This window comes from Anolis carolinensis, chromosome 5 (assembly GCF_035594765.1).
Source record: "Anolis carolinensis isolate JA03-04 chromosome 5, rAnoCar3.1.pri, whole genome shotgun sequence".
Taxonomy (NCBI): Eukaryota; Metazoa; Chordata; class Lepidosauria; order Squamata; family Dactyloidae; genus Anolis; species Anolis carolinensis.
In genome coordinates this window covers 119,688,434-119,760,522 of record NC_085845.1, presented here as the reverse complement: position 1 = coordinate 119,760,522, position 72,089 = coordinate 119,688,434, and positions in this window count along the sequence as shown.

Sequence of the window (72,089 nt, the reverse complement as noted above, 5' to 3'; positions counted from 1 at the left end):
ATAAATAGCAAGTGACAATTTGGATCACTGCTGTTTTGGATGTTATAAACCATAACGTTCCTGTGCAAACAGTTCATGAATATAAAGAAGAAAGGGTTTTAATGAAATGAATCAGTAGCTGAAGAAAATAAGAAAATAAGATGAATAGGCAGCTTCATTTGTAGTGGATTGGGAAATAGAAGAGACAAGTTTCATATCAAGAGCAAAACCAGCCTACTATTAGTAACTTACATCCACTCTATCTTTTTCTTTAAATGATTGTTGAAGAGAGGGGAATGAGGGGATGAAGCCTTCCTGGACCAGATGACCAAACCTGCAGAAAGAAGAGATATAGAAGTAATGGGGAGTGGGGGTTCAAATACTCTGATATTTGCTGGAAAACAAACTTCTCCAAGCGTACAAATCTAACAAATTCCTCACTTGCCTTGCAGACAATTTTATTGCCCAGAAGGTAGAAGAAGCAGTAAGGGGATCGGCAATTCTGGAACTGTTCCTAACCAACAGTGAGGATCTGGTAAATGGAGTGGAAGTGGTGGGATCCTTAGGTGGAGGTGACCATGTGCTCCTGAAGTTTGGGATACAAAGGAAGGGTGAAGCTAAGAGAAGTCAAACATGCATTCTAGATTTTAGGAAAGCTGACTTCAAGAAATGTAAGGAAATACTGGATGTGATTCCATGGGTAGGAATACTAAAAGAAAAGAGAGTTGAAGGTGGATGGGAATTTCTTAAAAGTGAGATACTGAAAGCACAATTCCAAACAGTAACAGTAAGGAGAGAAAAAAAGAGAAGTGTGAAGAAACCAGAATGGATGTCCAAGGAACTTTCTGCTGAGCTAAGATTTAAAAGAGACAAGCACAAGAAATGGAAAAGAGGGGAAATCACCGAAGAGGAATTCAAACAAATAACCAACATATGTAGGAAAAATGTTTGTATGGCTAAAGTGCAAAATGAACTCAGGCTTGCAAGAAAGGTTAAAAACAATATAAAGGGATTCTTTGGTTATGTGAGTAGAAAAAGGAAAAACAAGGAAACTGTAAGATCTCTGCGTGGAGTAGATGGAGGGATGCTGACAGGGGTTAGAGTAAAAGACAGAACTACTCAACACCTTCTTTGTCTCAGCCTTCTCACAAAAAGAAATCAATTCTCTACCTGAGCAATATGGAGTGGACAAAGTAATAGGGGAAATGCCACCGAAAAATAGGTAAAGAAGCAGTCTAGGAATGCCTGGCACTCTAAACAAATACAAGTCTCCAGGGCCAAATGAACTACATCCAATGTGCTGAAGGAACCAGCAGAAGTGATTTCAGAACCACTGGCAATCATCTTTGAGAATTCTTGGAGAACAAGAGAACGGTCCAGTCAGCCTAACATCAATACCAGGGAAGATTATGGAACAGATCATTAAGGAGGCAGACTGCAATCACTTAGAAAGAAATGCTCTGAACACTAAATATCAACATGGATTTCTCAAAAACAAACTATGCCAGACTAATCGTATACTTTTTTTTATAGATTTACAAGCTTAGTAGATGCAGGGAATGCTGTGGATGTAGCATAACTTGACAAGGTCCCCATGACCATCTTGCAAACAAACTAGTCAAATGTGGGCTAGGCAATGCTACTATTAGGTGGATCTGTAATTGGTTAAGCAACCAAACCCAAAGGGTGCTCACCAATAGTTCCTCTTCATTCTGGAAAGAAGTAACTAGAGGAATGCTGCAGGGTTTGGTTCTGGGCCCACTACTGTTCAATATCTTTATTAATGACTTATTTATTTACAGTATTTATATTCCGCCCTTCTCACCCCGAAGGGGACTCAGGGCGGATCACATTATAACACACATAGGGCAAACATTCAATGCCCATAAACACATCAAACAGAGACTGAGAGACACACGCAGAGGCAAGTTAACCTTCTTCTGAGGGGATGTTCGATTCTGACCACAGGGAGGAGCAGCTGCTTCATCATCCACACTGATGGCACTTCCTCATTCCAGGTCATAAATTAGTTAATCTTGCCTCCCCACTTTTATAAGTGGTACCTTATCTCCTACTTGATAGATGCAACTATCTTTCGGGTTGCTAGGTCAGCAACGAGCAGGGGCTATTTTTTATTTTTAATTGACGGGTGCTCACCTCCGCCACGGGCTGGCCTCGAACTCATGACCTCATGGTCAGAGTGATTTAAGGCAGCTGCTCAACAGCTGCGCCACAGCCTGACTTAGATGAAGAGGGCATGTTTGCAGATGACACTAAATAAAGAGGAATACCTAATACTCCAGAGGACATCATCAGAACAAAACAACCTTAACAGATAATACAGCTGGGGCCAAAACTAACAAATTTAATTTCAACAAAGACAAATCTAAGATACTATACTTAGTCAGAAAAAATAATGAAATGCAAAGATATGGAATGGATGATGCCCGGCTCATCAACAGTAGATCTTTGAGTCTTCATGGACAACAAGTTGAACATGAGCAAGTAATGTGATGCTGTAGCTAAAAAAGCCAATGGGATTTTGAGCTGCACCTAGCAGAAATACCTGCACCTGGAATACTGTGTTCAATTCTGGACACCACAATTTAAAAGAGATATTGGCAAGCTGGAATGTGTCCAGAGGAGGGCAACTAAAATGATCAAAGGTATGGAAATCATGCCCTATGAGGACTCTTAAAGAGCTGGGTATGTTTAGCCTGCAGAAGAGATGGTTCAGGGAAGACATGATAGCCATGTATAAATATGTGAAAGGATGTCACAAGGAGGAGGGGGAAAGCTTGATTTCTGCTGCCCTGGAGACTTTCTACATATGCCTAAAAACCCAGATTTAACCAGGATTAAAGAGGTGGGGGGCTAAACAACATTTAGTGAAAGTGCTGATATAAGAGGGTTAACAGCTAAAAAGCACATGTTAAAAAGGTGCGCTTAAAACTTGATTCCGCCCACAAAATATGCACCTGCGCATGACTGTATATCTCTGCAGGATTTCCTTCTCTTCCCCGTGTGGACTGCCCCAGCATATGCATACACTTTAAAAGCCCAAAATAGCTGATCAGGCAGTCAAAAAAATGAGCTACAGAAATACAGGTGGTTGAAGAGAAGCAGAATTGGAAAGCAATTAGAATTCTCTGCAATTATTCCTTTATTTATTTATTTATTTATTTATTTATTTTACAGCATTTATATTCCGCCCTTCTCACCCCGAAGGGGACTCAGGGTGGATCACATTACACATATAGGAAACATTCAATGCCTTTAACATAGAACAAAGACAAACAGACATAGGCTCCGAGCGGGCCTCGAACTCATGACCTCCTGGTCAGAGTGATTAATTGCAGTTAATTGCAGCTGGCTTGCTCTCTTGCCTGCGCCACAGCCCAGATCTTTATAATATTAAACAGAGCTTGAATCTAGAGCTGGGTGAAGAGAATAAGAAATCTGCTTAGATGTACTTTTGGATCTCTGCATGAGTGCATATGAGGTTCAGCGCATCTCAGATTTTTTTTTAATACATTCATCCAGATATCCCCATCTGCCCTCCATTTTGATCCACTTCAAAGGAAGTCATAAGAATAGCAGGGAAGCATTTTCTGGGTCTGAGTGTGAACTTGCTGTCAGGTCCTGAGATTTTTGCCCCACTTTTAAAACCCTCATTTCAGCATTGTCTAGAAGCCCCCTAGGACTTGGAGCAATTATTTCAAATTATAGAAAAGGACTTGAACATTAGGAAGAACTTCCTGACTGCAAGAGCTGTTCAGCAGTAGAACTCTCTGCCTCAGAGTGAAAAGGAGGCTCCTTCTTTGGAGGCTTTTAAACAGAGGCTGGATGGCCATCTATCAGGGGTACTTTGAATATGATTTTCCTTCATGGCAGGGGGTTGGACTAGGTGGCCCATGTGTCTCTTCCACCTTTATGATTCCATGATTGTATGAATTCACAATCTCTCTTGCTCAATGACTTCTCACCCTTGAAAAGTACCTGTTTATGCCCCATAAGCACAGCAATTTAGTGGTCACTGGAGAACACAAGGCACCAGAGAAGTATCCAGCTGAATCCACAGCAAAGATATGTTCTGGGACCCTCAGAGAACCCCTGAGGATTCCTGGATGATTCCTTGGTTGTTTTGCATGCAGCTATAGAGACATTGCTAAACATTTCTCTACCACCCTTGATCTCCACTGGCCACCAAATCCCCATTCTAAAGCTCCCCTCAGTCAACAGGTGAGTCCTATAGGAGGGGACACAGGAGATAAAAGAGAGTTCCACCAGGACTGAACTTTATGCTCCCCATGAAGGATCTTAGCCTATGTTTTACATATCTACTTGAGTTCATATGACAAAATGATATCTACATCTTTTCTTTCATTGAAATACACAGCAGAGGGCCCTTCCATACAGCCACATAACCCAGAATATCAAGACAGATAATCCACAATACCTTCTTTGAACTATGTTATCTAAGTTCACATAATCCAGTTCAATATGGACTTTATTCAACTGTGTGGAAGGAGCCTTTGTCAGTGTGAAAGGTGCTTAATAAAAACAAACAAGCAATAGGATAGATGCATGACCTAAGAAACATGGAACATACATTTCAAAAACAAAGGAAACAATATAATTTAATATGGAGAATGGGACAAGGGCATTAATGACTACTAGTCATGATGGCATTTTGTTGGTGCAAGACACTGGCAGAATTATGCTAGCATATGCAATGAAGTCAGAAGGAAAATGTCTGTGAACAAAGCAGTTGTGAAATCCTGTAAGAAGGGTATTTCTTCGAGCCAGCAGATTTTTTTCTGCCTTCCGTCATCACTACTATACAACCCTGGAACAAACTGGAACCACTAGCTTAATTCATCCACAGGTCAAATGCCCTCCAGGCACAAAGGCAGCATTTCTCTGAATACCAACTGGTGAGAAACATGAGAAGCTCCTGTTGCACCCAATGAGTGCACCACTGTGTGAGAAGGATGATAGACAAGATATTAGACGTGTGCGAAATTTGTTTCTCCCATTTAATTCGTTCTTTTGTTCCTTTTGCTTTGGGTCAGAGCACAACCCCCCCCCCCCCAACAAAAATTAGCTTGAAACAAAATAAAGCGGGAGCAGATACAGTTTCCTTGCCTGCTTTTCGTGAGCAGAGGCGGTTCAACCACCAGGCCAACTAGGCAGTTGCCTGTGGCACCATCTTGTTGGGGGCGCCATCGAGGCAACTCTTGTCTCCTGCGGCCTGCCTCCGCAAGGTATTGTACTGCTTTTTCTGTTGATTTGTTGTAAAACATGATGTTTTAGTGCTTAATTTGTAAAATATTAATGTAATTTGATGTTTAATAGGCTTTTCCTCAATCCCTCCTTATTATCAAACATTTTTCACTTATCCAACGCTTTTATTTTTCAGTGATTGGTTTGGGGAGGGGACACCAAAATTCTGTTCGCCTACACTTGAAAAATACCTAGGGCTGGCTCTGTTCGTGAGCACAGTTTAATCTTTTTTATTAGTCCCCCAGCAAACAAAAAGTAAACCCTCATTACACTCTTCATCCAGGAGGTCATCATTCTTCCTTATCTGCAAGTGGAAAGCCTCCTTAACATGCCTTGGAGAGTGCATGTGTGGCTCCTCCTCTCTCCTCTTCAGCTCTTGGAGTTGCTACCTTGGATTGCTGCTGCTGCTGCCTTTGTTTCTCATGCAAGGAAAGTGCCTCCTCTCCCTCCTTTGTGCCTCTCACTCCCTCTCTTCCTCCTTCATGCCTCTTACTCTAGAATAAGGCAGGCAGCAGCAGCAACTTCCCAAGATGGCCACAGCAGCTCCAAGAGCCGAGGAGGAAGGAGGAGAGGGCAAAAGGTGTGAAGGAGAATGAGTAGGGGAGATGCCTTCTTTTCATTAGAAATGGAAGAGGAAGAGGAGGAAAGCCCCCAGTGTAGCAGCAGCAGCAAGCATGGACCCAAGACAAACCAAAATCATGTCACTGCCAAATAATGGGAAAGGGAGAGAATCCCGCCCCCCCATTGCCACCAGTTGAAGAAGTGAAATAGTGGGTCTGGGCACTGGTTGTGTGTGTGTGTGTGTGTGTGTGTGTGTGTGTGTGTGTGTGTGTGTGTGGTATGGAGCATCATTTGGCAGGAAGGAATGGTGCCTGGCCTGCCTCCCTCCTGCTGCTGCTCCTGGAGAATCTAGAGGGTGGGGCCAATGGGGGAAAAGAAGATTTTATTTATAGAAAGAAAAAAATCTCTAAAAATTAGGGATGACCAAATGTTATAAAACTTGGTGGACTAAGCGTAGTAGATGTGCCGTCCATGTGTGGTGATCTTCACCCCTCTAGCCTTAAAACTAGAAGGGGAGCCTGGGGAAGCGTGCCCATAGTGGCCAATGGGTCAAAAAATGTATTTTTGGATGCAGAAAAAATGCCAATTTGGAAAGATCCCCCTTTTCGGAAGGCATTCAAAAACAAAAATGAGGGCCTTACAAATGAAACAAATAGAAACAAATAATGATACACATGCACAAGCCTACAAGCGACAAGCTATGGTTTTGGCCTGACAGTGTTTCATACGCACCTAACAGAAGAAATTGTCACTGAGAAGAAAGGTACATGGATAAATGTTGTCAAACTTTTTTATCTGCTAATGTTTCATTGATAAGATAGCTCCATATTAAAAATAAATTGAGAAAATTAATCACAGCACACAGGACTGATAAGAATAATTGAACAGCACAGTAATAACCACCCATAATCCCCAGCCCAGCCCAAGATTATATGCTACGAAGTCAGTAGGAATGTGAAGAATTGCAGGTCGCCTGGGCTTAGTGTTGAAGTTTTATGAACAGCTAGATAAGTCACTGCAGTAATAAAACAAAAACAATCAATAAAAAAGATGTTCTTTCAAGTTGGAAGGCTGGCAGAGGTGAAGGGGTTAGGCCAAAGGCTTTATGGCAGTGGTAGTTTTGAGGCGAGATTTACAAGAATAGAGAGAAGTGACAACAAAAACAAGGAAAGAACTGCTACTTTATCTCCAATAATGCGAGAAGCAAAGCTTCTGGCCATGAATAGATGGAATGCATGAAATCAATTCAGGGCTTGTATCCCAGTCTCTTCACTGGAAAGTGGAGATATTCAATACATCCCTACTTTTGAAAGGACCATTGTATATGGCATATATCTTTCTTTTTCAAAAAGCAGTGAAGAAAGAGAAAAAGATGGAAATTAAGATGTTTTAACAATATAACTCATAGAAATTTATCACATAAAGTTGCTAATGCACAGCCATGCAAGAAACCATAGCAAATACATATTCCCATAAATCGGAGCCCCAGTGGCGAAGTGCATTAAAGCACTGAGCTGCTGAACTTGCAGACCGAAAGGTCCCAGGTTCAAATCCCAGGAGCGGCTTGAGCGCCCGCTGTTAGCTCCAGCTCCTGCCAAACTAGCAGTTCGAAAACATGCCAATGTGAGTAGATCAATAGGTACCGCTCCGGCGGGAAGGTAACGGCGCTCCATGCAGTCATGCCGGCCACATGACCTTGGAGGTGTCTACCGACAACGCCGGCTCTTCGGCTTAGCAATGGATATGAGCACCAACCCCCAGAGTCAGACATGACTGGACTTAACATCAAGGGAAACCTTTACCTTTATTCCCATAAGTATCCTCTCTCCATTCGTGCATATCCTTTTAACTTAACCCTCCTATACTTCTACTGCTGCTTATTCTTATGCAATTACATGATCACATCAGTGATTAATTTTGAAAATACAAATTAGTCTCAGATTTTAAAAAAACAGTTCTGGAATAGTGATGGAGAAAGGAAATCCCGCCTCCCCGTATAATTTCAGTGCTTCAGGCCACACCATAAGCATAATAGCCCCATTGCACCAGGTAGGTGTCAGGAACACTGCAGGATTTGCAGCTATTGATGCCTTGAGTCATTATCGAGAGAGCAGATTGACAATGGATTGTGCACAGCATTTAAGCCCTTTTGCCTACTTGCAAGATAAATTCTAACCTTTATTTTATTTATTTATTTACAGTATTTATATTCCGCCCTTCGCACTCCAAGGGGGACTCAGGGGGATCACAATGTATACATACATGGCAAACATTCAATGCCATTAGACATACAGACAGAGAGGGGGATGAAGACACAGAGACAATTTAACATTTTATTTATTTATTTATTTATTTATTTATTTTCCCAGCTTCCAGGCTTTACGAGTGTATGCTCGATTCCTGCCATAGGGGGAGCTGCTGCTTCATCATCCACTGTGACACCAAGTCCTCGATGGATTGCTTCCTCATTCCTTTCTGCATGGTGCAGGACGATTTTTATGGTGTTGTAAATTAGTTAAATTAGCCTCCCCGCACAAGCGGTGCCTAAATTTTCCTACTTGATAGATGCAACTATCTTTCAGGTTGCTTAGGTCAGCAACAAGCTGGGCTATTTTTAATGGTTGGGCGCTCACTCTGACGCGAGCTAGCTTCGAACTCATGACCTCTTGGTCAGTAGTAATTTATTGCAGCTGGCTACTAACCAGCTGTGCCACAGCCTGGCCCAACATGAGTATGGTAGCTCAATTTACTTATCTTGAGTTGCCTTACCGATCTTATGGGTTTGAATCAACCACATAAGATAGAACCGCTACCCCTATTTCATTGGGTTTGGCATCTGATTTGACTATTTTGATTGGGCCTCACTTGCTCTAGATCCAGCCCTAAACATATTCAGATCCAAATCCTTAGTCTGTGCTAAGAATTAAAAATCTGGATTTCTAGTTGTTCTTGGAAGAAACATAACAACTTAGAAGAGTAGCAGAACTAATTGAGATCTGGGCTTGGAAGGGTTATAATATATTAACAACTTTATTTTTGTACCCAGCCCACATCTCTCCTCAGGGACTCGGAGCTGCTAACATGGGGCCAAGCTCAAATTTCCACATTAGATAAAATAGGAACATGATTTTGTTAAGCTTCCTAGATATGTTTATTACAGATTCTTTATATAACTATGTGTGTGTGTTTATTTGTGTGGATGTGTGTGTATGTGCATCCATTCAGATTTTAAACTTTGTCTTGTGAGACTTTGTGATGACCCATCTTCTGTCTACAAGTCATCCTTACATTACCAAAGTAGATAACCGAGATCAAGTAGGTGATTGGTAGAGAATGCCAGAGAAATAAAAAAAATTCATTTGATGGTAGGAAAAAGGCTAGAAGAAAAGAGTGATGGACACACATACTTTTGCCTATTTCCCCTTCCATTCATAAAACAGGACATTATCTCTCTAGGTCAAATGATAAACAAACTCATAGTATTAACTAACAGGTTACAGCTACTTCAATTATGAATTGAATTGGAAATTTACCAATAAAAAGGGCAACATAATCACATTTATTTTTCAACTGCACCAATTGACTTAAGCTGAATTTTCTGCATCAACATTTCTATAGAGTGAAGTAATTTGTTGTTATATTCATTAATTATATAAGCCACAATGCTTAAGAGCTCTCCAAAACTACATTATCCTGTTGTTGTTGTTGTTGTTGTTGTTTTTGAGTAATTACATTGGAATACCGCCAATTTCTGGGCCTGAATATATTGCACAAGATTTCCCTAGCCTAAAATGATACATTTTAATATATTGGGTTTATGGTTCCCGTCCTCTTGAGCTGGTCATGTAAGTGTTACTTATTGTTATAATTGTATTATTTTACTTTGCTTAATAATGTGTTATTATGTTGTTATGTAATGTTTGTGTTGTTTTTATGACTGGAAACCACCCTGAGTCCCACCTGAGAGATAGGGCGGTATATAAATAAAGTTTTGTTGTTGTTGTTGTTGTTTAAACCCATAGACTAGTTCTCTTGAATTTGTAAAAAAAAAACTTTTGGATTGCTTGCATGTTTTTTTCAGAAGTCCTTCAGAGTTGGGGAATTACATCACAAATAGTGAGAGGATCATAAAGAACAATATTCTTTCTATTCATTTGGTCTCATTTTGTTCTACACCAAATACAGGGTGTTTGAAAAAGAACTCCCTATTCACCATTTAATTTCAATGGTGAACAGGGAGTTCTTTTTCAAACACCCTGCATTTCATAAAGTAGGAGTGAGTGAAACAGATGTTTTTAGGCTGCAACTCCTAGCATCTTCACCATTTCCTTTCCTGGCTAGCATTGATGGAAGTTGCAGTCTATACCTGGAGGGATGTACTTTGCCATTCCTAGTATAGCCATCATTCAGCCATCCCAAGAAACTGTACAGTAAACTTTTAGTCTTGGAACTTTCAGGGGGGTTGCTGTGGGAATCAATATGTTAAAAGAAGAGTAAATGGTGAATAGGGGGAAACAAGAGAAAGGATTTGGGTAAGACTGGCGAGTAATGGGGATTTCAAAAATTAACCCAAATTTCTTGGGAGAATTGAAATAATAATTATAGAATCATAGAATCATAGAATAGTAGAGTTGGAAGAGACCTCACAGGCCATCCAGTCCAACCGCCTGCCAAGAAGCAGGAAATCGCATTCAAAGCACCCCCGACAGATGGCCATCCAGCCTCTGCTTAAAAGCCTCCAAAGAAGGAGCCTCAACCACCCTCCAGGGCAGAGAGTTCCAGTGCCCAACAGCTCTCACAGTGAGGAAGTTCTTCCTGATGTTCAGGTGGAATCTCCTTTCCTGTAGTTTGAAGCCATTGTTCCGCGTCCTAGTCTGCAGGGCAGCAGCCAACAAGCTTGCTCCCTCCTCCCTATGACTTCCCTTCACATATTTGTACATGGCTATCATGTCTCCTCTTAGCCTTCTCTTTTGCAGGCTAAACATGCCCAGTTCTTTAAGCCGCTCCTCATAGGGCTTGTTCTCCAGACCTTTGATCATTTTAGTTGCCCTCCTTTGGACGCTTTCCAGCTTGTCAACATCTCCCTTCAACTGTGGTGTGTTCCCTCACTATTTTGCGGTTCACTTTTCGTGGATTCGCTGTTTCGCAGATTTCAATAAACTCTAAAAGACGATTATAAATAATAAAAATTTACAATTTACAACCTAAGAAAGGGAGGAAGGAGAAGCCAAAGGGAGAGAAAAGGAGCCCAAGCGGCAACAGGAGAAGAAGGAGGAGATTTATCAACACACAACTTAAAATAGTGTATAACTATTTTGCGGATCCCTACTTTGCGGATTTTCTCTTATTGCGGGTGGTCCTGGAACCTAACCCCAGCGATAAGTGAGGGAACACTATAATAAGATTTTTCACCTTTATTCTGGTAATGTGTAATGTGAGAAAAATGTCCCCCTTTTAATGTTCATTTGATTGAATTTTATTTTCGAACATAAATTAATTATTTTAATGCATTAACCTTTTCCCGCTAACATTCACACCTTCATTCTAATTTCAAAGGCTGCAACCACATCTGTTTTCTTCATGAATGCTAGGTGTGGCAAGGTGCTAATTTTCGTCAAATCCACCATGCACAGGAAGGGTTTTAATAATAATAATAATAAAACTTTATTTATACCCGCCACCATCTCCCCGTGAGGACTCGGGGCAGCTCACAACGTTACAAAAGTAACAGCGCAAATACATTAAACAATATACACAGTTTAAAACACAAGAAGATGTGTTTACCTTCCCAACCACAGTCTTAATGAATATTATCCCTTCAATTAATATACAGCATTGAGTTTCAGGACAAAGCATTCAGTGGACAGCAATTGCAGCATATGGGTGAGGCAGTTTTCTTTGGGATGATAATGGAATGAGGAAAAGCTCAATCTCTCCTCATGGACTATGGCTGGCCTAAAAAAATCAGGGATTCTTCTTGACCACCTAAATACTTATTACACACACACACACACACACACACACCCAAAAGGCGGTGAAGTCAAACAATATCTGGAGGGTGTGGTTTTAACACAGTCATAGTCATATCTTAATCCTCTCTGAATAACTGAAGTGAGGTTTGAATTTCCCGGTGAGCACTTGCCATCAGGAAAGCTGAAACCTTAGCCAGTCTGCCACTGTGTTGGAGGATATCAAACTGTATAGTGTAAACATGGCTTACTAGTTTGAATGCAGGAAACACTTAGAAAAAATAGCTTGTAATAACATTTGAAAGCAAGCCTCGTGCAAGGATTAATGACCCAAAACCCTCTGAATTTGTGTAATTTTAATTGGGTAGAATGCATCATTTTCACAAGCTTGATAAGGTCATTTGAGAAACAATTAGGTGGCACCATGGGGTAAATAAAGTCAGCACAAGGTATAAATGATAGCTCGCCTAACCTTTCTTAGCTCCTGTAATTGGGTACACATTATTCAAAGTTAAGCAAAAGGACACACATAAATTGGGCTCTCCACTGTGATATAGCTGCCACCAGACAAACAGGATAATGCTCGGGCATACTCATGGCTCACAAAACATTATATTATAGATCTCCTTCAGACCATCAGCAGAGTTTGCAAATTGTATAACTTGCCTAATTCCTGCATTGAGAGTGTGTTCCTGCGTGCTGCATAAGGCTCATCAGTCTTTCAAAAACTGTCGCGGGTCGCTAACAATAGCTGTCATTGAGAAAATAATCCTAGGCAATTTTCTACCAGATAATTCAACCCACCGTGTTATCTTCTCCAGAGGAGTGAAAAAGCAACGCCACAGGAGCTTAAACGGTAGCTTTACCCACAGAAAGATTATTCCACTTCTGAGGCAGCTCTGCTTTAAAAGGTTAGAAACCTAGAAATATTCTACATATCGTAAACAGCGCAATATGCTGATAATGGTAAAGTTTAAACAGCCTTCCCAATTATCATCAAATAGCATGTAAAGGCTTCTCTCAAGCTACCAAAGTCGATTAGCTTAGCCTCCTCTCAAAGCCATGGTGGTGCTCTGGTTTTCTTCTACTTAGCAATAATATAGATTTGCCTCCATGCGGATCTTCAGATAGTACTTTGCTTTTATCAGCTGTTGAGAAAAAAAAATATCATTCCAGAGCTTATCAAGGCCTGACAAAAAGGAGATCAAAATGTTTCAGGTATTGACATTATATCAATCAGCGTGTTAAAGCGCTGAGCTGCTGAACTTGCAGACCGAAAGGTCCCAGGTTCAAATCCCGGGAGCGGAATGAGTGCCCACGGTTAGCCCCAGCTCTTGCCAACCTAGCAGTTCGAAAACATGCAAATGTGAGTAGATAAATAGGTACCGCTCCGGCAGGAAGGTAACGGCGCTCCATGCAGTCATGCCGGCCACATGACCTTGAAGGTGTCTATGGACAATGCCGGCTCTTCGGCTTAGAAATGGAGATGAGCACCAACCCCCAGAGTCGGTCACGACTGGACTTAACATCAGGGGAAAACCAACCTAACCATTATTTCAATATTTGGAGAGGGAGTTGTTTGCATGATATTTAATTGATGGGTTTCATGGGTAAATGTTCTCTTTGATGATTGGATATTAAAAGTCACCAAATATTCTTCAAATATTTATCCTACATATATCTGAAGTATTGAAATGCTCCCCCAATCAGACCAATCCTTAGCCTCTGCCCTCTCCGCTCTTTGCACCAAATGTTAGCTGAATATAAGTTAGTGCCTTATACTTTGCCAAACTATCGCTCCATGTAGCCCAGTAATGTCAAGTCATAGCAGAGCACTTGATGAACCAGCCTGTACTCAGTATATTATTTGAGAAAACAGAAATGCCAGACCACTCTAACAACTATCATCTCAGACTACACAGCAAAGCCACTGAAATCCACAAACTTGTGGACAATTTCAACAGAAAGGAGGAAACCATGAAAATGAACAAAATCTGGCTACCAGTATTAAAAAAAACTCTAAAATCAGAACAGTAAATAAGGAACAACTCTCTGAAAACAGAGGAATTACAGACATGAGTCAATCAAGGGCAGCTATAACACCTCCGAACAAAGGATTCCCCCAGGCAGGAAGAAGCCAGAACATGAAGCTGGCAAGGCCTTTAAATGCTAATCAAGGTGAATTGTACAACATTCATACTGGCCTCCAACAGACAAGAGTTATTTCTCCCACCCTGGACCTTCCACAGATATATAAACCTCTCTTGCTTAGCTTTCCAATATACCTCACAACCTCTGAGGATGCCTGCCATAGATGTGGGCGAAACATCAGGAGAGAATGCTTTTGGAATATGGCCATACATTCCGGAAAATGCACAACAACCAAGATCAAGTCTGCTTGCCATGGCTCTCTGACATTTCAAGTAGGATTCCTTCTAGTCATATTATTGCTGATATCCTTGGTGGTATTCCATGCAGATGCAGTAGATTCCATGGGGTACATCTTTAAAAACATACACATCCATGAATACCTGAAACCCTATACAGGGTGTTTGAAAAAGAACTCCCTAGTTTTAATGTATTTATACTTAAACTAAGGAGTTCTTTTTCAAACACCCTGTATTTTGACTCTACTTGGACTGGAAGCATGTCATCTAATCACACTTGAGGACATAGAGAAGCCCAATTACTTCCACGGTGAAATATTTTTTGGAGTGTGGGTAGGTAAAACCATGAATATTGAATCCAGGACTAAGAAGGTTGTACAGTATTAACCAGCCCTAACCCTGCTCAGTATAAAAAATCAGACAAGATCAGAGGTAATTAGTAGCCATGTCCAAAAAATCGTTTTGAATCGTATATCGGATTTCGGATTGTTCTCGCTTTTTAATACGCATTCCGAGACATTGTCTCACAGCGCAACCAGCAATGTAATTCGAACCATTGTTGGCCCATTCTCTAATTGTCTCTTAATGTTTCGTTAATTCCCCCCCCCCATTTTTTTAAAATAAATATTTTTAAATAATTTTTTCAAATTGTTTCTGCAACCTACCTTGAATGGGAGCTTAGCGCAGCCTAACATGGCTGCCACTCCCCGGCCAATCAGAAGCTTCCACAATGGACGCAAAGGTGGGGGCTAAGGTCCTCTGCGTCCACATGGAAGATTGCCATAAAAGCCCGTTGTGTAGCCCGGGGAGCCATTCTGGGCTGGGTTTTGTGCGGAAAGGATGGTGGTCTGCAAACCAAGAGCAAGCAAGCCTCATGTCTTGAGGGAGAGAGAGGGTGAAGGGGCCCGGTCTGGCTGTTCCCACAGAGGGGTTTGGAGAAAGGGTTAGGGTTTTGTTGCTGGTTCTTTCTCTTAGCAAGGGAATTTCTAGTTTTCAAAGTATCTTTGCACTCCTTGCCAGGGCATTGCTTGGCGTGGTGGTCACTGGTCCATTTCTAATTGAAGGCATTGGGTTGAGGCTTGTGGGATTACATAGCCAGAGACACCATTGATTTCCAATGTCCTCCTTGCTTACAAATATAGCAAGGGAATTTCTAGGTTTCAAAGTATCTTTGCACAACTTGCAAGGGCATTGCAAATTTGATGAGGATAGCTCAAGAAATGAGGGCGGGAGAGCCCTGTAAAAGGTCCCCCCCCCCCGGGTTCCTTTTTTTGGGCGATTGCGCATGCGCGTCCACCATTTTAGAAACATTTAGAATCATTACAAATTTTCGGAAATATCCAAAAAATTTGGGTGAAAAAATCAGAAATACTTTCTATTCTGAAGCGCCAGCGCACCCTACTTTAGAAACGAGAATTGAAACATTTTTTCATCGATCGGACATGCCTAGCAATTAGGGTGATATTCTGCAGCCTAATGCAAGGGATAAGTAATAAATAAAAATAATAAAACTTTATTTATATTCCGCCCTCTCTCCCCAAGGGGACTCAAGAAGGAATCCAATAAAAAATGGCAAACATTCATTCAATGCCAAGTCTGGACAGTCTGGGTCACACTACAGATTTCAATAACTCCCATACTTTAATGGGTATCAATATTCAAATAACTTATTATATTCACTATACATGTGATATCTAATATTGATTTCAATATAGGTGCCTTTGTCACTGAAACTTACAGTTCCCATAAAAGGTACCCCAGTTCTCAGGTGTGTTACAAAGATCAGCACACCACATGTGCCATTTCATGCCAGCTGGCTTGCACAAGATGCATGTGGCTACTGCTACTGTCCATGAAAGATGCATCAAGCTCTTATGACATTCACTAGTATAATTAATTGAATTTATACATCATGTGTGAGTCTAATGGACACAAATACCTTCACTTTCCTTTGCTTAGAGGGCTAATATACCATGCATAATAGCAAGAAAAAGCTGGAGTTGCTCATGCTCTTCCACTGCATGAACTGGAGTAGCGTACAGTAACATATTCACATCTCTTTATCAGTATTCAAATCCACCACCTGTTGAGAAACTGCCACAAGAACAGCAGAAGCAGCATCTCTCACTGCTCTTTAATCTATTTGCCTTTTTGCCACCAGAAAACAAATATGTTGATGGCCCAACATCACCGCAAATAAAAAGCTTGAAAAGAGGGAGCAGATGGTTGGCCCCTAATAGACGACTGGTGGCATGCATGTTAAAAATATTGAAATCCTCCACAATATTTACTTGCATACTGTAAAGGCACAGGAATCTCACTGGACAATATGTCTGAGAGGTACACTTTACCAGCTGTTATCCAAATTTGTAGGAATCCAATACTTCAAAAGTGTAATGAAAGCTGTTTTACATAACAGAATGTAGAATGTATGACTCAGCACACAGCATAAGGTCTGTTCTTTAGTGTAAATAAATTTAGCAGCCAGTTGGAGAGGTGTATTCTCAAGAGCAACACTATTTTGTATGTTCAGCAATCCATTAATCAGCTGGCTGTACCCTTACTGGCTGTAGAGAGCAAAAGAGTCACTATCGGTCACAGGAACTTCTCGAAGTAAAACTGTGCAGCAGAAGTCTTCAAATCTTGTAACTCAACAAAGCCAAAACTTCCATTTCAGCCATGTATGGGTTCAGCAAGCCAATTCTTACCTGCTTAGGACTGGGAAAATGGCGATGATTTGTCAAGTTCTTGATCAGATTACAAGAAGTGACTGGCAATGCACTATGTTCAGATCTCTTGGTTCACAAGTAGTACAACTCTGGCCTCAGGAATGTTCCTTTCAACATGAAGAATTCAGGGTTTGTTATGCTTACCCAGCATGATTTTGGTTGAATATACTCAACTAGAATGCAAAAATAAATGCTGATGCCTCGATCAGTGCTCTTTTTCAGCTCTAGTTTTACTAAGCTAGAAGGAGGAAAGATCTTGTTTTGACACTTGCTGACTTAATGTCATTTCCTGACCTTGGGTCGTACATTTAGATCTGTAAAGGGCAAGCCCAACTTCTTGACCAGCAAGCCAAGCTTCTTTATATCTTGAGTGGTGCAGAGGAGGACAAAGTTTCTATGTGTTTCACATGTTGATTTGGGAAAGTTTCATCCACACTTAACTGAACAATCTTCATCTGGGGCAAATTTTAGTTTAGGTTTTGAACTGAACCTAGGACAGAAATAGTCCTGGAAGATTATCTTTTATCTTAGACTTGATAAGGAATTCTGGTATTATTAGACCTCTAGGACTTGCGCCTTTTTATAGCTTTTCTTCAGTTGCCATTTCTGGGTTAGCCCTTCATTCATTTCATTTGGATAGATCAAAAGAACTGAATATGGTTGGTGTACTTTGCTAGCAGCTGCAACTTTTCCAGCGTCAAACAGCAGCGGTAAAGGAAAGCAGGAACAATCCAAGCAGGATATTTCTTCAACATCTGATCCTTTCACAGATGCTGTGCCCATGGCCTTTTTTCTTCTACTGTTACTACCTACTCTAACATAATTACACCACAATTGCTCCAGCAATATTACTGCCAAAGGGTGGTAGCACACAGACTAGCTCAGCTTTTTGGAAATTGGACTTTGATGCTTGTCAAAAGCTGTCATTACAGAATCACTGGACCCAATAAGCATCTGTACTAGGAAGGACAAAGTAAAGCACTCTAGGTGACTGTAAACTGCCATTCCCATCAGTCTTATTACAAATAGCAAATGGTGAGGAATGCTGACAGTCATGATCCAACAACATCTGGAAGGCCATGCTTTAAAGCTCATCCATAAACATCCTGGGAGAGATACTGCATAATTTCAGATGTTTATAATCTACTTATTAGAACAGATGTTCTGACCTGGTCCTACTGAAGTACTCACCAGTGCTATTTACCTGCATCATTGATTGATTGATTATTCCTTATTTCAACCTGGCATATCTCATTTCCTTCTAATTTATCCCATACTCAACCCCCCCCCCCCCCCCCCCGCTCACACAGCTCCACTGGCTGATAATCTGTTTCTAGGCACAGTTCAACAAGCTGGGCTTCAGGCCAGACTATCAGAAAAACCATATAAGCATGCCCAAGGTCTAAGATCCTCCTGCCTTTTTGTGCACCTTGGAAAAATGTTGTTACTTGTACACATTTGAGTGAGTCTTTAGTTCCAGAATTTTACTTTCAGACCCAATTCAAAGTGTTTCAAAGCAGTGGTGACAGTGATAAAGTGAATCTAGCTCTCAGGACAAATTTAAAGGAACTGTCCATTGTGCTGAAATCTACATCCAAAATAGTTTCAGTGCCTTGGACAGATCTTTTAAATTTCATACTAAACCAAAGCAGATCCGCAGCCTATTGGTACTGAAGCCACCAGTTGCTACCACTTTATGGTGGATTAGACTCCACCAGTCTCAGAGACCACCTTTTCTTGTCTCAACTTCCCACACCTTAAGCAACTAAGCAATGTTCATGTTTCTGCTCTGTATGAGCCATGAACTGTTCTAATCAGAAGACGCTGAAGCTGTTACTCTGAGACTATTAAATGGCTCATTGTAATGATATTGAAGCCACCCAGACTCTAATGAAAGGCTATAAAGCACATATGTTTTGCTCTACATTTAGTCTTTTTGGTTTGTCCATTCCTTCTTCAGCTGGATCACAACTTTAGTGTCAATACTTGATTGTGTATTCTGGTTTAACAGCTTATCGCTTTTTAACAGTTGTTGTAGGCTGCCTTGAGCCTTGCAAAGGTGGCATAGATACATTTTAAAAATAAGCAGCTTTCCATTCCCTTTCAGTTTAGCACAGGAATTTTGTCTGAAATAGTTTGATCTTACAGAGTTATTCTTTCCTTGTTGAACTCGACATGGACTTAGAAGGTTAGAAAAACAAAGTTTCTATCTGCTATAAAAATGGATAGATCAATCTATCAGTCAACTTACTGGTAGTTATTCTTCCAACTTCATCTATGAATGCCCATTTGCTGAACATAACTAGAATAGACTCATTGAATCAACTGCTGAAAGATCAGTCAACACCTGTAAATCCCATTGATTTGATAGCTCTGCTTTAGTTAGGACTACTAATTGTTTTGAGGCAGCAGACTGAGTACATGAGTACTGTCAGAGACAACCTTCATCATTATAATCTTGTCAAGGAGTTCTTTTGTTAGGGACATAACTTTGATTAGCTAGGAATTTCACAACAACAAAGAAACTAAAGTATGTCTTCAAGCCACCTGACAAATTACGATGACACCATAAATTTCGTGAAGCTCTTTTTGTCAAGAAATATTCAGAGGCAGTTTGGCATTATACTTGTCTGAAATATAGGCTGCAACTCTTAATATTTCCTTATAGTCTCTCTGCTAATTACTAATGAGACCGGACCCCGATTAGCTTCAGGAAGCAACTAACCTCTGATAGGGTTACTACTTGAAACCATGTAGATGTATGTTTTACAATGAACTTCTCCTGCGATGGGAGAGTTCAAAATGATTGTTCATTTACTAATGGGTCTATGGACTGTGATAAATATTGTTGTTGCTGTTGATACCTTTAGTGGAAGTATCAGAAGTTAGAATGCACAAATATTCAGGAACTGCAGTCCATTTCATCAGATACATCTGATAAAATGGATGGTAGTTCACAAAATGTCTATGCCAAAACAATTAAAGTACCACAAGATTCTTAGTTTCTTGTTGCAACTGTTTAATACAACTCCCCACTGACAAAACAAAGTATTGAAAAGACAATAGCTCTGTAGATAAAGATGATGCAACATAGGTGCCCATAGATGAAGAAATCTAAGGGAATCTGGTGGAGAAGCTGAATTCTAAGCAATGTACAACTTGACTGGCAGTTTGGTCTCTCTTCTTTACTTTTATTTAGGTCCTGAAAGACTAATTCATGTTGGTACCACTTGGGATAGGTACAGGAGGTTTAAATTTTCCCTGCACAGCTGCTTTTTTCTCCCCCCACTCCAAATGGGAGTTAAACAGAAAAGAAAAATCTTCCAGAGTACAAATAAAGCCTTCCCACATTTAGCTAAGAGAGTGGGGATTTACTAAAAGGTATAAACTTCCTCAATCCATACACAGAACAAACCAAGCCTGCATTCTCAAAAGCAACCTAAATGATTTAATTGAAGCTTTTGCATTTTGGACATATCATGAGATGACATGACTCATTGGAAAGGATGATAATGTTCAGCAGAGTGGAAGGCGGTAGGAAAAGAGGAAGACAGAGCTGCAGATGGATTGATTCAATCAAGAAAGCTACAGTTTTGGGTTTGCAAGAGCTTATCAATACGCTGATGGAGAACAGGATGCTTTGGTAAATGAACATAAACATGACACAATACTAACCAATGATCTCCTTTCAAAGGAATCTTGTCAAACATTCACTCCAGAATGTCTCTTTGCTTCCAGAAATGGGGTGCACATAACAATACGTTAAATCTAACTCATGTTAACGGGAATATTCTTAAAATGAACTTCAATGTATCAAATAACTTTTGAGAAAAAAAGACAGAATTGGGAAAGAGCAAAAAGAATATGAACATCTGTTTTGCTAAAGGTTGATCGATGCTTTTGGTTATCTCCAAGGTGAACATGCTTGACAAAGAGCTTGCTGAGTTATGAAAATCATCACCTCGAGTTATTTTCATCCAGACCCTACAATTGCAAAAATGTCATGGATGATACTGCAAAGTCTGTTTGAAATCATGCCCTTTAGCTTAGATAAATCCAGGTTGCTAGATGCTGTCTCTTTCATAATTCCCATGAGCCAGAAATTCTGAATGCGGGGAAAGATTTTCTTGTTGAGCTGTTCAGCACAGCCTGAAGCAGCTCTGCATTATTCCAGAAAACAAAGTGGCCTCTAGCTAGCCCAAGGGAACATTATCAAAACCAATGTTCTGAACCCAGCATCAGCACAAGGAGTATGTGTGTTAGTCTACACATGGACACATGCATGAAAACTACAAGTCAGGGAGGTGGGCAGGGCAAGGACGGCAGGCATTGTATGATGATAAATTCATGGAGGGGACAGAATAAGGCAAAATTTTGTTTTTTTGGGAAAAGGCATATTGCTTGTCTGAGCTGTTTGGAAGCTTCTTTGAGTTTTGGAGCTGTGTACATTGCCTGAGCACATGGTCCAAAAGAGTAAGTCTGTTTTTGAGAGGAAATGTATCACTGACTCAGTTGGAGACAAAGATACCAGCCAGCTATTCTACATGGCTGTTTTCTCAATCCCTGAAATAGGTCAAAGGCAACAGGTGTTTTGAGTGGATATTTTTGGTGGAGGAGGAATCTGGGAGAGCCCTGGACTGCTGAGACAAAGCCTATATAGGCCAATTGCATATAATTGTTGGGAGTGCTACTGAAGTAAGCTTCAATCTCTGTATTATCTTTATGTTAAAGATGCAAAGAGCTATGTCTTTGGCAAGTGCAATATGTCTTATCTGCTGGAAGAGAATTTGCAACAGTGTGAGGCCTGAATAACTATTCCCAAATTTATTAATTGGGATAAATCCTGCTTGGACAAAGCAGAACATACTATCCTGAAAGAGCAACATTCAGCAGATACCTCCAGGGAGATGACAGTTTCCAAACATAGGAGACAGATACTTGGGAAAATGTGATACATGGGTACAGTATAAGTAATCATAATATGAGCCTGGAAAACTTGTTAGGCAAAGGAACAAAGTCTTATACCTCAGAAAGGATAGAGGTGGCATTGCAAGATAATAACAACAACAACAACAACAACAACACTCTGTGGAATAACACAGACATGTCTTCACTGCCTGTTGGAAGTGTAACACTGGACAACAAAAATTTTGGGGCCTCAAATGTTAGCCCTTTTTCCAGATATATTTAACTTGCTGATTCCAAAAATGGCACCATTTTTCCTCTATCAGCTCTGGTTTTTTGAGATACAGAACACATGTCATCTACCAGTCACCATCTGCTCGTTCATTGAAAACATGATAACCATATCTAAGACTAGAGCTGATCCAGTCTATTCAATGCAATTTTCTGAATCAGTGCCCCAAATAACCCCAGGAACCAACCTAAAAACCAAGACACCAATATTTTTTTTGTTGGGCTGTGTAATAATAGGGAAAGAAAATACTCTGATCCTTGTAAAAACATTTCAGGATGCCACTTTTGAGGATGATGGTTGAAGGAGGATTTCTCTCCTCTTACAATATCTTCTCTAACACATTTAATGAAAATGACAGTAGAAGAGTGTGGGTTCCAAGAGCATCTATGTTACATAACTCATAGTAGGCCATGGCTGTAATATAACGTGCTTGGGGATAATGGAGAAATAGAGGTTAGAAAGTTCCCGAATCCCCACAGAGGTGTAATATTAAAAAGATGTGTTTAAAGAGCAGTCACTGCCACTAACAGAACCCAAACCGGCTAATGTTTGAAAGGGTTTAAATAGCATCCCTTGGGAAGTGAGTACTCAGAGTGGCAAAAAAAATAAAAGCCCACCTTTGGCTCATGTAGTGGAAACGAGATCCAACTATTTTTTATCTCAGAAATGTTTGTAGAGAGTTTTCATACAATGGTCTGAAAGATGGAGAATAGTAATTCAGTAACTCATGAGTTTCATACAAAGGGATGAAAGATGGAGAATTGCAATTCTATTAACTCATGCAGGTAGGATTTTAATATGGCATCTCCAAAATTTCTAAGTGAAATCAATGAGTGTATCTATATTACAAAATTAATGCAGTTTGATACTATTGTAATTGACATGGCTTAATACTATGGGCCCCTGGTGGTGGCACAGTGTGTTAAAGCGCTGAGCTGCTGAACTTGCAGACCATAAGGTCCCAGGATCAAATCCCAGGAGCGGAATGAGTGCCCGCTGTTAGCCCCACCTCCTGCCAACCTAGCAGTTCGAAAACATGCAAATGTGAGTAGATCAATAGGTACCACTCCGGCGGGAAGGTAATGGCGCTCCATGCAGTCATGCTGGCCACATAACCTTGGAGGTGTCTCCGGACAACACCGGCTCTTTGGCTTAGAAATGGAGATGAGCACCAACCCCCAGAGTCGGTTACGACTGGACTTAATGTCAGGGAAAAACCTTTACCTTTACCCTAATACTATGAAATCCTATAAATACTATGGAATCACATAAGTTGTAGTTTTATAAAGTTTTTAGCCTTCGTGCCAAAGAGTGCATTGGCAAACTTTAACCAAACTTTAACTCCCATGATTCCATAGCATTCAGCCATACAGTTAAAGTGGTGTCAAACTACACAGATGCTACATTGCAGATGTACTGAATGTCTGACCCAAGACTATGATTAGCACCAGCAATCCCTGAACAACAAGGACCAAACAGGCCGCTCTGGTTTAGACACTATGATTAAGTTTTGTTCTAAGAAATTGACCATCCATTTTCCATTTTCCCTCTCCCTTAAACACTACTCGCTATTGTTGTGAGCACACCTAAACTTTACATGAGATAATTCAGTTTTAGAAACTTACATGTTAATTTCTAGTAAAATTGAAGGAAATTACAGTGTCTGTTACGAGGAAAATAGTAATTTCCAAAGCCTTGTGATATCAATTGCTAATTTAAAAGCCAAAATATTTTTAAATTGGTCTTTGTGTAATGGATGGCAATTGCAAACTGCAATTTGCAAGCTGTAGTTGCAGATGGCAATGTTTTTCCAATCTTTTCCAACAGCACAATGTATTATTTGAAGTGAAATCAGCAGGCATTGAACTGCCAATTGCAAAATATCTGCCTCTTAATAATTGTAACGGTTAGGTTAATATGACAGTTCACCTTGAAGTCTCCTTGGTATAAAAGAGAAGGTCAACATGTTTAGGGAGCAAGAAATGAAGGATAAAACTAGAAATTAGAAATAAGTTTGCAATATAGTCTCATGTATAAGTTGACAATTATAAGTTAAGGGCAGGTTTTGGGGCTAAAATTATGGATTTTGATAAGGTCATTCTATGACGAGAGGAAAGTACCTATGCCACCTCAAGGTTAGCTGCCTCTGGCTGTTGTTACTGCTATTTTCTCATCGCGGTATTCAAAGTGCCAGAAGCAGTGGTGCAAAGGAAAAAGTAGAGGGGGTTGGTGATTCTTTTAAGTCTTCCATAAACAGACTAAGCGGTCACCTTTCACCACCCAGTTCAGAGAAGTAAGTTGTTCAATTTTTGATAAGAGTTTACAGTTCAGACATTGATCCATGGATAATTCAACCCAATTTTTGCGAGTTTTTTTTTTACTAAAATGTCTAATGTATACTTGAGTATATATGGTAGTTATTAAGTACAAGACGATAGAGGATTCTATCCAGCAACAACAAAAACAAAAACAATATGCTAAAGGTTGAAACCTTTGTTTCTTATAGCATGAAGCAAGGACAAATATTAATATCCTAAGCTAATAATTTATTTTATATTCTGAAGACATCTAAAGATTTATGTGAAAAAATAAGAGTATTTAAAATGGGAAGAACCATCTGTTTTATGTGTATTCTATTGAAAAACAACAGGGATTAGGTGTATTCAAAGAAATTGGACATCTTTCATTAGCATTTTTAACTACAGTTTGATATATTATGATACAAAAATCTTTTTTGTTAACATTGAGCATGCAGGGAGGGCTATAAGCCGCTTGGTTGATTATGAAAATATCACAATTTTTCAAAGTTAATGAGCCCAAGAGAATAAAGAATGGGCTAAATCAAATGCTGCATAGAGAATATGCTTTTCAGGGTGCCTTCATCCCTATCTCTGAGAGTGGGAGAAGAAGCTGGTCCAAGCAGTGTTAGAAATGGGCCCTCGTGGTGTCACAGAATGGGTCTTCATATTGTCACCCTACTTATTCAACTTGTATGCAGAACACATCATGCGACATGTGGGGCTTGACAAATCCAAGGCTGGAGTTAAAATTGCAGGAAGAAACATTAACAACCTTAGGTATGCAGATGATAACACTCTGATGGCTGAAAGTGAGTAGGAGCTGAGGAGCCTTATCACCAAGGTGAAAAAAGAAAGTGCAAAAGCTGGGCTGCAGTTAAACATCAAGAAAATCAAGATTATGGCAACCAGACTGATTGATAACTGGCAAATAGAGGGAGAAAAACACCTAAAGATTCACATGAATCTTTAGATGTCTTCAGAATATAAAATAAATTATTAGCTTAGGATATTAATATTAATATTTCTAGGCATGAAGATCACTGCAGATACAGACTACAGCCAGGAAATCAGAAGACATCTACTTCTTGGGAGGAGAGCAATGGCCAACCATGACAAAATAGTGAAGAGCAGAGACATCACACTGGCAACGAAGGTCCGCATAGTCAAAGCAATGGTATTCCCCATAGTAACCTATGGATGCAAGAGCTGGACCATAAGGAAGGCTGAGCGAAGGAAGGAGCTGGGGGTGGCGACAGCCAACAGGGAACTCTAACGTGGTCCATGAGGTCACGAAGAGTCGGAAACAACTAAGTGAATAAAGAAGAAGAATTGTCAATAGGGCAAGGTAGGCAAGGGATTGAAGCAGAATTCCTAGGACTTCTGTTTTGGAAAGAGCATCCTATATTTTGGGCCCCCAAGTTGGGTCCATATTGGAGTGATACAGGATGTCACAAATCAAATATCCAAGAGCACAAACCAAACACATTACCACCAGACTGACTGTAAGCATTCGGTGTGTACACAGCAGCCAGGTTTTGTTATGGTTGAGCCTTCTGGCTCCGATACTAGGAGACGAGGTCGTAAGACTCCTCGAGAGTCAGACTCTCTTGAGGAGCGCGAAAGGAAACGACTCCGGGACTTATTTGCAGAACCAACAGACGAAGACTCCTTTGAGGGTTTTACCGAGGGAATGGAGGAAGAGATGGTTAGCTCAGAGGAGGATGACATGGAATGGACTCGTGTGAGGGAGGATTTGGGTGTCGCCGGCAATGATAGCATGGGAGGCGACTGGCGGGTTGCAGGATCGGACCCGTGGACGGGCTGGAGGGATGGAACGGGATCCACAGCTGGGGATGCTGTGGGGCGTAGTCAAAGGTGTTTTAGCTCTGATGAGGGTGATGACGATGAGGCACCTGGAATTAGGATAGCAGCTGACAGCGATGAGGAGTTGTGAACTGGCATAAAATGGGGTCTAGAATCAATGGCTAATTGCGTTGGGCAAGGTAATCTGGACGAACGCTTGGGCTCTTGTTGGGGAACTTCCTGAAGACGGGTGTGATTCGTTTGCTGAATACGTAAGTTACCAAGGACACTGGGCATAGACGGCGGGAGGAACTGTGTGGGCTTTTTCTGTGCAACCTGTGTTTAATCTTGATAGCTTGGACCTCCGTCGTCTTTTTGACGGACATTAATTGCCTACTCTGGATTGACGCTGGACTGACTGACTGACTACGACCTCGGACTATCCCTTCTGTGGCTATCGGTGGATCTTGTGAACTAAAGACGTCTGTACCTGGCTTTCGACCCTGGACCGGATTGGGACCCTGCTGACCGTTGCTACCCTGATTGATGTGCCTGGACCCGGATTTCGCTCGTTGCACGGAGGAGTAACAACCTTAGTTACTCAATTGTAGCTTTTGAGTAGCAGAGAGGAATCTGCTGCCAGTTATTTGTGTTACATTGAATCTTTGTTTATCAACTTTTGTTTGTTTAAATTGCCAGGCTGAAGTAAGCATTTTTGATTTAACCCGGATTAAACTCCTGTTTAATCCGGTTTATCTTTTGAACCGTTTTTAGTACCAGCGGAATCTTTTTGCATCTTTTTACATTGAAGGCAAGTGTTTGCCTAGTCCTTTGTTTCTTACGGGCATTTTTTAGTTCTGTAACTTTAATAAACTGTGTTGAACTTTATTTGGTGGCGTTCTGTCTGTGACAGGTTTTCTCTGATCTCTAACTGGCGTATAGGGAAAGACATCGATCTGCTACTACATTATAAGAAGGGTCTCATGGTTTTCACCTGATTGACAAAGTGGTCCATGGGATTTTGACTGATCTGATACCGCAAGATTTGCATGGCCCTGGGGGTTCACTTGCAAGAGTCATCTTTAAATGCAAGTACTTCATATGTCCAATCTTGTTCTGCAGAGTATCTGGCAAGTCTACAGCACTCGTACTGCTTCAGAACCAACTGACCATGGGGAAACAGGCATAAGAAGAATACACAAATGGACCCCAAACACATGGAATAAAAAAGGTTAAGGGCACCTGCTTTAAAGCTACCTCACACATACACAAAGCTTTCCCCGATCCATTACAGCATTATCTGCCTGACTAGAGACACAAAGTAGTATACCAATTGACTGAGACTTCAGATAGCAACCTGAATCATGATGGCTTTACCTGGCAGTCACAGCTGAAGTTTCTTTCCCTCTATTATGCAGCCCTCTGTGTCATTCAAAACCCAACTGAGTCTTTCAAAGCCCGTCTTAGGGTCATGTGGAGGGAGCTGCAATGAGAAAAAACCCTCTCCTATTGCAGAAGAATTCTGCTGTTCGATCAATGGAATACCACTGTTATATCCTGCCTGATCCGTGTAGATCAGTTTGGATAGAGATATATGACTTGTTGCACTTTCCAGGCACTAAACAAGAATTATTTGGAAGAATTTAAAGCAACTTTGATGCAGAATCAAATGCCATGAGATAACTGCTAGCATGCTGTAAGGCATAACTTAACCAAAGGTTCCTATAATCTCAAAGTGTGCAGCCTGAACTGAGGTCTTTGTGTCTCTCTGAGTGCATCTACACTACTGAATTCATGCAGTCTGACACCATTTTAACGGCTGTGGCTCAATGTTATAGAATCCTGAGAGATGTAGTTTGATGGAGCACCAGCGCTCTCTGGCTAAGAAGCTACAACTCTTAAGATTGCATAGCATTGAAGCTTGACAATTAAAGCTTCATCAAACTGCATTATTTTTCCAGCATAAATGTACCCAAAGTTTCTGCAGTATGTCCTTTCTCTGGCCTTACCTCCTTCCAATTGGCCTTGGCTTCAATTGTCTGTTTCTGTCTTGTCTTTGTAGTGATCTGGTCATTCCCAATCTTATCACCCTGGGGATATCCCAGAACAGTGACCCATGCATAATATGTGGGCTTCCTTGAAAGTGAACAGTTCTTTTTTTGACACAGCACCAAAGAAGCAAATAGGTCAGCACAAAAGAAAAACAGCCCTAGCATAAATTTGGGGTGGGAGTGTACCTTATTGTTCAAAATATAGCAGCATGATTATAAAGCTTCCAGCTCATGATCTGTTTCTTCCAGTATAATTAATTATTCCAATATATCGATTACTTTATATTTATTAAGCTGGCTCGCTGGCTGATTCCAGCCCCCATCCCTACCTTGTTTTTCTGTTGTTCAACAATTCACTCATGATTGGTTTAGAAGAGTTTGGAAGGATAGGAGAGCAATTATTTAACACTGTCCAGTTAAGAGCATTATATAAAACCTTTAAATAATAAATTCCACAGTGCCATCTAGGGGATTTGGGGAAAAATGGTTAGATCTGGTCACTGGAGAGAAAGAACAATGAATGATAAATGAAATAGTTGTGATTCCAAAGCATCCTGCCGAATTTGTGGTAACGTCTGATTTTACTGTAGGGATATTTGTGCAAGGTCATATCCAGCACTGGAGTTTGAAAACTCTGAGATGCATTGAGCCATAGTTGAGCTTAATAGACCAATACTTCACAAATGTAACCTTGAGGTAGGGAAGGTTTTTCCTGATAAAAATCAGCGTATTGCAGAAACGTGGATGTACTAGAAGATTTTTTTGCTCAAGCCTTTTATTGGATACCATGAAATATATGGCCTCTCTATATGTTGCCACAGCAGTGTGGATACTGCTTTTCTATTATTTATATTATGCTGTGTTGGGTTTGAAAAAAACAGAGCCACTTTGTAGGGGCCAGTTGTGTGAAGAATCCACACAATCTGTTCAAACTCTTCTGGCTCCAGTGTTTCAAATCTTATTCATAATTTTGGGATTGAAAAGTGGTGTGTGGAACCACTGTGTTGTTGTTCTCAACAGCTGAGCTGATGCAGTCCAGTGTTGGATCCAGGGCCGGCCCTAGGTATTTTTCAAGTGTAGGTGAACAGAATTTTGGCAACCCCCCCCCCCCCCAAAACCAATCATTGAAAAATAAAAGTGTTGGATAAGTGAAAATGTTGGATAATAAGGAGGAATTAAGGAAAAGCCTATTAAACATCAAATTACATTATAATTTTACAAATTAAGCACCAAAATATCATGTTTTACAACAAATCAACAGAAAAAGGAGTTCAATACATGGTAATGTTATGTAGGAATTACTATATTTGCAAATTTAGCACCAAACATTGAACTGGGATATAGGGCAGTGTGGACTCAGATAACCCAGTACAAAGCAGATATTGTGGGTTATTCTGCTTTGATATTCTGGGTTATATGGCTGTGTGGAAGAGCCCTGAGGGTCCTTCCACACAGCCATATAACTAGAATATCAAGGCAGATAATTAAAAGGCCACCGAAAGGGAATCTGGCCCTCAGTATTAAAAAAACTCTAAAATCAGGACAGTAAATAAAGAACAATACTCTGAAAATAGGGGAAATCTGGACAGGAAACAATAAGAGCCAGCTAACACCTTCCAACCAAGGATGCCCCCAGGGAGGAAGCAGCCAGGCTTTGAATCTGCAAGGCCATTAAATGCTAATCAAGCTGGCCAATTGCAACATTCACACTAGCCTCAAGCAGACAAGAGCTCTTTCTCCCACCCTGGACTTTCCACAGATATATAAACCCCACTTACCTAGCTTCCAACAGACCTCACAACCTCTGAGGATGTCTGCCATAGGTGTGGCCCTGGCCCCGGAAGCAAGCCTGGCCCCGAAGGCAGCCACAGGCCATCTTAGAAGATAGTTCCCTTATGTGAAAGCATTGCACTCCAAATTTGTCAACTGCAACAGGGCTTCTTAAACTTCTTTCACTCACAACCCCTTTTGCCCCAAGAAATTTTACATGACTTTAGGTACATACTTGTATGAAAATCAAACACTTCTTGAGAACAAATAAAGGATTACTAAAGATGTTGCCCCCTTCCCAAAGGAGGGGTTTTCTGCTGCGAGACTGAGTGACGGATGTGCGCAGCCAATCACAGCAGAGGTGGGCAGTGCTGCAGAAGCGTCCCTGTGCAAGCAAACCTGGGAGGAGGAGGCAGGGGGTGCATGCGCACGCGGGAGCTCCGTAATGGCGCCCCAAAGAAAATGGTGCCACAGGCAACTGCCTGGTTTGCCTTACGGGTGAACCACCCCTGGTTGGATCCAAGGGTTTTCCAAGCAGCTTTACACCAAGATAACATGTATAGTGTAAATGTAACAAAGAAGCAATTTCTGTATGTGTTAATACTGGATCAGAAGTCATACTATATGCAGTGATTGTGCAATCCTAAATATGTTTAAATAGATGATGAAGGAAATGAGGAAAATCCAGTTTAGATCTTTATTTATCTACTAGGTTTAAGGGGATTATTTTTTCTCAATTCTGTTACTGATTTGAACCTTTGATGCACTACAATGGTATACAAGTGCCTTAAATCTTTCATTATTGGCCTAAAGCACATGTGTAAACCTCAAGGCCCAAGAGTCAAATGAGGCCTGCTTTGTCATTTTATGTGGCCCTCCAGATAATGAACTACAATTCCTGTTTTCCCCATCATTAGCCATCATGACTAGAGCTGATGGGAATTGTGACACAGTAACATCTGGAAAACTGCATTTTGTTTTGTTAGAATCATGGGGGTTGAATTTAGTTATAAGGCTTGTGAATATCATGTCCAAAATGTTCTTTAACTTTTTCTCAGACTCAGAGTTATCGGGCTGCAATTCCCATTATTACCAATCAACAGAGAAATTAATCAAGATTTATGGGGGTTGTCATTCAATAACATCTGGGGACCCAAATTGGGTAAAAAACTAAAGTGCATTGACCACTTTGTAAAAACCTTACAGTTGGTCCTCTCTATCCAAGGACTCAACTGCTATTTGAAGGCAACCATAAGTATGATGTGGCCCTCAATGAAAATAAGTTTGTCACCCCTGGCCTAAAGAGACATTCTACTTCTTACTATGTGTGTATAGGTGTCTAAAAATCACCTGCTGACTAATAGCAATCCCCAGAACATATATAGTTGTCTTAGACAAGAAATACTCAGGGGTGGTTTTGCCAATTCTTTCCTCTGAAATATAGCCTAAACCACTGGATATTCATTGACAGTCACCTATCCAAGTGCTACCTAGGCTGCTCCTGCTTAATTCCAAGATCAGAAAAGATCTAATGCCTTTAGGGCAGTGGTTCTCAACTGGTGGGCCACAAGACCTAAAATAAGGTCCACAAGACATGTGAGGAAAATTGCAACTGCACATGTGCCGGATGTGCATACCGCCATTGGGGGAGTGCAAGAGAGAGAAACAAGAGTTGATGCAGTTTTCTGCAGTTCTATCCGATGCAGTTTTCTGAATCAGCACCCCAAATAACCAAACTGAATCTAAAGTTGACCAAAAACTGATTTGTAACCCTTTGGTACTAATATTGGAGAGTGGTCCCTGGTCAAAGAAAGGTTGGGAACCACTGCTTTAGGGTATGAACTTGTCAGCTAGATAGAGATCTCCCACCTCATTGATCATACCTAGGCTGCTTCTTCTCCTTCCCCAATCTTATTGTGACCTCCAATTTATAGTTTATTGTACAAGTAGAAATGAAAAGTTCTATATTGCAAGTGAAAATGCATTTTTCTTACAACTCCATTGTGTTGCATACACATAATATTGACTGTAACTAATGATTGTATTTAGACTTGTCTCTCAACTGTTTGTATGTTTGCTCATTTAAACAGGTTATTCATCATTCCAGTATTCATTAGCATATTGCATATTAACTTTGTTGATTTCTCAGCCACTACATAATTGGCAGCTACCATATTAATTATAACTTAAGGACCTTTGGCTAATTTTTTTTTGAATAACACCATGGCTCAAAATATGTTGCAGCATTTGTCTGCTTTTGTTTTTCATTTGATTCATCTTCTACCTTTCTACAAAAACTCTCAGGAGGCAGTTCACAGGACAAGAACACAAATAATCATACTTAGCTTTACCACCCATTTAAGGTAGGCTTTAAGACCGAGGCATTTTTATAGAAGACTTTTATATTGTTCTCCCACAGTCACCCAATGAGCCTCATACTCCAGACATTTACAAAAGGCCAAATATCAATCAAAGTATAAAAATAAATACCCACCCTTGAGTTAAATGTTGCTTTATTAATGTTCAAAGTTCCCGTAATGGGGTAATCATCTTTTCCTTTCATGGATATATTGTTGTGGTGACCTATCGAGTTTTCCTTTTAAAATGGGACAATTATATTCTTAATTAGGCTTATAATTAATTTCTTAGCAAAAGTAGCAAAGCTCACTGTTCTATAATCCCCTTGATTACCTCTAGTTAAAAAAGAAAAGAAAAGAAAAATGTGTACACCATAATTGTGTTCCAAAACTATGTTTGGTGGTTTCATAATGCCAAAGAATAAGAGGTTCAGGCCTTATTTAACTATCTACTGCAGATGCATGTACTTTGGCTTAGCCTATACATACAGCCCCGGTTGGAGCCCCAGTGGCGAAGTGCATTAAGGCACTGAGCTGCTGAACTTGCAGACCAAAAGGTCCCAGGTTCAAATCCCGGGAGCGGAATGAGCGCCCGCTGTTAGCCCCAGCTCCTGCCAACCTAGCAGTTTGAAAACATGCAAATGTGAGTGGATCAATAGGTACCGCTCCGGTGGGAAGGTAACGGCGCTCCAGGCAGTCATGCCGGCCACATGACCTTGGAAGTGTCTACAGACAACGCCGGCTCTTCGGCTTAGAAATGGAGATGAGCACCAACCCCCAGAGTCGGTCACAACTGGACTTAACGTCAGGGGAAACCTTTACCTTATACATACAGCAACATTAGGTGACAAATGCTGAGGTGGAACAACAGAATGTTCCACCTCAAACTGCATGTGGAGCACAACAGTTTTAATGCTTCCTATGGATATTTTTAATACTTGGAAGTAGACAGAAATCGACCCGGAGTAGTGTAGGTGTCCGACTACAAATCTAGAGAGCAGAGACTGAGTCCCTTTTTGCCCAGTGAAACCCACTGGGTGACCTTGGGCAAGTCACACTCTCTGAGTCTCAGAGGAAAGCAAGAACAACCCCCTGCTTATCAACTCCTGCCAAGAAAACCCCATGATGAGGTTGCTATAATTAATTAAATAAATAAATAATTACACAACGGCCTGAAGCCACAATAGAATCACAGAGAAAAAAAACCACAAGGGTAACCCAGTACAACCTCCTGTCAAGCAAAATTAAAGCACCCATGACAGAAGGACATCCAGCCTCTCTTTCAAAATCTCCAAAGAAGGAAACTCCACCATGCTCTGAAACTGCATGTTTCAATTGCATTAATTCTACAGTGTAGATAGGACATGGAGCAACTGTAGGGAAAGTGATTTCTCCCTTTTTTCCATTTCTTGTACATGTCTTTTTTAAATTTTAGATCAATTAATGGTTCCTTGGACATTTATTATGGTCCTCCTTATGGGAGATATTTGAACGTATGCCTCCAATATCTAATTTTCAGAAACGTTTCCGCATTACCTTTTCTCCCATCACATGGATGGAGCTACTCAAAACACATGTTCCTCTCCATCATAGCAGAGAAAGCATCTTGGGACACTTCCCCTCCACTTCAGGAGTGGGGGCGAGGGAGGGATCCAGCATCAATTGATGGCATTCAGCAGGTCCCATTCCAAAGAAGGACAAGGGGCCATAAAATCCCCAGTGTGAGAAGGTCATATACTTGACTTCTGCTGCATAACAAACTGTAGAATAACATAGTCATTCCAGCCTAAGGAATATCTCCCTATACAAACCTGACAGAGTGTTAAAGTCCACAGGATAGGTCTTTCTTTCATTCCTGCCACCATCATGGGAACTTCTGGTGAGGACACTGTGGAAAGAGCCTTCTCAGTGGCTACTCCAATCTCTGAAATTCCTTTCTGTTGGAGACCAGACTGATTGCCTCCTTCCTGTTCTTTCACAGGTAGGAAAAGACCTAGTCTCCAAGTGTGATTTTTAATGAGTAAATGCTTTTGTGGAACCTTCTTATTGTGAGTTTTCTTTTATATGTGTTTTAAAGATTTTATATTGCTGCTTATAAGTAATAACCTCAATGTATTTAAATGAGTTTAAGTGTTTTTGTAAGGTTTTAGAATATATTTTTTTTCAGCGGTCTTGGGTCTTAGGAATTGTCTATAAGGACATTAAAATGCAGACTCACCCTGATTTGGCTCTTGGCTGTCTCCACAACATTTATCAATTTCTGGTAGGTATTCCTGGTGGTGGCGCAGTGTGTTAAAGTGCTGAGCTGCTGAACTTGCAGACTGAAAGGTCCCAGGTTCAAATCCTGGGAGCGGAATGAGCACCCACTGTTAGCCCCAGCTCCTGCCAACCTAGCAGTTCGAAAACATGCAAATGTGAGTAGATAAATAGGTACCGCTCCAGCAGGAAAGTAACGGCACTCCATGCAGTCATGCCGGCCACATGACCTTGGAGGTGTCTATGGACAATGCCAGTTGTCCGGCTCTTCAGCTTAGAAATGGAGATGAGCACTAACCCTCAGAGTCGGTCACGACTGGACTTAACGTCAGGGGAAAACCTTTACCTTTACCTATTGCTGGTTAAACTGGGTTAATCCAGTTTAGCCACACATTAGTAAAAAAAAAAATCAAGATATGCTCCAGAGTTTTGAAACTCCAGAGTATCCTTGCAGCTTTAGAGCAGTGTGGAAAGCAGTATCAGGTCAGATTGAGACCAGTCCATTGTCCATATTGGGCACTGTTGTCATCTCCTTTTTCCCTGTGCCCACCAGAAAAAGCAAACGTTTTGCTCCTGTCACTCTCTTCATGTGAGCTCCTGCCTGTCATAGAAGAAACTTTCTGGCATAAACAGAGGTGCCAGAATGACTATGAAGTAGGTAAGAAATGCTGATAGCAGCTCAGATGGTAAGACGATGATCTAGCAGGGCTGTTAATGTCTCCGCCTGGCTGGATTGTATGGACTCCAACCAACCAACGAAGCAAGTTCAGGAGATCTCCAGACCAGCTGCGGATTTACTGGATTATTTATTATTTATTTACAGTATTTATATTCCGCCCTTCTCACCCCGAAGGGGACTCAGGGCGGATCACATTATAACACACATAGGGCAAACATTCAATGCCCATAAACACATCAAACAGAGACTGAGAGACACACGCAGAGGCAAGTTAACCTTCTTCTGAGGGGATGTTCGATTCTGGCCACAGGGGGGAGCAGCTGCTTCATCATCCACACTGACGGCACTTCCTCATTCCAGGTCGTAAATTAGTTAATCTTGCCTCCCCACTTTATAAGTGGTACCTTATCTCCTACTTGATAGATGCAACTATCTTTCGGGTTGCTAGGTCAGCAACGAGCAGGGGCTATTTTTTAGTTTTAATTGACGGGCGCTCACCCCGCCACGGGCTGGCCTCGAACTCATGACCTCATGGTCAGAGTGATTTAAGGCAGCTGCTCAACAGCTGCGCCACAGCCCGGCCCCAAGACATGGCCCCAGTCCAGGAGAAAGGTAGCATAGAAATGAAATTTAGGACCTCATTAGATGCAACAAGAGTCCTACAGAGACTGTCACATGATGCAGGGTAACTCCCAGTGGTACTTTGTGGGGGTCAGTTCGAGCAGTGGAGAGAAGTGGAGCCCAGAGTGCTCCTGGAGGACTCCTCATAGAACAATGTGAAGAGGAAGCAGGGGAAGATGGATTTGAAGGGGGGGGGATGATGTGGTAAGGCAGAGGGCGGACCTTGACAGGAGGGAACAGAGCTTGGTGGTTCCCTCCACTGGCCCATACTGTCCCGTATTTTCCTTTGCTGTCCCACGCTTTACCCCTGCTTGTCTGAAAGGGTCCCAAGTTACACTCAACATTCTACACCCACTAAGTATATTCACTCCTAACAGGACTGTGTGTTTATAACTCACAGTCTGGGTTTGTTATTACAGGAACTAACATACAAAAATGTGTGAAACAACCTCCTCTTCTACCATGGATTCTGAGTCATCTGGGCAGAAAATGTGTCAAAACTCTGGACAACTTTTTCAGAGCTTCATAATCCTGATAAGTGGCTGTAATTCTGAATACCTTCTGTTCAAGAAGATGCACATATGTATCAGGCAACACTGAGAGATCATTATTAATATCCAACTCGTTTCCAGCTTTATTTCAGATAATGAGCATAAATATAGGCTAAAAAGTAGAGATATGAGGTCTAAAATTCCAAAGAAAAAACACAAATAAATGCCATACTAACATGAAGCTATCTCAATTAAGACAGGAAATATAGTCATATGAATGTACCTATACCTGCTGTGATGGAATTAGAGTGATCTGCAATATAACATAGTTCTACTATACTACAGCCTGCCTCTCAACATCCCTCCAGACATACTATTTAGACATTGCAGACCCTCCCCATGATCACTTTGTGGTTGGTAGAGAAGGTATGATTAGAAATATCTGGTTATGTTCCCATATGCATACATAAAATAATTATCTCATCCACTGAGATCAGCAGATGATGTAATTATACTTCAGCCAACCATATCTTGCAAATATGCAGAAGTGAAAAACCTGATTTTTGCCATTTTATATAAGGAACACCACTTTTCTACACCATCGTATGTCATTGGACTTGAGCATCCATTGGACTAGATCTTTTTCATATCCATGGGGGTCCTGGAATTTAGGACCTAAATATACCAAAAATCCATGAATTCTTAAAGCCAATGCCATTCTTTGTCCTCACATAGAAGCACAAATATTAACCAAAATATTCTCCCATCTGAGGGGGGAAATGAAGATTGATGCCCATTTTAAAGAAGTGGTCATGCTATGCCAAGTATCCTCTCCACTATTTTGTTTTACTAGTAGGAATTTTTCAATCTTCAGAAAATCCACCATTCTGCATTCAATTTCCATCTCTTTTGTTGTGCCAGGCCTACTGAAGATCGTTATGTCTTTCCATGCATTGGGTGAGGGTGACTTAGAACATCTACATTCTCTTAGAGAGACATTGTTTTTATATTGTTATCAATACCTTTCCACTTTCAAAAGCCTTCAAGAAAGCTTAAAAAGAAATTGGAAGCAAATGAGACGAAAATCTATTACACAAAAATAATCGTACTAATCAAAACCATAACAATGATTACAGTAATCAACCCTAAAATAGAAACATGTTGTAAAAGTCCAGCTTGAAGACAAGTATCTTTAGCCCCTACCTACAAGCAGTGAGACTTTAACATGGGAGCAAAAACTGGCACAGAATCAGGATGACTTTTGGCGATAGTCCCTATTGCAAATGTCAAGTGATACTCATTGCTGGACCACCATCCTCCTTGGGATGAAGCTGGGCTCGTGTGATGAGGTCCACATCTGTTCTCTCCCCTCAATGAAAATGTTTTTTTAAAAAAATATTTTAATCTTGTATTTCATAATTCCAAAGTGTATTTTATAAATAAAAAAGAGTGAAAGCTGCGCAGTGGCAGGGTTATTTCTATTGCCTATCCAAAGAAGTGACATCACACCTCTGGGTGGGCATGCAACATCAGAATTGGTGTGAACATGATGATGACAATGCTGGTAAGTAGCTGCTATCCCAGGTTGCAGTAACTTCATAGGTAGCAGGTTTCATGTAGTAATGTCCTGAGAATGTGACCTGATCTAAGTAAAGCCCATTCCACAGCATGGGAGCAATTGAAGAAAATGTGTTCCTGCATTCCCAATAAATGGTTTTCCACAAGTGATAATCTTTTGTAAACATCTGAACATCAGGACAGGTTTTTAAATTCCTTGCATGGCAAGGAGGAATGGCTTTCGAGGAAGGATGTTCACAGTTGCTGGTCTTATCTTTGAAGGGTTACTAATACATTTCTAAGATGCCTCAGTGTTCAGCTTGAAAACATTGGTTTATGCTGTGATAGCAAAAGCAAATTTTCCGGCAATGTAATACCTTACATGCCATTGCAATTACTTTTAGGAATTTATCACACGAACATGCTACTCTGCTACATTCATTTTATCATTGATAGTAGATATGTCATGTCTTGAGTATCCTTGATATCACACTTCTTTATTAGCAAAATTACTTCCATATATTCTTGTAACTCCACTTTCCCACACTGCTACTGCTCCTTAATTTTTTGTTATTTTAAACTTTAATACACATTAAAGTTAAAGCACATTAGCAGCATTTAACAACAAAAAAAGAGCTAATATAAATATAAAATAAAAAGGGCAAAAGCTGGTTTAGGAATGTAAAGAAGTGTGATGACAGGGATGGAATCTTTTTGGATCCCACCGCTGCCACCAAATGTAAAGACTTGATGTGATGACAGGGATGGAATCTTTTTGGATCCCACCGCTGCCACCAAATTGCGAAGGATTCACCTTCTACCTCTATGTATTCCACTTTTCTATGTTGTCGCTGCCACCACCTTTGAAAGATGCTTTGCTCAAATAATAAGCAACATTTGAAGAAACAGTAACTTGTTTATTTATAGCACAAAGCTTGATGGTTGCAAGAATGTCATATCTTGAGGTGAACGATGTTACTTCTGTACAGTAAGTGTTGCAAGATTTCTCAATAGTTTCACTGAGCTTAGTATGGTATCAGCTTTATATTACTTGTTTCTTTCAGTTAGGAATATTGTCCTTCTTGAACTTAGTTGATCTGTACCCGATCAAACTTGGACTGGGGAGTTTAACTGGTTAACCCTAGCCCTCCTTGACTTAGGGATATAGCCTCAGCTCTTTAGTTATTCCTACTAAAGGCTCAGCAACTTTAATTTTAGCCCTTCTCTGCTAAAACTCTCTAGCTGCTCAACTTCCTCCCACAATCTCTTTTTTTCGATCACACTCCTTTCTCACTGAACAGAACCAACTGCTCTGCTCAACCGACAAACTCCAACTGCCCAATTCCAACTGCTAAATTTTGAATTCTAAGGCTTCCACCAGCAAGGTGAAGCCATGCCCCTTTTCCTGACCATGCCTTAGAGGCTCCCAGCTTCTGTATAAGAATAGCTGAAATATATAACCTTAAACAGTCAACCTAAACATAGCAATCATGAATAAAACACAATGATCATGACATCTTTACAAGGAATAATGAGGGGAAGAGGGTAGAGTGGGAGAAGAACAAAATCCCACTCGCAATGTCTCATTACTGCCAACATGTCAGTGCAAAAGTGGGAAGACCCCATTGCACCAAGATAGCGAAGGGAATGTTGTAGGATTGGAGCTATACATGAGTTTTGCCTGCCAATAACTAGGGACAGGAGAATTACAGAGTAGAGGTAGCTGGGAGCAGGACACACATGGTATGATAGTGACAGTCACCAAAGGTGATGATCCAACTACATTGCCTTCTTGCAATAAAGTCCTTAAAGGATGCAGTGAGAATTTGTTGACATGGATGAGAATCCAAGTCAATAAAACAGAACCTACAATTCTCTTGTGTGCCAGCCTTTACATCTGTTGAAGGGCATGACATAGTCTCATGCCAGTCAGTACAACCTTTTCTGCCTGACCTAAACAATAATTTCTCTAGAGATTGGCAAAATTGTCAAGCTTCGCTTTCTTCCACAAATGTAAATATCTGAAATTATTTTCATCTTGTTTATGAAAGTACCTTTTTAAAAAGTTCTTATCAGAAAGCAAACAGAATGAAACTCTGTTCCATCTGCACAGGTAAAATTCACTAGCTTTAGCCTCTACCAGTATAAAAAGGATAACATTATATGCACCTGCCTGGCTGCGTTGGAATTCCAAAATATGAGAAACGTGTTAGGACCAAGAAGAGGTGACAAACTTCATTCCATGTGGTTAAGCATGCAGGAATTGAAACTCAGAGGGAAAGCAGCCTGTAGTATTTTTGTGCCCTGGAGGATTGCTCATACACAAGGCATCATGCTTTCTTTTCTGACCACCTCAATAATGCACTCACTGTCCTAATCTGTTCAACTTTATTTCCAAACAGCAACCATATTTTTTATATTACAGTGAAGCAAAAAATGTAAAATAAAGTAATTTGATGTCCTTGTTCCTTGGCTTATATTTGCCAAGCCTTTTGCAGTGTTCCCTCACTTGTCGAGAGGGTTAGGTTCCAAGACCACACATAATAAGTGAAAATCCCCAAAGTAGGGACGCTATATATTTATACATTTTAGTAGTTATACACCATTTTAAATCTTTATCAACCAATTGTGTGTTGATAAATCACCTCCTTCTCCTCCCATTGCCGTTTGGGCTCATTTTCTCCCCCTTCAGCTTCTCCTTCCTCCCTTTCTTAGGCTGTAAATTGTATTTTTTTATGATTTATAATAGTCTTTTAGAGTTTATTGAAAAACCACAAAACAGCGAATCCGCAAAAAGCGAATCGTGAAGCAGTGAGGGAACACTGTACCAATATAGCCAATGCACAGGAATTCTGGGAGTTGAAATCCAAAATATTTGGTGGAACAAAGGAAGAGGATCATTGACTACAGATATGCAATTAAGGGATGCAATTGAAAGGAAAGATATAGGGGACAATGCATTTCTGAATCACATTTATTCATCCACAATACTGTGAATCAAATGTTGAAATGGGGACATCATAGTCTGGTGGAAGTGAAAGCTAGTTATATATTAAACAGGTGTAGTACTGCATTGTAATGGCAAGATAAGAAATGTATGTTTATAAGGTATTCCCCTCATCTCTTGCATATTCAGCCATTGCACTCTGCCTGATTGGGGGGAAACTGTCAATCTAGCAAAATAATACAAATGAAGGTAACAACAATAATAATGCACTCAGCATCCTGTTCTACATCATGCTGAGCCATGTTTACTTCCCATGATTATGTCCCTGCCAATGAGTTTGACTTCCCCAATCTTATTTTCTCAAGGATACATTCACATCTTTTTATGTATGGGATCATTTATATGTGTCAGAAATGACTATGCTAATCTGGAGTGAAGTATTCCGAATAAGTGCCACTGAAGGCCACATGGACACTTGATAAGTCAACTTGGAGGCTGACAGAGGTCTGAACTGCAAGGTACTGAGCCGTGTCCATGGCTGGATGGCATCCACACAGACCAGCAACACAGAAACTTGTTCAACATCACTGAACCACCATCCTTCCTTTCCCTCTAATCATCTGGTTTTATGGGTAACCACCAAGACTGATGAAGCAAAGAAGCAACACAAGAGAGGGAATGGCCGGGGGGTGGATTCCTTTCCCTTCTCCAGTTGATTTGACACTCTAGCTGGAATCAGTACAGGCACTGAGTGATGGCCCCCAGCAGTTTTGTGTCCAACGGTCACCACTAGCAACCCTTCACATGAGCTAAATTTGGTGGCATGCACCAATTTAATCCCGGCCACCCACTGAGCCAGCTGGCTCCCATCACACAATGCCACAGTGGTTTCATAGCTGAAGGAGAGAAGAACCCAGTAATCCAGTAATACAATGCATAGCTTAGCCAGTTCAAAAATATGCAACACAAATATGAAGTATGCAAAAAACAATTTACTCTTAAGTATTCAGAGTAAATTACTCCAGTCAGAGCAGTGACTTCAAAAAAAAAACACAATCAGCAGTATAGTTACAATTCCTTTTGTGTATTATACTCACACATACTCCATATAGTCCATAGAAATAAATCTTCCAATGTTCTTTGGATGTAGAAATACTGGCCAGCATGAAATGGAGCTGCTGCCAGTCAGAAGCTTTATGCTGAGCAGCAAGGCTTCCAGCAAATGTTCAGTAAGCTCAACTTCCAGCAAGTTCTCATGGGAGAAACTCTCCTCTGGGAGTCGCCCAAACTACTCAACCCTGATTACCTAGCCTGTGGTTGCAATTAACCCAGGCAAGTTTTTCTCTTAACACAGAGACACACCTGCATACCTGGTGATGATCCCACTGTAACTTAGCCACATACCTTAACAGTAGGCACTAGGCTTGAGCGATCCATGAAAAAATTGATTCTAAACTTGCTTCAAAAGTAGGGGGCGCTAGCGTTTCGTTTCTGATGTCATATCCGAATTTTGTCTTCAAAAATTTCGAAATTTAACGAAAATTCGTTAATTTCAAAAGTAATTCATTAATGGTGGACATGCATGTGCATTGACCAAAAAAACAGCACGGGGGGGGGGGACTTTACAGGACTCTCCCGCCCTCATTTTTTGAGCTATCTTCTTCAAACTTGGTACAGTGGTAGAACACATTTAACATTGCTAGCTCACAACGTTTCCCTTATCCTCCGATTTTCATAGCTTTTATAATAAACAATTTTTTAATAATTGCAGAAATCTGTTCCTGGTTTGAAAGTCTTATTTCCTGATTCATTGGGTTGTAATGTGCTCCATGTCCCTTGAACAAAGACAAAGTTCAGGCAGTGTCATAAATTTTGACATGTTTCTATGACAGAACCAATTAGGAAATGACATTTATCACCCAGGAACAGAAATCATAGTACACCATCAAATCATTCCTGACAGATGGCCATCAGCCTCTGAATAAGAAAATCAGTTCCTGGTTTGAAAGTGCTATTTCCTGTTTCATTGGCTTTTCTGGGGCTGAGAGTGTGTGACTTGCCCAAGTGGGTGGCTGAGTGAGGAATCAAGCCACAATCGGAGTCCAACACTCAAACCTCTCCCTCCCTCCCTCCCTCCCTCCCTCCCTCCCTCTCTCTCTCTAAACTTCTCATACATTCCAAGAATTCACATACCATATGAAAGTTTGGTCAAGATAGTCAGAGGAGGGCAACTAAAATGATCTAGGGTCTGGAGAACAAGCCCTATGAGGACTGGCTTAAAGAACTGAGCATGTTTAGCCTGCAGAAGAGAAGGCTGAGAGGAGACATGATGCATAAATATGTGAGGGGAAGTCATAGGGAGAAGGGAGCAAGCTTGTTTTCTGCTGCCCTGAAGATTAGGACGCAATGGAACAATGGCTTCAAACTACAGAAAAGGAGATTTCACCTGAATATTAGGAAGAACTTCCTCACTGTGAGAGCTGTTCAACTGTGGAACTCTCTGCCCCGGACTGTGGTGGAGGCTCCTTCTTTGGAGGCTTTTAAGCAGAGGCTGGATGTCCATCTGTTGGGGGTGCTTTGAATGCGATTTCCTGCTTCTTGGCAGAATGGGGTTGGACTCGATTGCCCATGAGGTCTCTTTTGAAACAACATTTTTCTAAAATGCTAACAGAATGATGGCCATGCCTCTGCCTCCCTCCCTCTCACACTCTGATTGGCTTAGCGCAAGGCTTCTGGGAAATGGAGTTTTATTCAGGAAATGTCTGCTGGCTTCATCTCCACTTAAATAAATGGAGAAAATTCAGAGGCTTCGTTCTCCTGCTTTTTTAAAGCTATTGGGATATAATTTGCCTCAATCAAAGCAAAAATTCACCACTCTTTGCCTATCAAGTTTCATAATGTTTGACCCATCCACTGATTTTTGGGGCATTTTGAAACAACGTTTTTTTTTAAAATGCTAGCAGAACGATGGCCACGCCTCTCCCTCCCTCTTCCTTCTGCTCTGATTGGTTGAGAGGCATGCCAACATGGCTTCTCCTCTCAGAGGGGCTACAGCTATATCCGAAGACATCAGAAACAGACGAAAAAAATGTACTTTTTGATTCAAATTCGTAATATTAGGAAGGCCGTGAGCAGATGCTTCAAAAATCACTTTAAAAGTGCTTTCGAACCAAATTTTAAACTAATTTAACGGACTAACGAAAAATTTGCTCAACCCTAGTAGGCACATGCCACCACCAGGGCAACACAGAGGGGCTCCTGTGTTGCCACTCAAATGCATGGGGGAAACCAGTGTGCACCACACACATTCATGCTTTCCCCCATCTTATCACCCTTGGCTGGAGCCAGCCGATGTGGGGTGTGGGGTGCCGTGTTCCCCACCCCCCTCTACAAAGCTGAACAATGTCAGTGGCCATCTGATGAGGTTGTAAGGCCAGATCGAAAGGATAAAGGCAAGTGTCATTACCTGTCCAAAGGCTGTTCAAGCCCGGGGAAAGTGGGATGGATGTGTGAACACTCATGGCACTGCAAGACGTGAAGTAGTCATAGAATCATAGAATCATAGAATAGTAGAGTTGGAAGAGACCTCATGGGCCATCCAGTCCAACCCCCTGCCAAGAAGCAGGAAATCCCATTCAAAGCACCCCAGACAGATGGCCATCCAGCCTCTGTTTAAAAGCCTCCAAAGAAGGAGCCTCCACCACAAACTGGAGGAGAGATTTCCACTGCTGAACAGCCCTCACAGTGAGGAAGTTCTTCCTGATGTTCAGGTGGAATCTCCTTTCCTGTAGTTTGAAGCCATTGTTCCGCGTCCTAGTCTGCAGGGCAGCAGAAAACAAGCTTGCTCCCTCCTCCCTATGACTTCCCTTCACGTATTTGTACATGGCTATCATGTCTCCTCTCAGCCTTCTCTTCTGCAGGCTAAACTTGCCTAGTTCTTTTAAATGTGGAACAGGGCTGCATTAAGGTGAATGAACCTTGTGTGTCATGTGGATGCCACAGAATCCACTCACTCATGTAGATGGATCCTAGGAAATTAACAGAACAGGAGTGGTCTTGCACTAAGGTATGAGGTTTTAGAGTGGGAACTCATCTCTGGGGCATTTGGATCACAATTGTAGGTGGGGTGGGGAGAGGCTGAACTGTTTTTTTTTTTGGAAACTGCAAAAAGATCTATTGTTTCCCCAAGAATTTTAACTAATAAGCAAGCCCAAATCATCTGTCTGGGTGAGAAATATAGTTTCTATTTTCCCTATGTTCCTTCTTTTTATCAATTATGAAGAAATTTGTGAATCTTTACAAGTTTTTGTGAAAAATTGAACCCTCTGAAATTCCCTGCTATCTCTTATTTTCCAGACATAAATTTATGACTGAGATGCTTGTTTGGGATTGCAGGCTTCACACAGTCCAGTGAATTCCGGCAGCAGAGCCCTTAATCTTCGGCTGTAAGGCAGGATGAAACAAAGACATCAGAAAGGCAGTCAAACATCAGAAGGCTTGGCCTACAATCACGAGCACAGTTGGGTTGCTGTATTTGTTGAATCTTGACTGCTGAATTCATGCTCCACACAGCTATTTGCAACTTCATTTACAAGGTTATATATAACTCTCTGGCAAGTCTCCTAACACAGGCCTACCCAGGAAAGAGAACAGGGAAACTTCATGATGGGCAAACAAATAAAGGGTCAGTGCAGATGAATTTGCTGTGCCTGAATGCAAAACGATTCACACTGATTCAATTTGCATGTAATGCTATATCCTTGCTTCTAGAAAGGAAGAAATAAGAAGCTTCAGCCACTAGCATTAAAGTCCACAGATTCCAGATTTCTAAATTTAGGCAGCAGGGCTATAAATAAATTAAAACAGAGCCTCCGATGGCCTAGGGGATAAAAGTCTTGTGACTTGCAGGTTGGGTTGCTGACCTGAAGGCTGCCAGGTTCGAATCCCACCCGGGGAGAGCGCGGATAAGCTCCCTCTATCAGCTCCAGCTCCATGCAGGGACATGAGAGAAGCCTCCCACAAGGATGGTAAACATCAAAACATCCAGGTGTCCCCTGGGCAACGTCCTTGCAGATGGCCAATTCTCTCACTCCAGAAGCAACTCAGATTGCTCCTGACACGAAAAAATAAATAAATTAAAACATTGATAGAGAATTCATTTGGTGGGCATGCCTTTGTACATAAGGAAATGAAATGCACCATCTCTTTCATTTTAACATTTTGCCAAAATTATTAACATTTTATTGAAACTTGAATATATTCACCAACCATGCTCCATTAGAAAGGCCTTCACTCTTGGTAGTATTGCTAAAGGGCAGAATAATTGTGACTTTGTCCACCTTCTTTTGTGGTGAGATGTCTTCAGCAAAATGCAGTGAAATCCCGACTGCAAAATGATCGCTTATGCTAATGTTATTTCTTTCAGGGATGAAACATGGCTGACATAGTGCCTGAATGTTAAAAAAAAAAACCAGAAAAATAATGCACTGAGTACAGCAAATCACCTGTTTTTATGCATTCGAGTTTGTTTCACCACTCAGATCTGTAATAATTTACAAAGATGGGGGAGGCTGGAATTCCATTTTGCATATAAATAATCTCTTCTACCCTTGTGCCTTCCTTTTCCTGTTGCGTTCCATCTCTCTTTCTCTACCCCCATCCATATATATATATATTTATATATAGAGAGAGAGATATTAAACAATGGTATTTTTCCCAAAACAATACCTGTAACAGGATTAAAGATTACAACCGTAGAAAGGAATTCTGAAATTACAAGAGAAATTTGAGTGAGGTTTGCAATTCTGCTGCAACAATGCAAGCAGTGCATTGCTATGTGGGAACAACCATTTAATCATCTGACATAAAATTGTAATTTAGTATGCAATTTGTAAAGGTTTTCCCCTGACATTAAGTCTAGTTGTGTCTGATTCTGGGGGTTGGTGCTCATCTCCATTTCTAAGCCGAAAAGATGGCGTTGTCCGTAGACACCTCCTAGGGTCATGTGGCCGGCATGACTGCATGGAGTGTTGTTACCTTCAAGCTGGAGCAGTACCTATTGATCTGCTCACATTGCATGCTTTTAACTGCTAGGTTGGCAGAAGCTGAGGCTAGCAGAGGGAGGTCAGTCTGCTCCCCAGATTCAAACTGCCAACCTTTAAGTCAGCAAGTTCAGCAGCTCAGCGGTTTAATCCGCTGTGCCACCGGGGGCTCCATGCAATTTGTAACTCTGATTAAATCATTATTATAACATTTGCTCTTCAAATGGCCTTAAAATGATCACCATATTATCAATTGTGGTCGTTATTAGTGTTTGATAGTTACTATCATATCAGATTTTATTGTGTGTGCTATTTTAAGACAGTTGTAGCCTTCAAAACAGCCAAAAATACTGTACAAAATAAACTATTATCATTATGAAGCTTGGAGCACTTATCCACCACTGATTTTTCAGTAATGAGTAGATACATGATTTATTGGATATGTTTCCTGTGTCTTTCTGTATAAAGTTCAAGAATAGTAGGAAAAGCTAGACAGAAAGCTATTTTTGAATAATTATTCCACTCTGATTTTCACAAGTCTTATTCTATATCATTTAATAGCTTGATCAGGCAGCAGCAGTATTTTTCCATGTTGTTTTCCACTGCCTGGTCCAGGAAATATAATTATTCTGCAACTGCATGCATTTTGCATTTCAGTATCTCATTTAATAATACAGAATTAATCATATGAAAGACTGAAGTTGAGAGATTAGAATGGATCCCATTAAATGAGCAATAAAATGGCAAATAAAAACAAACTTTTCAAAAAAGATGTCAAACTGACACGTTTCCAAGGCTTCCCAGGAAGCAGTTGCTCACTCGAGTGACTTGTTATGTCATCCAGGCAGAAGGAAATAAATGTTTTAATAATATGTGTGACGCATTCACTAAACAGTTTTTATAGATCCAAAGTCAAAATGCGAAAATTACATTTTGTATTTTCTGAGTGTCTTTGATCTGACAATCTGTAAATACTTCCACTAGCATCTAATTAATGAGTACTCATAACCCTTGCACAACTAATAAACAACAGGGTAGGCTGTCTTTGAGGGATGCTGTACTCCAGATATTACAGGGTAAAAGGAACCCTCTCAGTTTCCTCTCCCCTTGACTTTAGTTGCTTCTCATCAATACTTCTAAAACAGCAAAAGAGCTGTCAGAGAGATCAGGGATGACTTGATAAACCAGTTGAACCTCCACAGTGAGTGTATCTATTGCACAATTTTCCTGGAGTGGGGGACAGATCTCATTTCGCACTGACCCTCTCCTCACTATTAATGTCAGTGATATCATTTCAAAAGAAATTGTAAAAAAATATATGGGATTTTGGACTTTCTCGCACAAAGCTGCTATTCCATACCAGTCCTGAAAGTAGTGATAGACATATAATACAAACTTGCATGAACTTGTGTTATCACACCTCTCTCCATTTGTGCAGTAGCATTAATTCACAGATCTGTTATACTTCTCATGCCTTCTTTACCACACCTTCTAGCACATCTGTTACTCCAACTTATTATTATTATTTTATTGTATGACACAGCAAACAAGATAGACATGCTGGATTTCATATCACAAAATCACAAGTCGAACACTTCCCAAGTGTCTAGGACTGTGTGATGTATTTTTGGATGATGCGTGCAGATCCCAGTAGGGTGGCCTTTTTGTAGCTGGCAGATCGTAATTTTGTCAATGCCTATTGTTTCCAAATGCTGGCTAAGATCTTTTGGCACGGCACCCAATGTGCCCATCACCACCGGGACCACCTGCACTGGTTTCTGCCAGAGTCTTTGAAGTTCAATCTTGATAATAATAATAATTATTATTATTATTTGAAGTTCAATCTTGATAATAATAATAATAATTATTATTATTACTATTGACACAACAACATTGTATGACACAGCAAACATGATAGATATGCTGGATTTCGTATCACAAAATCACTAGTCGAACACTTCCCAAGTGTCTAGGACTGTGTGATGTATTTTTGGATGATGCGTGCAGATCCCAGTAGGGTGGCCTTTTGCAGTTGGCAGATCGTGATTTTGTCCAATGTCTATTGTTTCCCGGTGATGTGCCGATCACCACCGGGACCACCTGTACTGGTTTCTGCCAGAGTTTTTGAAGTTCAGTCTTGAGGTCCTGATAGTGGCTGAATTTTTCCTGTTGTTTTTCATCAATTTGATTGTCACCTGGTATGGCAACATAAAACCTTTTTCTTTTCCACAACTGTGATGTCTGGTGTGTTGTGTTCCAGAACTTTGTCAGTCTGGATTCGGAAGTCCCACAGTATCTTTGCATGCTCATTCTCCAATACTTTTGCAGGTTTGTGATCCCACCAGTTCTTTACTGCAGGGAGGTGGTATTTGAGGCATAAGCTCCAATTAATCATTTGGGCCACATAGTTGTGCCTCTGTTTGTAGTCACTCTGTGCGATTTTCTTACAGCAGCTGAGGATATGATCAATGGTTTCATCAGCTTTTTTGCACAGTCTGCATTTTGGGTCATCAGCTGATTTTTCCATCTTGACCTTAATTGCAACCTCACAACTTCTGAGGATGCCTGCCATAGATGTGGGCGAAACGTCAGGACAGAATACTTCTGGAACATGGCCATACAGCCCAGAAAACATACAACCCATTGCAAGAATGGCAGTGATCATTGAGTTTTGCCCATTACACTACGTAAAACTGTTTTTGTTCCCAGTTTATAAATGTCATTTCCTAATTTCTTCTAGCATACAAACATAGAGAAAGTTTATTAAACTGCAAAACTTTGTTTTTGTGGGACATCCTGTAGCACCTCTCATGATTTTTTTTTAAAATGAATATCTCATACCACCTCATCACATTGAGAAATTTCCCAGTCGTAGGACACTTCAGCCTCTATTCAAACATAGAGAGGCACAGAGCCCATCACATGAGTTAAACTACTTCTGGCTGTCATGCATAGCCCTTCATCGTTGAAAAGAGGCAGAAGTGTCCTGAAAGGAGGGAACTCCGGCAATCAATCTCATCACATTGAGAAATTCCCCCTCGTAGGATACTTCAGACTCTTTCTTAGCATGGAAAGGCACGGAGCTCATCACATGTTCCAGGGTTGAAAAGAGGCAGAAATGTCCTGAAAGGATGGAACTCTGAACATGGGCCAGCAATTGTCTTCAGCGCTCCTGCCTCTTATCACATGTTACATCTTCACAACTGAAAAACAAGTGTGATGAGAACCATCAAAGTTTCCTGTCCTGATTCATTGCCCAACCATCAGCAGTCTCTTGTATCCTGTAAGGTTTGATGCAGATCAATAGAATCCCATGGAAAGCAATGGTTTTAACCTGGATCACTGTCTCTTCTATCATCTGGGGTTCCATGCAGATCATTAGGATACAATGAAAAGTAATTGTTTTAACCTTGATCACTGCCTCTTGTATCCTCTGGGGTTCAATACAGATCAACAGAATCCCATCAAAAGTAATGGTTTTAAACTGGATTGCTGTCTTATATCCTCTGGGATTTGGGGCAGAACAATTTTTTCCCATGAGAAGATGTGGATTTAAATTGGTGTCAGTCTCCTTTAATGTAAGGGGCTTTGGGCAGGGCAGGTATCCCTTGGTTTTTGAATATAGTTATTTCTCCTAATTAAAAACCAAAAAGTAATACTGATCTTGTGATGAGTGTAAGATGAAAGTATTGTCAGCTCTTACTTTTCCATATGTGAGTGTGACAGGGAGGAGGCGATTCTCTACTCTTAAAGGAACGGTCATCCATGCTTTCCCCTCTCATTATGATGAGGTCCATAAAGTCTCAACCAATTCAACACAGGGTTTCTGTGAGATTTCTGGGCTGTGTGGTCATGTTCCAGAAGCATTCTCTCCTGATGTTTCACCTACATCTATGGCAGGCATCCTCACAGGTTGTGAAGTGTTGGAAACTAGACAAGTGGGGTTTATATATCTGTGGGAGGAAGAACTCTCGTCTGCCTGGGGCAAATGTAAATGTTTCAATTGGTCACCTTGATTAGTATTGAATAGCTTGGCAGCTTCAAAGCCTGGCTGTTTTCTGCCTGGTGGAATCCTTTGTTGGGAGGTGTTAACTGGCCCTGATTGTTTCTTGTCTGGAATTCTCCTGTCTTCTGAATGTTGTTCTCTATTTACTGTCCTGATTTTAGAGTTTTTTAATACTGGTAGATGCTGTTCATTTTCATGGTTTCTTCCTTTCTGATGAAATTGTCCACATGCTTTTGGATTTCAATGGCCTATCTGTGTAGCAACTCAGTGATTCCATGAAAGGCCATGAAAGCCTTCAACTATACAATTAATCATTGGTGGTGGCAGCCACAAAAACAAAGTTTCTGGAGTATAACAACTACTTTCAAAGTATGTACTACACAATTAAACAGGAAATAGCACTTTCAAACCAGGAACAGAATTTTTTCAAATTTTGTTACATAGTGTTATTAGCAGGGGAAGAGTTAATGCTGGAGAGAAGTCAGATTAGCAAAATGATATGCACAGAACTCATCATTATCCGTAAAAGCACAACCCTGTTCACATATTTCAGTTGTTGGACTTGGATTAAGCTAACTCTTAGGAAAAAGTTATGTCTGTCGCAGGGCCGTAGCCAGAAAAAAATTCGAGGGGGTTTGAAAATTGGGGGGGGGGGTGAAAATTTGGGGGGAGGGTGAACTCCTAACACCCCCCCCCCCGCCAGCCCAGCTACAGGCCTGTCAATATTTGCTTGAGATAGTAATTGCAGTTCTGGAGAGACTCTTAATTTTTTGTGTCTCATAGACTTAGCATGGGGATTTGGTTAACCCGTTAAAATTCATGAGTAAACCAGGGTTTCTTTTAACCTGAAAATTTTTGGGGGGGGGGTGTTGAACCCCTAACTCCCCCCCCCCCCAGCTACAGACCTGGTCTGTCGTGTATCTAGTGAAGTGCATCTCCAATTTTGATCTTGGACAGGCCTGCACAACCTGTGGTCCTCCAGCTGTTTTTTTGGACTTCAGCTCCCAGAATTCCTGACCATTGGATAAGCTAGCAAGGGTATCTGGGCGTTAGAGTCCCAAACAGCTGAAGGATAATGTTTCAAAAATGTGATAATATGGGAAGATGTGGGATGATCCTTGAAATCATCTTCACAAAGCCACAATACTCACAGAAGCTTTCAATACTCCAACATATGTCCACATCAGTGAGAACTGGACAACAAAGGAAACCAGAAAGGATTTGATTCTCAAACTTCCCAGGATGAATCAAAATGATTAAATTCAAACTGGAAACAACTTTTAAAAGACTGTCCCAAAAATAATTCTTTAAAATCTGTCAGGATATGACTAAAAATGGAAAGTATTCCCCAGTACTATTAGAAAAAAATGGGTTTATTTATTTATTTATTTACAGCATTTATATTCCGCCCTTCTCACCTTGAAGGGGACTCAGGGCAGATCACATTGCACACATAAAGGAAAACATTCAATGCCATAACATAGAACAGAGACAGAGACAAGACGCAGGCACGGGCTGGCCTCGAACTCATGACCTCTTGGTCAGAGTTATTTGTTGCAGCTGCCTTGCTTTCCAGCCTGCGCCACAGCCCGGGTTCCCAAGGTTCCTTGTCAAGTATTCTCCAATAATATGCCTCCTCCCTGATGCAGAAGTATTAGAAAATATATTAATTTTTAGATTGGTCTAAAATAGCATATTTTGCTTGCAATTTCATTCAGAAGGGGCAGAAGGGGGATAAAAAGTGGAGAGTAAACACATTATTTCTTATATTCTCCAAGCAGAACCTACAAGGTGTGCCTAGGCTGGAATTTAGATGTCTGCTTGGTTTAATAATGTCCATATTATATATCAATGAGAAAGACTGCTGCAGGATGTGTGAAAGAGATACTCCGTAATTTGCTTTCTGGATACTGCCAGCATGGCTCTAGGTGCATATTAATGCAGCCCAGGAATGGCAATGAGGTGATTATTGGCTCCCCAGAGAACTCATTTCACAGCCAACTCCTTGGAGCCTTAAGAGATTTTGTTCAGATGTAAGAATCTAACCACTCAGAAGTGCACTGACCAAGTGCACATTCTGATAAACTGAGGTTTTTCCATCCTCTGCTAGGATGGCCATTCAAAAAAAGCAGTTAAATATCAGCATGATAGCCGATCAATTTCAAAGGTGCAAAACTACATCCGCAGTAGGGATTTTCTCATCTCTCACCACAGGACTCTCGTCTGAAACATTGGTCCCACTGTCCCCCTGTGGTTCCAGAGGGAGGGTAAAAGGAAGCTGAAGTTAACCTCAGAATACACTTAAAGCATGAAAGTTTCTCCTACCAATTCTTAATTTTGATTGTAAAGCAGACATTCTCTCAGTATATGCCTAATGTTTGACAGTCCCATTTGACTACTTATTATGTGCCAATATTTGATATGAAGCAATCACTGACATTTTGCAGTGCCTGCTTTTGGCAGATAATAACATTTAGTATTTTACATTATTTAATAACATTTTAGTGTAGTTTTAGCTGTATTAACAAACCTATTTAGTATTGTCAAATGTCAAAATTCTGTGGACTCACCACTCAGTGAAGCATAAGCACAGCATACCAGCTGCATCCAGCCATTATTCTACAAGAGCAGAACAGGGGATTTACTCTAGAGTAGTGGTTCTCAAGATGTTTTGGCCTTCAACTCCCAGAAATCCTAACAGCTGGTAAACTGGCCGGGATTTCTGAGAGTTGTAGACCAAAACACCTGGGGACTCACAGGTTGAGAACCACTGCTCTAGAGCTTCTAGAGCCATCAATGGGTCTGCAGTTGATTCTCTCCCAGAGGTTTGCTAGCGATATCACATTTCTGGTGATGTCATGTTGGTTGCCCAGATGTGATCTCAAAGAGCTCCTGGAGCCCTTTAAACCATAGACACAGCCATAGAAGGGCTTAGCCTAAAGCAGTGGTTCTCAACCTGGGGTCCCCAGATGTTTTTGGCCTTCAACTCCCAGAAATCCTAACAGCAGATAAAGTGGCTGAGATTTCTGGGAGTTGTAGGCCAAAATCATCTGGTGACCCCAGGTTGAGAACCACTGGCCTATAGTCTTATGTAATCTTATATGTATGGTATTTCAATTTCAGACAATACTCCTATCAGATTGATTTGCGGCTTACTGATGCAATGAACTCTTGGTAAGAAAATTTTGTGCAAAATTGTTTTACATTTTACATTTTACATGCAAAAATCTCCAACATTACTCTCCAAGAAGTTTTTTTAAAAAAATAATACCTCACAGAGAGGCAGATTATTACAGTGATTAGAACATTGAATTATGATGCTGGGGAGCAGAGTTTGAATCCCCATTTGGCCATGGAAATCAACTGGATGACATTGATCAAACACATTATCACACCAGAGCTTTAAAGCAGACAGCCGCGCATTTCTTCCACCTGCAGAATTCTAGTTTGGGAAGGCAAGGACCTCTGTAGCTGAGAATTCAAAAGGCCCATGCTAAACTACATTTCCCAAAATTCTGCAGACAGCAGAAATGCGGGGCTGCTTTCTTTAAAGCCCTGGCATGATAACATAGCAAGTCATACTCTCTCAGTCTCGGAGGAAGGCAAAGATTAACCCAATTGAAACAAATGAAATGAAATCCTTGTAATAGGCCTTTCTGAGTAGTGTCCCAACAACAATCTTGATTTGCTAACACATAATTTTTTATGAGGATGTAAAAAAAATGAATATTTTTTCTGTTGCTGATTTTCAATTCTATTAGTAAGCACAACTCTGGCACATCCAATCGGTAGTCCTAGTGCAAACTTCTAGTCCAAACTGAACATTGTAGTCAGTGGCGTAGTGGGTTAAAGCCTTGTGACTTGAAGGTTGGGTTGCTGACCTGAAGGCTGCAAGGTTCGAATCCCTCTATCAGCTCCAGTTCCATGTGGGGACATGAGAGAAGCCTCCCACAAGGATGGTAAAAACATCAAAACATCTGGGCGTCTCCTAGGCAACGTCCTTGCAGACGGCCAATTCTCTCACACCAGAAGTGACTTGCAGTTTCTCAAAATGCTCCTGACACACCCAAAAAAAAATTAAGGCATATTTGGATTATTTACTTTTAAAGCATCCAGTAAGCACAGTTCCCTGGGTAAAGCCTTAAAAACACAAAATAGTCTTTTTAAAAAAAAATGGTAAAAATTGTTCACATAAAAAGAAGACAAACCAGCAGCAATATATTATCGAACTAGCAGAAGATACGGTTTGAAGTTTTCAAACACTAAAACAAGGAGGAGAAGGAAGAAGAAGAGAGGAGGGGAAAGGAAGGAAGAGAGGATGGTGATAGTGGTGGTGGTGGTCTTCACCTCGTGCCACAGTCACCATAGTGCAGGCAGCAGGCATTAGTGTCTGCTGAGGGGGCAGATGCAAAATGGGACAACCACTATTGAAAGAACTCGCTCTTTTTAAATTGTCCATCTTGTATTTTGGGAATCTAGCAGATTACTCCACCAGATCTGTGGTGACCTTCACTGCCTTTCTGAAGGGCTTTCTTATGGAAAACCTCTGTTGAACGGATGCTTGGTCTATTCCGTTCACCTTGTCGTACATGACAAAGCTAACGTCTGCTGTCGTGAAAGTGTAGTCTTTTGTACTCTTTGGCAGAGCAGTCCTCTTCTGTTTTAGTAGCATGACACCCACCAGCCACGTTAGTAGCTCGCTAGTCTACCATATGTGCATATTTCACAGTTGACCACGATGGAGAAGTAAAGGTTGCTTACCTGTAACCGTGTTTCTCCGAGTGGTCACCTGTGAAATCCGCACGTCCCTGCCCATCTTCCCCGCTGTTGTCATGCCTCAGTCCTTCAAGCTGCTACTCGCAGCCCCTCCCACTGGCTATATACTCTATGGGGAGAGTGGGCAGGGCTACCGCCAATATTGTATCTAAGAGCTTTCTAGAAGATTCCAAAACTGACTGCGCAGGAAATAGTTAAAGCAATGGTATTCCCCATAGTAACCTATGGATGTGAGAGCTGGACCATAAGGAAGGCGGAGTGAAGGAAGATAGACGCTTTTGAACTTTGGTGCTGGAGGAAAATCCTGAGAGTGCCTTGGACCGCAAGAAGATCCAACCAGTCCATCCTCCAGGAAATAATGCCTGGCTGTTCACTGGAGGGAAGGATATTAGAGGAAAAGATTTTGGTCACATCATGAGAAGACAGGAAAGCTTGGAAAAAATCGTGATGCTGGGGAAAATGGAAGGAAAAAGGAAGAGAGGCCGATCAAGGGCAAGATGGATGGATGGTATCCTTGAAGTGACTGGCTTGACCTTGAAGGAGCTGGGGGTGGCAACGGCCAACAGGGAACTCTGGCGTGGACTGGTCCATGAGTTCACGAAGAGTCGGAAACGATTGAGTGAATGAAGAAGAGAGCAGAAGGCCAAATGGCAGATTATTGGGGGCTTTGCAGTGATGGTGGGAGTGTGAAGATGGGTGTTGTGTTTTGTGATGTGTGCTGAGGAAAGCATTTAATTTCATTGTACAATGTACAATGACAATAATGTTATTCTATTCTCTTCTGGTCTGAGTAGAGACATACATAAAAGGGTGTTTCTTTAAGCCATTTAAGGCTAAAAAAATAAAATTAAATATGTCCTGCACCTTCCTTTGAATCTGGATATGGACTAACAGTCACTGCAGGTGGCATACGATGGGTGTAACATTACTGCATGGATCCATTCTTATTTGCAATCTTGCAGTATTGTTTCTGGCTAGCTGAACTAAAATATAGTATTTAATAAGTTTTGCCAGAACTTGAGTTTGGAATGGACAAGATTATTACTGAAATTCCTAAAGTAGAAACTGTATTAAACTCCAGTGAAAATATGTTCTTAATATTGTATGCTATAAAAGCTTTCCCCCCCCCCCTCCCAATTACACCAAAGGTAAGCTGGCCTAACCTCAACTGTAACTTTATTTCTTTTTCCTTTTATGCTGATGTTTTCTTTTTTCTAAATTACAGCTGTGGCAGTAGTTATGGAAATTAGTTCTCTTTTCTTTTCTGGAACACACTTTAAATGGTGTTATCACAGTTATGTTGTGTATCAGTTTCTGCCAGTATTTAACTTTATTCCTATAAACAGTCCCTTGTTAATCTTCTAAAGGCAAAGAAAGAAAAAGGTAAGCATAGTGAGGGAAAGATTGTTGTGATCATAAATGTCCAAAGATAACTATTCTCATTCTGGTTAAATTATGCTTCCCCTTAGCTATCTGTACTATTCCTTTGAAATATTGTTTTTCCACCTTCCAGTCTTTGATTCTCAGTGTGGATTATAGCCATTAAAAACATACCATATGATAATAAAATTAAGAAAAATACTATAAAATATAATCAGCAGCTGAGAAAGTTAGGAGTAAAGTCAATAATATGAAACAGCTTCAAAACAGATTGTACCTGGTTCCTAGAATCACTAACAAATTTGATTTTTAAGAACTAATAAGAGATGTTCATGCAGAAAGTGAGACAGACTGTTTTCCATTGCTCCAGAGAGCAGGTTAAGAAGAGAACAGGATTTCTGACAATTACACCATATCCTATTGATTTTGTCCATTAAGTGTCATTCATATCCTTCATATTCGGCTGTCAAGTGGCTCCTGACTCTCCTTGTTGACACTGTACAGATGCATTAGGGGCAAAGAAGTATTTATTTCTTGTCAACCACCATAACAAGATTTCCAATATGCTTTCCCATGTTCCATTGGGCCTTTGCCAGATTTTTCAACATCAATGTTATAATCTCAATGCCACATTTTTCATTGCTGGAGCTTATCAATAAGTGAGATGGTTCACCTAGCTCCACACCATGAGACAGGTTAATTGGGTCTGATCACATCCACCACCTTCATCATCTCAAAAGAATCACTTTCCAAGGCACTGGTATACTTCCAGGAAAAAATCCAAATCAGTCATCCTCATGGCAAGAACTATCTCTGCAGAAAGTTACAAGTTCTAGTGATCGAAGTTATACCAGATCTGTCCACGACAATGGAACTATGGAAAGTTCCTCCACTCCCAGTTCACCATCATTGCACCCATTAATGTTCACTCCTTGGTCTATGATATTGGTAGCTCAAGACATTTCTTTGAACAGACCTGTGGTCTTTCTGAAGATGTGCAGTCCTGAGCCACTGCTCACATTGCATTCTTGGCATGTTGAAGTCCCACATCACAAAATACCATGAAAAGCCAACATTACAACCAAGACCAGCAAAACCTGCTCAGGAAAGGGCTGGGTAGGCATAAAAATCATTTATTTTTTATCATTTATTTTTCATTTGTCAGAGGCTTTGTTAGGTGGCATGTGCTTGCAAATGCAATATACTTAACATTGGTACCGAGACAATAATTCCACTATGTTGGACCCCTCCCCAATCTTTTTCCACGTATCCATCATTTTACCAACTCAACCATGAACTTCCCTGCACAACTTTTCACTAGTGAGCACAGTCAGAATATAAACTAACACCTTGTAATCATTGTGGAGAAGTCTGTGAAAACAGCTCTACTGTCAAAACAGAGATTATTTTAAATGGTGATATAATGCCCACACTCAGGAAGAAAAATCCCACCATGGTTACACTTGGAGGGAGAAATGCACCACTCAACTATTATTTTGTTAAAGCACTAAGGATACACTGTGTTTAATTCTTTGGGGGAACATTCTGTATTATAGAAAGTCACTTTTTCTTCCTCTCCTAGTTAGCTGTCTTAGTGACACAGACCAGGGCTGTCACAGCTCATCTCTTGTGTGATTAATTAGGCTTTACTGATTCTTTTCTGACAGGTCCATCATGAAAACCCACAAGTAAACTTAAGGGGAGTTTTGTAGTGTCACTAGGCATCTCGACTGAAGCAAACTACTGGACTTTGAGCAGAGGCCTTTGACAGCGCCTTCATTCTGTAATTTACCGTTTCTATTCACAAACATGTACAAATTACTACTGACTTTGAATCAGACTGTCACCTTCATGGGTGAAAACCTGCCATTTTCATTCTTCAGGCACTCAAAATGGCTAATTGATGTTATTCCCCTACCTCCACTTTTCTGCGTACAGCTGCTCGAAGTACATATAGCACAGCCAGCATGTCAGAAAAGGAAAACTGTGCTTTATAAGGCACCACACAGAAAGTACCCATCCTAAATAAACCAAATCCAAAGGATAAATTGGTAGCTTGGGTGGCTTTCCAAGACAGAGCAGCTTCAAACTCAGTGTGCGCTCATGATATATGAGTGTTTCACACTGCTAGAGCAGGTGTTCCTGCATGTGTTTAAAAACAAACACTAATGGGAAGATACAAGTGATTACAAGAGATCACTGTGTGAATTACAGAAAGATCAGTAGGAGCTAGGAGTTTTCATACAGGACAAGGGCAATGCCCTTCACTAGAAAGTTGGAAATGAGAATTGTACTGGAGCCAAATTGTGACAATTATGCTATATCACAATCTGTTCTGCTCTCATGCTTTCATAAGTATAATGTTTGTCTCCTGTTCACAACAGGCTCAAAACTTGCTCCGAGTGAAGACTAAAATTAGACAGAATGTTTAATCTTACTAATTGCAAATGGAAGAGGCAAAAGATATGCTTATAATTTGCTCATTGTACAGGGTTAAGATGCCCTTGATTTCAGCAAAATTTTGCCCTTTCTTTTTAAAAAGTCTTAGATTTATAGAGAGGGCATTATGGATTGACATTTAATTTAAGCAAGGATTCTTTAAAGTGGATGGAAATGACATGTTTTGATTTATTGACAGTGGTTGAGATCCTATATTGCCCCAGCATAACTATCCAATCCATCAGCACAGTTACATTACACAGTCTCTGAACCCAATGTGGTGAATACCAATGTGGTGGAATGTATATGGTTCAATGGTCAATGAGCATGGTTCCCAACCCACTATGCAATTGCAATGTGCAATGTGCAGAAGAAATGTACCAAAATGGTATCAGCACTCTACAGTTTCTGGAGTTAAGAGTACAGGATCCACCTGAAAGTGGGAAAACTGTAATAAAAAAACACTATTGCTTTAACCTAAAAGAACAGCTGTATAAGAATTAGACTTGTGCATAGATCCATTTTAGCCATTTTACTTCAGCCAAACTGGCTTCTTCGGCTCTACCGGATGGTCAGAATGGCCTAGCCATCACATTTTCCCATCCATAACGGGACCACGTGTCAGCCAATCACAACTGCTTCAGTGTATTTTTTGGCTTGACTTCTGGCCTGGCCACTTTCTTGAATCTTTTGGATTTTTCTTTATTTTCTTGATTCTTTTTATTTGAAGGGACTGACTAGGAGTTGGAAACATGCAGGATGGGTGGGTGGGGTACGTGCACACATTTGGGGGCTTGGAGAGTCACCCTTTTAGCTTCCTCCCCTCCTCTCCTTCAGAAAATACTTCTAAAAGATTATTATTATTAGTAGTAGTAGTAGTCATCCTAGTAAACAAAAGGAAAATCCTCATTCTCAGAAAACTACTATCACCTAGTTACCTCTCCTCTAGAGTAGAAAGCAGAAATGGCTTCGAGAAAGCATTAAACCTGAAGCAGAAAGGCGTGTGGGGGTAGGCAGGCACCACTCCGGGCAGGGTTTGCAGTGCAATCAAGATAAAAGAGGGGGCTTTTTAAAGGAAGCCCAGGGTAGGATAGCTCCAGGTCATCGCTCTTCCCTCCCTGGGAAGTGGGAAGCCTCCTTAAAATGACTTGGAAAACTGCATGCAGAGAGAGTGCATGCACACCTGCAGTGCCTATAGCGCCGGTCTCCTCTAGAGTACAAACAGGTTTAAGTAAGCATTAAGCCCAGGTCTCTTTTACAAACCAAGGGGAAAGGATTGCAAGAAGAATTGTATATTAACTCTGATGCTTTTTAATTTAGGTATTAATGAAAGATACAAGGACAAACAATGCCATTGCCTACAATGATGGGAAGGGGAGCCTGGGGAGCCCACCCCCATTGCCTCCATATTTTTCAGCTGCGGTACGAAAATGCCATCCGGCTGAACACTTGAATTCTGTCGGTGTAACTTCTGCTGATGGGCCCGTCATTGGAAATAGTAACAAAAACATCTACAGTGTTCCCTCACTACTTCGCGGTTCACTTTTCGCGGATTCGCTGTTTCACGGTTTTTCAACAAACTCTAAAAGACTATTATAAATCATAAAAAATTACAATTTACAGCCTAAGGAAGGAAGGGAGGAGAAGCCAAAGGGAGAGAAAAGGAGCCTAAGCAGTAACGGGAGAAGGAGGTGACACACAACACACAATTGGTTGATAAAGACTTAAAATTGTGTATAACTACTAAAATAATGTATAAATATTAAAATAAATATAGTGCCCCTACTTCGCGGATTTTCACTTATTGCGGGTGATCCTGGAACCTAACCCCAGTGATAAGTGAGGGAACACTGTACATAACTACTGCATGTGGCTTTTCACTTCAGTTTGCTAGTAGAGAACAGTAGTTGTGATCTTAAAAGTGTTAGACTTAACTATCTTGGTTTCTTTTTGTTCTTGCAGGATACTTTTCTTTCTTTCTGATAGAGCAGCAACCATGATCACTTGGAGTAAGGCACTTGGTGAGTGGAGGTAGAAGCAACTACTGCAAAACTCCTGTTGGTACCTCAGTGGCTTAGGTGAAAGTAGGGGGTGGTTGTAATTATGGGATCAACCATACACATTTGAATGTGTTTTTAAAATCTCATTTGGAGAGGTTTTTTCTTGCAGATTATCCTTCTGAATACTTGGATTCCATTGGTAGAACTTCTGCTTGATTGCTGACATCAGAGCTTGTAACCATGACATCTATACAACTGCTCAATGTGGCTTTTGACTATAGTTTGTTAGGAGAGAAGGTAAGATTAGATCTTAGAAGGGTCTTATATAACTTTACTTATGTTTTTATAGGGTCCTGATGGAGATATTTCTTTCTTTTTTACAAAGTGGTCTCAGTTGAACTGAGCCAGCCTTTTTCTGCAGAGTCACTGACTTACTGGTGAGTGAGCTTAGCAGTGACTCCATTGTTACAACAACTCCTAGTTCCAACTTTTGGCCTCATTCAGTAAATGGAAAGAACAAAGTCAATGGGTTTTATGGGATCAAATACGTGCATTACAGTGTCTTCTTTAAATGACTGTCTGGGGCCTTTTCTTTCATTCTTGAAGGACAGCATCACTGAACACTGGGACTCCATTGGCAGAACCTGTGTTGAATCACTGACTGGCCGCTTGTCATAGCTAGTAACCAATATGTCTATACAATTGCTGCATGTGGGTTTTAACTTCAGTTTGTTAAGAGAGAAAAGTGGCAGTGTTCTTAGAAGGGTCAGACTTAACTATCTCACTGTGGGTTTATTTGGTACTGGATAAGACCTTTCTTTCGTTCTGACAGAGTTTTGTCTGATCAGTTAGACTGAGCCAGTGGTGAGTGGAAGTACCAGCAGAGACTGCATTGTTACAACTCCTGGCTTTGACTTTTGGCCTCATTCAGTAAGTAGAAAGTACAAGGTCAATGAGGTTTATGGGATCACACATTCCATTTTCAATTAGTTGATTAAAAGCCAGGATTGACCTTATCTTCCTTTCTTACAGATAGACTCTCCCAGGAGCATCACACAGCCATGGTCAAGATCTCCACCCGTCTCCCTGTGACAACTATCCTCTGGACCTCCCTTTCCACATGCCAACCACCCCCCTCCAGTCTTTCTCCCTCTGTGCCAACTGCCATCCAGCCTCCCCTCCCCACACACCCCCCACACCCCCGCTCCAAACATAGGCCTCCTCCCCAATCTCCCAGCCTGCCCTGCCTGACCAAGCATGTGGCTCCCTCTAAAAAAATTACCCATGCCTGTTCTATACAATGGTTAAAATGAATCCAGGTTCCGGCTGAGATCAAATACAGTAGAGTCTCACTTATCCAACATAAACGGGCCGGCAGAATGTTGGATAAACGAATATGTTGGATAATAAGGAGGCATTAAGGAAAAGCCTATTAAACATCAAATTAGGTTATGATTTTACAAATGAAGCACCAAAACATCATGTTAGACAACAAATTTGGCAGAAAAAGTAGTTCAATGTGCAGTAATGCTATATAGTAATTACTGTATTTATGAATTTAGCACCAAAATATCACGATATATTGAAAACATTGACTCCAAAAATGCGTTGGATAATCCAGAATGTTGGATAAGCGAGTGTTGGATAAGTGAGACTCTACTGTAGCATATCATTCATATGTTATAGTATCTGTTCATTAATTACGATTTAATTTATGTTTTTGAAACAGGCTTTTTCAGCCAAGCAATGCAGTATATACAAAATCTGGCCAGATTGAAAGGCTTATTTTATCCTCACTTTCTTCCACCATTACTGACTGTTCTACATGGGATATACAGTGGGGGGAAAAGTATTTAGTCAGATACCAATTATACAAGTTCTCCCACTTAAAAAGATGAGAGAGGCCTGTAATTGACATCATAGATAGACCTCAACTATGAGAGACAACATGAGAAAATATATCCAAAAAGTCACATTGTCTGATTTTTCACACATTTATTTGTCAATTACAGGCCTCTCTCATCTTTTTAAGTGGGAGAACTTGTACAATTGGTATCTGACTAAATACTTTTTTCCCCACTGTAAATGCTTGACTATTTCATCCTCACATGCAATGGTAAATCACTGAAGTAGTTTTCTCTCTGCTGTTGAGAAACTTCTGCAGGAATTGGGTTTTGTTGTATGTTTTCCGGGATGTATGGCCATGTTCTAGAAGTATTCTCTCTTGACGTTTCGCCCACATCTATGGCAGGCATCCTCAGAGGTTGTGAGGTTCTACAGGAATTATTACATGGAAAAAAATGATCTCTTGTGCAAAAAAGAGGGGGTGCACTGCACAGGGAAGGATTTCTGTGCAGGAAACCCATTTTTATGCACAGAAAATCGGTCTGCTGCACAATATTTCGGAACTCCTTATACCGGGGGGGAAAAACCTGAAAATTCTTGTTATCCATGTCCTGATTGAGGTTCCCAACTGTTCAGCACCCCATGTTTTCAACCTAGCAATGACTGTTCCTTATTTCAGCTTTACCTAGGACTATTACTGGCCTCATAGTAAAAATTTGATAAGATAATTTAATGAATTAAATGAACTTCACATTTTCAAAATGGAATATGTCCAAGCACTTCCAAAAGATGATTACTTGTACAAAATGAAAGTGTGTAATGTGAATTTGTTTCTAGATTTGTATTTAAAATAGTGTTGACTTACAAGTTTGTTTTAATGGCTGCTTGTTATTCCCATCTAGTCCATGTTTATGTGTAGATATCCTACCATCCTTCTGCCTCTCTCCCCTCATTAACCATGACATTTTCTGACTTTACCATTATCAGGCTTCCTGTTGTTCTAAGTTTTCATTATTATTATTTCACTTCAGCATGTCTTGTCATTTTGTTCCACCACCTGCTAATAGTTGCACCCATGTTGCATAAGCCGGGGGTAAAAATAATCATAATAAGGAAGCTTTCCTGTTGCCCATTCTCTTCTCAGCAACAGAGTACCAATATTTCAAGGCCCTCAATAATCACTCAAGGAGACTACTGCTCTCAATGCAGGACTTAATCTGAGCCAAGGAACCTCAATTACCTTTTCCGAACATGCCAATCCAATAACAAGGACAGACTGTATTACAGGCACATTTAATTGTGAAGCTGTGGGAAGAAAAACATTTGGATTTGTACTCTCTCATTAGAAACAAACAAAATGATGATCATTTAGAAAAGTGCAACCACAGACTAGTGTGTGTGTGTGTGTGTGTGTGTGTGTGTATCTATGTCTATCACAACTTTTTGAGCTGCTTAAAGTTTTACCTGTATATAGCAATGGTGTCTGTGAACTGGGGCCCAAGTCACAGAAGGCTATTCCAAATGCATTCCAACAGTAAGCTGATAAATTGATAAATTCCACCTACTCTACATACATCATTCTTACATGGACTCACTCCATAAAATTTGGATTGCAGACCAGAATTTTAAGCTGAACTCTGAAACTCCCCAAACAACTCCACTCCTACTTCTGACAGACTTCTTCTGTCTTTCACTCCATTTTCTCCTTTTCTGCACGCTTTGACTCTGATCTGTTAAAATGTTAAGTATGGAAGGAGAGAAACCATGGAGCATGTGGAGGAGATAGACCATTAATCAGATTCCCTTTCTGTTTAAGGCAGTGGTTCTCAACCTGGGCGTCCCTATATGTTTTTGGCCTTCAACTCCCAGAAATCCTAACAGCTGGTAAACTGCCTGGGATTTCTGGGAGTTGTAGGCCAAAACATCTGAGGACCCCTGGTTGAGAACCACTGGCGTAAGGCAACAGAGGGTCCTCTTGTTGTGCAAGACTGCTGTGTTTGTGTGCATGAAGGAAAGAGGAAAAGGAGGTGGGGGGGAAAACTTGGTGGCAGAACTCAGTTCAAAATGCCAGAAAGCTCTCTGGTTGCATATGTGGAGGGAGGCAGTCTCATCCAGCACAACAGTAAAGACGTAATCCTACTGAATATGTCAAGTGTTTGGAAGAGTAGGTTTACCATACAGCTCAGGCATACTCCGTTTTGAAATTAAATGGATGATTTTCCCACTTCCATCACACACTAATAAACCAGTGTATGGAGTAGGAGAAGAGGCATTTGGGGTCTCTCCCTTTGATGCCATTCCAGTGATCATCTTCTCTCTCTCTCCTTCCCCATGTTAGAAGAAGGAAGGAGGGAAATAGGGTGGGGAGGTAACACATGGCACACACAACGCAAGGAAGGAAGGAAGGAAGGAAGGAAGGAAGGAAGGAAGGAAGGAAGGCCCTGAGAAAGTGCATGAAACAGAAAGAAACACAACATACTGCCGATCTTCCCTCCTCAATGAGCAAAAGGTAATAATGGAGCTTTTTCTCAAAGGGGCATTTCGGCTCCTCCCAAAAATTGCGTAACTGTATCATTTTCAAGCTAAGAACGATGAACAACATCACATGACAGAATTGCCCATTTTGCTCATCTCTATCCAGATAATTTGCAAAAAGGTCACTTGCCAACCAGCTTAGAAGGTATCTGAAAAGATAACCCTTTGCAACCCTTTTTAAACTCCTGCATCATATGATGAACACAGTAGGTTGCTGTTCTTAAATGGGTAGTTCAGAAGTATTTAATAAGTATTTAATAAAGTATTTAATAAATATGATGGTCTGAGTACTTAAACTTAGTGCTGTTACACAAATGGTTGCCTTGGCCAATGATCAGGGACCCAGTTGATCTGAGTTTGGGAAACACAAAAGGCCAAAGGGTGGGAACATCTGTTCTAGATAGATTATTTAAGAAAAACCCATATTGGTTCCCCTTCAGGTAAAAGCAGGAGGAAACCATGCATTTTATTTTATTATATTTTATTTTATGAAGAGCATGTGGCATGTGACCTTATAGGTGGGCACTAAGAAAGTGAAGGTCCAAATCATGTAGGATTTCAAAGGTTCAAGCCAACACCTTGAATAGGGCATTCAAAGCAATCGATAGTTACAACCTCATCATAAAGCCCTTGAGAAGTGTCCTACTTTGCTGGGCTTCTGGGGAGAAAAGAGGGAGCATCGAGGCAAATCTGTTGCCCCATGTCCAGCTCCCTCTCAGTGACACTTTCCCCATATTTATTATTTATTTATTTACAGTATTTATATTCTGCCCTTCTCACCCTGAAGGGGACTCAGGGCGGATCACATTATACACACATAGGGCAAACATTCAATGCCCATAAACACATCAAACAGAGACCGAGACAAACAGACGCAGAGGCAATTTAACTTCTCCTCAGGGGATGTTCTATTCTGACCACAGGGGAGAGCAGCTGCTTCATTGTTCACTCTCACGGCACTTCCTCAATCCAGGTCGTAAATTAGTTAAACTTGCCTCCCCACTTTTTTTTTATAAGTGGTACCTTATTTCCTACTAGATAGATGCAACTATCTTTCGGGTTGCTAGGTCAGCAATGAGCAGGGGCTATTTTTTATTTTTAATTGACGGGTGCTCACCCCGCCATGGGCTGGCCTCGAACCCATGACCTCATGGTCAGAGTGATTTATTGCAGCTGCTCAACAGCCTGCGCCACAGCCCGGCCCGTTGGGGAAAGTGTTGCTATTGTGGAGAAGCCCTGTGCTGGCTCCATTAGAGCCAGTACTACATGGCAAACCTCCCAAGTTGGGTTGAAAACATCTTGTGATGTTTTTATCCCAGTTGGAATTTGGGTTTCCACAGGAAGCTCCCTTATGTTGTCTGATGCGCAGCGAGCTCAGACAGGGTGGAAGCATGCTAGGATGCTAAAAACACTCTGTCTGATGAGGTGAAAGGTGTAAAAGAACTTTGAAAAAGGCACATCAACTAACTTAGAAAGTAAGCTCAGAAACCTTTCATTAAAAAGTCCAGAGAAATTCTTTAAGATCTTAAATGAAGCAAAAATTGAAGTCTCTTTCAGGAAACTGGAGGTCAAATTTTCATACAGCACTAAAACCAACAAATAGCAAACAACCATTTTGTTCATATTCTGCTTGTGAGTTTGCAGAGACATTTAGTCAGTGGCACATAGAATCTGATCTTGCAAGATGATGCCTATCTTTTCCTTAATAAGCTAGTAGAAAATCATAGAAAGTGTTAACTTTGCAACAAGTTTTCAGAATAAATATGACAAGAAAACGGATAAGACTTAAATGAAGATGGCATATTTTAGAAGATTGTCAAATATAATCCATTGTAATTGGTTTAACATAGAATGTCAAACCCATAAAAGAAACCCACTAATTCCACTCCATATTCAAAACTTTTCAATAAAAGTATCTTAAATTCCATTGATCTTTTGTTCTGTGTCAATCTAGAGACTTTCAGATGAATAATACTGATTCTTTTGACAAACACTTAATGATGCAATTTCAGTACTAATTTGAATTTGTCTCTTAAAAGCAAATTGATTAGACCTTTGTGGCTTTCAGAACTGACAATTACAGTGCTGACCAGCTGCGTAATCAAACAGTTGATATTTTCATTTGATATTTCAAGTTAGATTTCCCTGGGAGGTGGAGGGAGGGATAAGAGTGTTATCTCTCCTCAACACTTCACAATTCCCAGTTTCGATGGCAGACAAACATGAACATTTCATTTAATTATTGGGGAGGCGGGAATCTGGAAAATTGTCTCCTTTTCTGTTCATTTGGCCATAAATATAGTCCTTTAAACAGCACAGTTCTGACATGAATCCTGTATGGAAACATTGACACCTTGTGAACATTAATTTGACATGATTACAGTGAAGATAATACAAGGAGACAAGCAAGGATAGTTAAGACATGATTTTGACCATTTTCTTGTAAGAGGCTTGTCAAGTTCCACTTCAAATTAGATTAGCAATTATAAAAATGAAATCCAAGAAGTTGGAAATCTGGTGAAGGTATTATGCCAATGACCTAGAGAGCTTGCCTTCATTATTTAACGTAAAGTTGAAACTGATGGATGAGTCCCCATTTTTCTGTTCATTGTCATTATATCTGTGCCTCACTTGTCCAGTGTCAACTTCTTCATCTTCCCTATGTCAGCCAAATTTTCACAAGTTTCTTTCCCCTTTCTAATGAGTTTCTGGAGAAATGCCTTTTCAGTCACTGTAAAAAGTGCTCACAATCAGCATAAGCAACTTGAAACTTCTCCTTTTCCCAATACAGATGACATCTGCAATTGTTAACTCTAATCAGAAGAAGATTACAATCAGATAGAAACTCAAGAAGCTATGAAAGGTGATCGTACTTGTTGTTCATACAAACCTACTATCATACACCTCAATTTTCCAAGGAAAAACTTTAGTTTTTTTCCCCCAACCCTCCTATCATTCTGCTTTGTATAAGGACATATACGTAACTTTTCCCTAACTTGTGAAGCTTTCTATTATTAATTTGCCTACAATCAGAAAGTTGATTGCTTTGTAGCATTTGTACAGGTTGAGCATTAGGTTTGGTAAAGGTTTTCCCCTGACATTAAGTCCAGTCGTGTCTGACTCTGGGGGTTGGCGCTCATCTCCATTTCTAAGCCGAAGAGCCAGCATTGTCCGTAGACACCTCCAAGGTCATGTGGCCAGCATGACTGCACGGAGCGCTGTTACCTTCCCACCAGAGCGGTACCTATTGATCTACTCACATTCGCATGTTTTCGAACTGCTAGGTTGGCAGGAGCTGGGACTAACAGCGGTCGCTCATACCGCTCCTGGGATTTGAACCTGGGACCTTTTCATCTGCAAGTTCAGCAGCTCAGCGCTTTAACACACTTCACCACCGGGGATCCCTATCTGGAATTCCAAAAACTAAAATATTCAAAAATGGTCACATGGATGATTGAGATAGTGACACCTTTGATTCCTGATGATTCCGTGTACACAAACTTTGTTTCATATACAATATTATTATACTTATTGTATTAACAGGGTATGTTTATAAAGTGTATATGAAACATAAATGAACAACAACAGGTCATCAAATAGAGATCACCATACAGCAATGAAATCATAAAAAGAACTAGGCAAAAGTGCGCTAAGTGGGACTTGTAAACATGGAGGAAGTTAAAAGTGCTATGAGATCATGGGGGAGAACCTTAAAATGGGGATGAACCCTGAGGCTATATCAAAAAATTAACCATGCGGGTGCAACCAATCAAAAAGTAACCGCTAGTGCGAAAGTTTAACATACAAATGGGCGGTACTTATTCAAAAGCCTGTGTGAAGAGCCAGGTTTTCAGGCTCTTCCTAAACACTTCCAAGGTGGCAGCTTGCCTAATTTCCCTGGGGAGCATGTGAAGAGCCAGGGGGCCACCACGGAGAAGACCCTTCAAACAGAGGGCACGCATCATCAAAAAATGGCATACATTTGTTTAAATTAAATACACTAATTTATTTGCCAACCTAGCAGTTCGAAAACAGGCCAATGTGAGTAGATCAGTAGGTACCGCTCCGGCGGGAAGGTAACAGCGCTCCATGCAGTCATGCCAGCCACATGACCCTGGAGATGAACACCAACCCCCAGAGTCAGACATGACTGAACTTAATGTCAGGGGAAACCTTTACCTTTTACTATATACATGTGAATGCAAAATTACTTTTAGGAGTTAAACAGAACTGCAATATATCTCAATCAAGTGGAGACAATTATAAGTAGACAACTTGTGTGCCTATTGAGCCAACTCTCCAATTCCAACATATGAATTGACAATCTCATGCTCCTGATATTAAAGTTCTTTAGTGTTAAACGAGACAGCCCTTCAAATTGAGGATCATCCTCTGGCTGTATTTAGTTAAACTATAAAGAAGAACACAGTGACATTCCACCTACAATGCTGGGGGGCAATCCCATAGCTTTCTTATGCAGGCTGTTCTAACCTCATCCCAGTTCAGTTAAAGGGGCTTGAAAAGAAGAATAGCATTCAGTCAACAATATGTTGCTCTGTTCTTGTCCAGATGCCAATGTCATTCTTTATTCAGATCACATCCAAAGGGAAAGCAGGGAGGAGTTGGCATGTACTGTTGAAGGAAAGCACTATAATCAAAACAAAATTAGGTGCCCTGTCACTTTGTGATGAAATATTCAAATACAAAACCCAGTGATATCAAACAAAAAATCATGAGTGTTTAAAATGAATCACAGACTGGGGAAAGAAGTGTCCTTTAATATTCAAAGTTATTATTGTTTAAAAATTAGAAATGAAATCACAATTTAAATAGAAACTACCCTACATTTCAATCAATGGAGAATGGACTGTGCATTTGCTGTCACCGAATCCATTGGCTTCATTAAGAAATCAAATAAAATAATACTCCACTTGACTAACGTGCCAAAAACATGTTTGCTCCCTTGCCCGACAGCAGAAATAGGACAATACAATACAACACAATTCTTTATTGATTAGTCACTTTTGACCATATCAAAACATGTAAAACATACAATACGTACACACTTACACATATATACAATAAAACCATGAAAAGATACAAAACAAATAGGACACCTATGGCCCTAAAGTGATGTTGGGTTTCAACTCCCACCATCCCATTGCATATCTTGGCTAGGGGTACCAGGACCAGTAGTCTATCAATGTTATGGTGGTTGTATAATTCCCAGGGCTACTTAAGAAGGGCAGAGGACTTAGTAAACATTCACTGACAGGTTATGCTGGATAGCTTTGGGAAATAGATTGGAAATGTGGGAAGAAGTTAAAATGTTAAAACCATGAGCAGCTGGAGACAGAGAACAGGGCCTGAATTGAGAAAGGCAGACAGACAACACAATTGTCTCATATTCTGAAGTGATGCTGCTTTGCAGGTAGATGAATAATTTAGGACTGATCCTAAAACCAATAGCTTACTTAGCAACAGTGCTTGTGGGTGCCAATGAGACTGGAATTTGCTGTAAGGAAGCTTAGGGGCTCAGCTTTCTATCTGCCGCTAGTACAGGGGATAATCACCTCTGACTTCTTGGAAATATGATATATTCCCACCACCTCCCAAAAGCCCCTGTTTACTCTGAGAGCACATGGAAATCTGCACGGTGCTAAGATGTGTTTGACAAGGCCAATTCCCTTATTGCAGGACAGGTAGACAAATTAATGAAACCTGACCATTCTTAGTCCGCCTAGAATTTTTATTGTGCTTCCCATGAAATTTTAATAAATCGATGTGCAAATAAACCCAGTGTGATGGAGTCATAACCCCAGAAATCTCTTCTTACAAGGTCTATGCTGTAATTGTTATTAATGATTTCTATTTAACTCACTCATGTGGAAAGCAGCTAATTTACAAGTAAGAAACATACAGAAAAGAATGAGGCGAATGCTAATTGTATACTATGCCTTGTCCTCAGAGTGGCTTATCTTTTAACAGAATCCTATTTTGAAAACTGAGTGTAAAGGGGGTCATTCTGCAGAACAGGGGTTCTCAAACTTTTTCAGCCACAGAGCCCTTTTTGAAAGAAAAAATTCTTTTTCAGCCCCAAGAAATGCTTATATTTTATATCAACTTC